Source organism: Neomonachus schauinslandi, chromosome 4 (genome assembly GCF_002201575.2).
Source record: "Neomonachus schauinslandi chromosome 4, ASM220157v2, whole genome shotgun sequence".
NCBI lineage: Eukaryota > Metazoa > Chordata > Mammalia > Carnivora > Phocidae > Neomonachus > Neomonachus schauinslandi.
In genome coordinates, this window is record NC_058406.1 from 36524140 (window position 1) to 36596228 (window position 72089).

Genomic DNA, 72089 nt, shown 5'->3' on the forward strand with positions numbered 1-72089 from the left:
CTTCTGAGCGAGGCTGCTTCTCATAATCCATCATTTACAGCTGGGTAACCTCGGGCATAATGACTTACCTACTCTGTGCCTCAGTTTCTCTATCTGAAAAAAAACAACCAACCAAGAGAGATCATAATACCCTGTAAGATCTTTGTGAGAATTATAGGAAGCCCTTTTTCTTTCACCTGGAAGCCCTTGTTGGGGTTATACAGACATTAGCTTTTATTGCCTTGTGCAGGATAATGCGCGGGAATTAACACAGTGCCTCTCACGTAGGAAGCCCTCAATAAATGTTAGCGAATGTTGTTAGCCTATTGCTATTGTCTTCGTAAGCCTAGACCCATAGCTGGAGATACCACAGCCCTTCCAAATATGCATGGAAAAAAGGCTTCCCAGAGGGCAGCCAGTGGGTCTTTGTGGGTTTTCAGAGAAGATGTTTTTAGTCTCCAGTCTTTCAGAGAATCCTGCTGGACAGGATCTGAGAGAGTCTGCCCAGGGAGCTCTCTCCGTAGATCTGCGGCCTTCATTAGTGCCTTGAAAAGTCATGTGTAAATGGGTTTCTGCAAACTCAATCCCGTTTAAAATGCACTAGCAGGGCTGGGGGCTTAAAGGGACCCTGTGGTGAATTCTTTTGTAAAGCACAGAATTTCCTGAATGTGTCTCTTTTGTGAAGTACTTATCTTTATAAAGTAGTCATAGTCAGGATTTCATGAGTGCCTACTATGTGCCGAGTACTCAACATCTATTATTTAATTATAGCTTTACAAGAAGCCTGTGGGGGGACAATATCCTAATTTTCCAAAAGAAGAAATCTATGCACAGAGAGTATCACACACGTACCCAGAGTCACACAGCTAGAGCGTGGAGATGCTGGGATGGGAACCCCGCTCATGCGCCTTCTGCGCGTGCCCTCCCCTTCCCCCTTCTCCCCTTCCCTTCTCCGTCCCTCCCTCCCTTCCCTCTTTTTTCTGCAGCCACACAAGAGCCTTTATTTTGCATATACTACAAAGAGGGTAGTTCTAAGCCTGATGTAATCAGCAGTCCTAAACCACAAAGACTTCAACAGTATTTAAAAAGTAGAAGCAGTAGCTGTAACAAACCTCTGAATCTGGGGGAACACTTGCTAAGAGCTTTTTCTTATGAACATTTTCAAACGTATGCAGAAGTAGAGAGAACAGTACAATCAACCCCCATCTACACTCACCTTCAGATTTAATAGCTATCAAGACTTGACTTCATCTAGCCTCTACTGTTTTTGAGATCCTGTTTTAATTTTGGGAGGGAGGGATTGATGCATTATCTGCACTGGTATTCTGATCACCCACTGAACTATATATACCCTTGCAGGTGTTTGTTTTTATTCAGAAGAACTGGGCATATTATCATATACTGTAATTTTCCTGCATTTCTATGGAAAGTTATCACAAGATCCTTCTAGGTCTTGCAATTGCATTGCTTTTATTGTGGTGTCCTCCTGCACCATGTTCAGCATTTCCTGGTTAACCCACTGGAGGAAGGAGGTTCCCGGCGAGATGGAAGGGACCAAGTTCCCCGGCAGCCCATTCTTCATGGCTCAAGACATTGGCTGGTCACCAGACCGTTTGCTTTCGTTTGTGCAGATGCAGTGAATCTCTCTGTTCCTTCTCCTCAAGTCAATAATCATGATAACAATTAATAATAATGATTGTGACCTTCTAAAGCTTCCCATTCTCCAGAAGGACCTCTTTCTGAATGCTCTGTGAGTGGTCCTATTTCTCTTTCAATTATTGGCTTTTGTATTTTGATTTGCCCATGAGAAGTCCTGCTGGTGGTGGGGGGGGCGGGCAGGGGCGCAACAGTGCCCTGGGCGGGTGCCCAGCTGACAGCAGCAGGAGGGAGGTCCTTCCATCTTAGAGGAAGCTGGGGCTTCCAGCTGTGTCCCACTCCTCCGTGACATCTGGACCTTTGGTCACAGGTCTGTTGGATGATTCTTGAGCACTCTCTGCCTGTAGATATGGGTGTGGAGGGTTTCCAACACAAGGCTACTGAGGGAGGTGAGTCCTCGGACCGCGAGACCTGCCCTTCTGATGTGAGAACCCAGTGCCCTGCCACCTGGGACAGTGGCTCCTAAAGCAAGGAGCTGAGTAGAGCAGATGATCCTGGGCGTGGCAGAGGGCTGCCCGGGCACACCTCCCCGCTGCTGCCAGGGTGGTCATCTCGTGGGATTGTCGTAGGAGAGAAGGGTGGGCTGGCAGCAACACCACACCGCCCCTTCTCTCAGCAGCAAAGGCTTCTCTCTGTCCCACCAGCTCACATGCCCTTCAGTTCTGTTTCAGACAGGGCCAGGGCGGCGGGGGTGGAGGCGGGGGGGGGGGGGGAGCCTCCCCTGAGGCGCTAATGCCCCAGGACAATCGAACAGTTTCTTCAAGAATTTTGAGGCACTGAGGATTGCATCTTGGACTCAATTTTCATTATCTTTGTGAGATACCGTCCCCTCCTTGGCTTGTCATAATTACAGAATTTGATTTAGCTTTCTCCTCCTTTTACTCTAGAACGAACACTGCCTTACCCTGATGTGGCCTTTTCCTCACTGAATTTACCTTGTCCTACCAAATTATCTTTGAACAAGACTCATGAATGAAAACATTTTCATTGTTCCAATTCCGGAACCCTTTTGGCGGCAGGAAATGGCAGGATGATTTTTGCTGGCTGACGCTGGGTCTGTTCACCACACAATGTTTTTTTGTCTGTTAAGTGACCCACGTACACATTATTAAAAAGATATCAAAAAACTAAGATGATAATTCTGAGAAAAATTTAAAATATTGAAAATGATCTGATTTAACCAGAAGAATGACCCTGCTCAGTACAGACTTCTAGATCTGTGCAGTTAACATTAAGACATTTAAGGCTTGACCAGCAGCACATTGCATCATCAGATGGGCCCTATAAGCATCATGGCTTCACTGGTGTGCTTCCAAAACTTGCTAAGACATGGAACGCACAGAACATCATGGTCTCTATATGGCACACGGGACTAAGTGGAAAGAGACTGTGGTCAGAGGCCCCAGGGTTGTGGGGATCAGGGATTACATCCACTGTGTAAGTGCAGTGATGAGATTCAGAACAGGGCTGCCCATGGAGAGGGTCCACCTAAACCAGCGCGGGGGAGGTGGGGGGTAAGTTCAGAGGGAGTAATTGCATCTGATAGGGGATTCTGGAAGATTCCCCAGAGGAGGTGGGCATTGGCTGAAAACCTTAAAGATCTGCGAGAATCTCATAAATGGAGATGGTGGTGGAAGGGAGAGACTGACATTATTATTGAGAACCGCCAGGCAATGGTAGTGGCCCCCTTGGCAGAGGGGGTGTGAGCAGAGGTGGAACAGGGAAGCTTCTCACCATTCGTAATTGTGCAATTGCTTTTTTTAAAAAAAGATTTTATTTATTTATTAGAGAGAGAGAGCGTGCGTGCGCGAGCGAGCAAGTGCAGGTGGGGGGAGGGGCAGAGGGAGAAGGAAAGACTATCTCAAGCAGACTCCACACTGAGCACAGAGCCCCATACAGGGCTCGATCTCATAACCCTGAGATCATGACCTGAGCTGAGATCAAGAGTCAGACGCTTGGGCGCCTGGGTGGCTCAGTCGTTAAGCGTCTGCCTTTGGCTCAGGTCATGATCTCAGGGTCCTGGGATCGAGCCCCACATCAGGCTCCCTGCTCAGCAGGAAGCCTGCTTCTCCCTCTCCCACTCCCCCTGCTTGTGTTCCCTCTCTCGCTGTGTCTCTCTCTGTCAAATAAATAAATAAAATCTTTAAAAAAAAAAAAAAGGGTCGGACGCTTAACTGACTGAGCCACCCAGGCGCTCCTGTGCCATTGCTTTGTAATGACTCTTTTGAGGGCAGCAAACCCACCTGCCTTCTTCATCACGGTATCCCCAGCCCTGCAGCACATAGTAGGTAGTAGTCAGGCTTGACGAGTACTTGTCTCCAGCAGGGCCTTGAAGGATGGGAGATCTGGATGCAGGGAGAGGAGAAGGGAGGGCCGTCCTGGAGGCGAAGCCGTGTGGGCAAAGGCCCAGAGGTAGGAAAGCATGAAGCATGTGTTGAGATCAATGAGGAGCCTGGTTTGTCTGGAAAAAAGGGTTTGTGCCAGGGAGTTGTGGGCGATGAGGTTGGAAGGTGGGCAGGAATGCTACATTTTCCAGGTCGGGGTTGAGGCTGCGACAGTAATTCCCTGCAGAAGGGCAGGGGAAAGGCTGGGGCAGCAGAGGGGTTTGCTGTGTGGCACACGGCGGAATGGGGTGGGTGGGCAGGGGCTGTGGCCACCTCCGTGAAGTTCTGTCCAGCCCCTTGGCTCTTCCGGTGTTATGCAACTGGAGTTGAGGAAAGGGCCAAAAACGTCACTTTTTTCTATGGGCAGACAGACAGACACACACACGTGTGCGTACACACACACGCATCAATCCTAAGAATGATTTTGTTTTCCATTTGTCAAGAGCCAGAAATGGGCTGAAGGTATAAAGTTCAGAACTGGCAGGGCCGGAGGGCCGACAGGAGAAGGAATGAGGATCTTTAAGTTTCCTAAGCTGTGGCGAGAGCCGGGAGCTGGGAAGAAAAGAGAGTTTCCATGAAGCGTCCGGCGGCCTGTGGAAGGCTGTGTGGAGTTTCTGGAGGACGCTGTGCTCTCTCCGAGGCCGTGGCTAGGCGGGCCGTAGGCATCTCTGTCCATCAAGCTCCTCTGGGGGCTTGGCAAGATGAGGCCCTGCGAGCCAGGGCTGGAAGCCACACAGTCACATTCTGACCCCACGGCCGGCCAGCCCTCTGACCTTGAGCAAGTTATTGGGACTCTGGTGCCTCCCTTTCTTTGTAGAGCAGGAGTGACAGCATCTACCTCCCAGAGGTAGGACAATGACACGAGTTCACATCTAGAACGGTGCATGTGGTGAGTGCTCAATAAATGTTAGTTATTATGAGTGTCCTTTTTTTGATTTTTCTTCTTATTTTTTAATGATTGTTCTTATTGAGATAAATGGAAGTCGGAGAAGAAAGGGATGTGATGAGCTTCCTTACGTACACTCAGGTACAGCTGGGATCAGAATGGCTGCCGTCAGGCATTAAGGAAAGGCTAACTCACTTTCCGTATGCTCTGATGAAGAGGTCAGGGAGGAGTGGCCTCTTTCTAGAGAACAATTTCGAAGAATGATCTAAAAGTGTTTAAAAAGTTGATCCTTGAATTTGTAGCTATTCAGAAGCTTGGGTGTCTGGATGAGTGTGTTCATCAAAGGTCTGAGATGGCTGAGGTTTCACTGTATATCTATTTAGATACGTGGCAGTTGGACACACATGCTAACTAAAAACGGAACATCAGCACTGTCCACACCAGGAAGATGTCACACAAAAGTGTGTTTGTTCTGCAACATGGAGACCACCACGTGTTGGCTCGGCGGGTAGCTGGCTAGCTGTGTCAGGCCCAGTTACCTAGTGTTCGTGGGTCTCCCTTTCCTCCCCTGTGAGGCGAGGATGAGGATCCACACTCAGGATGATGACGGTGACAGGAATGATGGTTCACACAGACTAGCACAACAGGAAATGCCCCTGTCGAATTTTGAAATACTAAACTTCTCTCAATTCCTGAGAATAGTTTTTCTTCAAACTTCAGTGTTCTGACCTTATTAAATAAGTAATTCTTTTTCACTGTAAAAACATTAAAAACTACCACAAGCCAAGAGAAGAAAATGAAAAATCAGCTTAATGTAATTACGTCGTATACCTTTACCTTTAACAGATGTATAGCGGGTGACAATTTGCATTTCATTTCATTCTCATTAGAGCACCGTGGGGTAGGCAGGACTGGGGTTATTAAATTTGTTTTATATGCAAAGAAATCAAGGCCCAGAGAGATTCCTGACTTGACTGAGGTCACACAGCTAACCTCATTTCTTGTGGATGGAGGAGACCTATTTCCCTCCCAATGAGGCCAGGAGAGCTGGGGAATGTGGGCAGCAGGGCACGCTGACTGGGAAGCCTGGGGAAGAGGCAGAGGGGAAGGCGGCCAAGCTGGCCCAAGACATACAGAAGGACACGTGACCTCCAGCGGGAGCCATCATGTGGGTGCAGCCTCCTCCCTCCAGCTGTGGGTGTGCCTTTCCAGAGCATGGTCCCTGGTCACCCCTTACCGGCTCATCTTCACCCCTGAGATGTTCCCAGGATGGGAAGATTTTCAGGTAGATGGAGTAGATGGAAGGAAGGCGACAGGGACAGGTCCCTCAGGTGGCAAGAATGGCACAAATGGAAGTACAGACAGGGTGACCTCAGAATCAGTGGGCCCCTAACTGAATTTATAATGTCCCAGCTCCATGTGCCCTCAACCGCCTCTACCTCGCTCACCAAACTGCTCCTCCTCTGATGTGCTTGTCTCGGCAAAGGACACCAGTCTTCACCTAAGTGTAGGTGTAACCTCCTCTAGGAAGCCCCCCAGCCCAGTGCACTCTGCCGAGCTCTGTTGCATCAGACTCACCTGGACTGGCACCTCTGTGTGGCTTCTGTCTAAGGTGTGTGTGTGCGCCCTCCTTTGTCCTTTAATGTACCCTCGTCACTCACTCACTCTGTCCTCGTCCTCTCCTCTGCCTGACCCAGAGGGTGCCTGTGTGTCAGACCTGTGCTGTCGCTGGCTGGCTGTGGACTGAGCCACGCTGCCGGCCATGCTGCCGGCCACTCCCGGATTCTCCGGCACAATACCTCTGACAGGTATTCCGTTCTGTTGTCACACTGTCCCTAGAGCTGGAGTTCGCCGAGTGCGCTGGGTTTCACTTCAGGAAATCCTGTCCCTATGGCTCTTCAGTCTCCAGCTGGGGCAGTTACAGGTGTCAAACCTGAGCTTCCCATCTCTGAGAAATTCCAGTGAAACAAATCGAAGAGGTAGGCATTCTTTGCAAATGTAAGAGTTATCTTCAAAGATGAACTTTCATGGGGCGCCTGGGTGGCTCAGTGGGTTAAGCGACTGCCTTCGGCTCAGGTCCTGATCCCAGGGTCCTGGGATCCAAGCCCCGCATTGGGCTCCCTGCTCCGTGGGAAGCCTGCTTCTCCCTCTCTCTCTGCAGCTCCCCCTGCTTGTGCTCTCTGTCACATAAATAAATAAAATCTTTATTAAAAAAAGATGAACTTTTGTTATCACCACTGCCATTCATAGGATCTCTACATCTCCCTCAAGGTGAGGAATTGTCTTCCCTACCAATCTTCACTTTTCCTAGGTCTCCTCATGGATGAGTAGGCTCCTCTCCTGCACCCAGGCCATCCATTCACCCACCTTCAGCTCCTCAGGCCGCCTGCTTTCCTCCCTTCCTTCCTTCCCTCCTTTCTTCCACCATCTATGCTGATCTCTCCACCAGCAACCAGCCATTCACCAATTTAATTCAGCCAGTATTTATAAAGATAATATGCTAGATAATTGATCGAACTTTCCATCATCTGTCCATCCATCATCCATCCATCCATCCCTCAACTCATCCTTTACCAGTTCCTTTCCATATCATTTCTTCACCTCAGCCACACCAAATCTCCATAGCCTTCCAATTTAGAAGTGTCCCTTTGAAACTGTAGGTAGCGTCTACAAAGCATCTGTAATCTTTTCCAGCTCAGGGGTTTTTTTTCTGGCCTCTGCAGGTTGTCCTTGTACTGGGCACCCCCTTGGCCTGGTTTGCTTTCCTGAGGTTCAGTCTTATTGTTTGTTTCTTGAATTCTCCCTCTGCGTGGCCTTTTGGTATTTTATCCACACCGTCGTGCCGTGTCTCAGATCATTTCCTCTGGCTGGAGTGTTCTTCCCTGCGCCCTCTGCTGCTGGTGACCTTCTGTGTATCCTTCAGGACACTCAGTTCAAATGTCACCCTTTCATGACACTGTCTCTTCCACGGCTTTCCACATCACCTTTCCCACTGAATTAATAGTCCCCTCCTCTGTGCTCCTCCAACAATTTGTATGTCTCCCTAACACAGCGCTCACCACTCTGAATTTTAATTAATTGCTTGCTTGTCTGTCTCGCTGCCTGGAGGGAGCTTGCTTAGCCCGTCACTGCATTCCTGGCTCCTGGCACAAAGCATCTGTCTGTCTGCCTGTCATTATCACCGCCTGGCCATCCTTGGTCATCTGTGTATCTCTTATCTGTCATTATCTACTTAGCAATCATTTAGCATCTCTCTCTCTCCCGTCTATCTATGTGTCTGTCTTCACCACCAGCATCTTCTGTCTATCCATCTACCTCCTTTGTGGAATGAGAAACTAAATCTTGCTGTGAGCGGGCAGACTCGGTCCCTCACCACGGTCTCCCCTTACCTGTTCACATCACATCCAAAACTGTGCTCAAGTACTTGCTTCACGGAATCTTCCTTGAGTTGGCTGTCCCAGCCAGGACTCCCACTCCCTTGTCTAATTGCCAGTGATTTGCTGAAGGGGCGATGGAGAGGGGTGTGGGGAAAGGAGGCATGCGGAGACTGGCCGGCACCTCCCCATCCCCCCACCCCCTGCCTTGGGCGCTGTCGTAGCCCTGTGTCTTCGTACAGCACCCTGGACAGCCTGGCATGCTTGATCCTCGGGAAGCCAGTCCCCAACCCATTCCCCAGGCGACTTGGGCAGGCTAAGAGAGGAGACTTCAGAGGGGCTGAGACAAGGCTGGTATCTTCTAGGACAGGACAGACCTAGAGAACTATCCCGGAGAAGGCCCAGGCTAAGGGACTTATGTAAATCAGAAGCAAATTGAATGCAAATATTATGCAAATATACATGTGGTTTTCCTGATTGCTTCTTTCAGTGGGAGGAGGCCCTTGGCAAGCCTTTTGCCTGGGTCACTGGGAACAGGGTGAGCAGGGACCCTTCCCTCCCTGCCCTGCGAGGCCACCTCTATCTGTGACTATAGCTAAAGATGCTGCTTCTGGGGTGAGTGTGTGAGGCTAGGGTTTCCTATCACCCTCTCCTTAGAGCTGGGCTGGCTCACACCTCCCTTCTCAGACTGGGGGCTCCCTGAGGGAAAGCATGGGCAGGAATGCTGAGGTTGGCTTATCTCCTGGTTTGCAGCTAAGGCCTGTGAGGATGCATATGGGAAAGGATCCTTCTCCATGGCTGTCTTAGCCAGCAGGGAAGGATCTCCGTCTTTTCAGTGAGGTAAAACAGGGCTAGCTGTGTGAAGCAGGAAGGTGAGGTGCAGGGAGCTGGACAGGGCAGGATGTCTCTGTCCCTAGAAAGAACAAGAGGACACAGAAGGTATGTTTTTAAGGTTTGGATAATACAGTAAAGAAGAACGGAGGGGAAGTGGAGTTTCCAACCATGACTTCTTTTTTATTAAATTTTACTTATTTATTTGACAGAGATAGAGAGAGGAAGACAGAGAGCACAAGCAGGGGAGCGGGAGCAGAAGAGGGAGAAGCAGGCTCCCCACTGAGCAGGGAACCCGACTGGGGGCTTGGTCCCAGGACCTGGAATATGACCTGAGCCGAAGACAGACACTCAACCGACTGAGCCCCCTAGGCGCCCCTCCAATCATGACTTTTAAATAAAGAGATTAAAAATCGGTCACTCCTTGATGGTCAGTGGTTCACTGGGGTGAGGGCAGCTGGAATTTACCTCTAGTCCTCCACTCATCATTCATTCATTCATTCAAGGTCTTACTGAATACTGGGTCTGGCATTTGCTAGGTGCTAGATATCACTTTATCAATCTTAACTCTACTCTGTAATTCTATTAAAATGCCCAATTGCTATACATATGGCACAAAGAGCTCATGGGACATTTCTTGACTCAACATATAAACTCACTGAACTCACTTCATATTTTCCTTATTTTGCTCTGAAATTGTGTAGCTCAGTTTGGCCAACCTTTTCCTACTGAGTGCTGGGGAGACACTGACCAGACCCAGGGTAAGACACACCATCAGAAAAGGGACAGACAGTGTGCTCAGACAGAGGCCACCCGGGGCTCTGCTGGGGCAGGTGGTGGGGGCGGACTCTGTCCCAACCCGGGCATCGGGTTGTGATTTGCTGAAGGAGGTGATGGCCCTGAGCTGCATCTCTAGAAGTGTATGGGGGTTATCCACATGAGGAGAATGGAGAAAGACATTCCTGGCCGAGGGAACAGCAAGTGGAAAGGCAGAAAGGTGGCAGTGAGGAATGGGGAAGCCGCCAAACAGCTGAGAGTTATTAGGGCATGAAGCGGAGGAGGTGCAGAGATGGTCACAGCTCCTGTCAGGCCATGGAAGTGGCCTTGTCTCATTCTTCAAGGCTATGGGGGAGGCACTGGCACATCAGGCAGGGGGAAGATCTGGTCAGACTTGGGTTTTAGCCCAGCCCCTGGCCATGTGAGAGAGTGCCTTTGGAAGCCCCTGCAGAGCCCCTGGCAAGTTGCCTGGGCTGGGATGGCAGTGTGTGTGTGCGTGCATGTGTGCATGTGTGTGCGCGCGCGCGCGCGTGTGTGTGTGTGTGTAGGGAATGGGTGGATCTGTGAGCTTGCTGGAGTTTGAACTGACAGGACTTGGGGACCCACCGGGTGTGTGGTGTAAGGCAAAGGGAGGAGCTGGGAGAAAGCCGCTTTCCAGCTGAGGTGATTGGCAGGACAGCAGGGAACCCTGAGGAGGCACATGATGTGTTCGGTGCTATGGTGCTGAGCTTGAGGTGTTGTGGGACATCTGGAGGGGAGGCCTCTCATCTGGGCCTCATCTGAGCCTCTCTAGACTAGAGAGGGAGATTCAGAAGGGGGCAGGACAGCATGGCACTGAAGCATTGGGGGTGTCTGAGGCAGAGTGGGCCTTGGGAATGGGATGATTCCTATTCATCTTGACCCACTGTCTTCTGGAACATCTCAGAGGCTTCTGGTTATGGGAGCTGCAGCCTCATCTGTGGAATCCTGTTCCTTTATGCCCCCACTGTCCCCATAGCTCATACTCCCAGAGAGGAGGAAAACCCCAGGGAAGGAAGCAGAATGAATCTTGAACTTCTTGGTTTGGAGTTTATAGCAGAATCCCATTTTGTTTATTCCACATGCACGTGTGTGTGTGAGCGCGCGTGTGCACACACACAAAAAGAAAAAGAAAAGAAAAAAAATGATTGTTTTTCCTGAGGGGAGAAAAGCTCAAGCCATTTCCATAAAAAGGTCCACCTCCTCCCATGAGCTGGAGAGCAGGCTCCTTGGCACAGCCTGGCTCATGGTCCGAGTGTAAATGAGTCAGTCCCCACTGGCTCCCTCCATAATCCAGGGCATGTCTTTAATTAAGGGGACAATTGCTTTGGCTCAGGGTCTTGGGGTTTCCAGCCAACAGGTCCACCCCCCTGGCAGATCCACAATGTCCTGTAAGTCTTTTCTCAGCCTGGCTCATAGTGAGGCCTCTTTCCTTTTTTTACCAGGAGGGACAAGATGTGGGCAAACTGGAACGAGAGATGGGGGAGGAACCACCTTATACAATCTTGTCTGACCACGAGGGAGTATTTCTCTACGAATCTGGGGCTGGCAAGAGCAGAGCCATGCTGTACCAGAGCCATTGACATCTGTATCGTTCAGTTCTAGAAATGTGCAGGGGCCAAGCCCTCAATTTACAGGGGCCCCAGGAGGGAAGGTTCTTCTCATTTTTTTATGTTTTAAATTTTTTTAAAAAAGATTATTTATTTATTTATTTGACAGAGAGAGAGCGTGAGCACAGGTAGAGGCAGAGGGAGAAGCAGGCTCCCCACCGAGGGGGGAGCCCGATGTGGGGCTCAATCCCAGGACCCTGGGACCACGACCTGAGCCGAAGGCAGACACTTAATGACTGAGCTAGCCAGGCACCTGGGAAAGGCTCTTCTTAAAGTGACATAGAAAGCCAGTGATGGAACTCAGATGCTAGAATTCTGAGCTTGCGTTTAGTTCACTGGCTTCTGTGTCCAGTGGGCATCCATCTTGAGGAACAAATAGGTGATGAGAAGAGGCAGGCCTGGGCCTCTGGGCTCAGTGTGTAGCAGGCCACCTCCCCACAGTTGTGGTCACACCTGCAGGAGTTTCTTTTTCTCCTTTTTCCAAACTGGGCTGCTTGTGTGGATGGAGCCTCAGTCTGTGGTTCAGTACTGTGAGTTTTTCTGCTCCCTGGAAGCAGAGTTCTAGGAAGCCTTTGTCATTCACAAAGGCCACTGGTGTTGGAGTTGCCATGTTAGGGTTCCCAGGGACCCCCAAGTCTGGGAGGGATGCCGAGGCTGAGTGGATGGCTGTGAGGTCTGGGCACTGGATGGAGGGAGGGCTGGGCATTTCCTGGGCCTGCTGGCTCCTGGATTGTCCCTGGAAAAGAGGAGCAGGGCCCTGACACCCAGGATCCATGGGGAAAGGGGAAGACTGGGGGGCCTGGAGCACTCCTCAAAGTGCTGAATCTCCTCACTCTCACTCCTCAACGACAACTGAACGCTGGGGAAACAGGCCTGCTGGGTGCAGGGAGGGTTCTGGCTCCACATATCTGTTTTCCTGCAACTAAGCCAAGACCTGAGTCCCTTCTAAAGGGTAACAGATGGACTATGGTGAGGGCTCCAGAAAGCAGCGACAAGACCCCATATCATGAGCAAAATCTGAGGCCCATGGGATTTGAGTAGCAGCAGGGCCTGACAGGAAGTGGGGCCCTGAGGCTTCCTGACCTCCCGTGCCTTGGGGATGGCTCCTTCCACAGCCTGGGGAACCTGGCACCTTGGCACCTGGCACATTCCTCCTCCCAGGTTTTCTCATCCAGGGACATCCTGCAGACTGTACGGTAGAAGGTGGGTCTGGGTCAGAGCAGGCCTAGTGGCCTTGATTGTTGGGAATACTGTGTGTGTGTGTGTGTGTGTGTGTGATAGGGGGATGAGTATCACCTCTCAGCCTCTTCAGGATTGTATGTAGAATTAAGGTTAAGGGTGTAAGATCTGGGGCTAGATTACCCAGCTTCAAATTCCTGGCTCTGCCACTTCCTAGCTGCATAATCTTGGGCAAGGCACTCCACTTCTCTGTGGCTCAGTTTCCTCATCAGTGAAATGGGGATGACCTACCTTACAGGGTTGTTGTGAGGACTGAATTCACAAGAACGCTGGCATCTAGTAAGGGTCTAATAAATGCTCGTTCTCATTTGCATTATTTTATACAATACTTCCTGGTGGTTGATCTTATGTGTCTTATGCTCGGGTGAGTGGCAGCTCCACAAAAGTTCACGGCTTTCACTGCATTTCAGAGGAGGCCTGGGTCTGGGGGCAGCGTGGTCCAGCAGAGCAAGTCCAGGCTTATGCAGCCAGGCAGGCCTGGGTTCAAAGCCATTTATAAGGCATGTGACCTTGGTTAAATGACCTCACATCTCTGTACCTCAGTTTTCCCATCTGTAAAATGGGGACAAATCTTATCTCATGGAGAAACTGTGGGAATTAGATGAGAGAACATATGGAAGTTCCTGGCTTAGCACCTGCTAAGCCATAGCCTCTTGGTGGATAATGTGGTTTTGTTCCTTTTTGCTGTTCAGAACGGCCATGACAAAATAGAATTTTCACTCAGCCTATTTTTCTTTGACTGCACTGACTGGATGGCAGTGATAATCACAGCAGTAATCGTAGCCCCATGTCTGGTAGCATATTGATGGCACGCCGTTCATACCCATCACCACCTGTCTATCATCACACGTGAGGGCAGGTTGTGAAGTATGGGACCTCAGTACCCTCACTTTTAAAGATGAGGAAACCGAACCACCTGGAGACAAGGCACCAGGCACGTTCTGCAGAGGGAGACGCTTTCCAGCCAAGCAGAGGTTAGGCTCACTTCGCGCTGGGGGGCCTCTGTGCTTATGCAAATGGATGAGTGCTAATCACTTCGCTAATAGGAAACATGCAGGAAGATAGGATCTGCAGCAAAGTGGAAAGGCCTTCCTGAAAAGCGGAGCTGGGAGAAGCCCTAGAAAAATCTGGGAAGATAAGGCGCTGCCCTGAGAACTTGCAGCACTGTGTGTTTGTGTGGGGGGGTGGGCAGAGTGAGTCTAAGGGAGATGCGTTAACTGGCTGCTTTGGGCCTGGAGCCCTTTGGAGAGCAGGATCCCGCTTTCTGAGCCAGGCCTGCTTGCCCAGCAGCCTAGCACAGAATTCCTGAACACCTCCTCTTTGCTTTGCCCTGATGGGGTCCTCGTGCCACCTTCTCCTAGGAGGAGAGGTCAGTATAAGAGCATCTGGGCTCTGGAGCCAGATTGCCTGGGTTCAAATCCGATTTCTTCCACTTACTTGCTGTGTGATCTTTTTTTTTTTTTTTTTTTTTAAAGATTTTATTTATTTATTTGAGAGAGCGAGAATGAGAGAGAGTACATGAGAGGGGGGAGGGTCAGAGAGAGAAGCAGGCTCCTCGCCGAGCAGGGAGCCCGATGCGGGACTCGATCCCGGGACTCCAGGATCATGACCTGAGCCGAAGGCAGTCGCTTAACCAACTGAGCCACCCAGGCGCCCCACTTGCTGTGTGATCTTGGGCAAGTGACTCAACCTCTCTGTGCTACAGTTTCCTCATCTGTTAACTCGGGATGTTATATGTTAGTAATGATATTGCAGTAAGGATTAAGTAAATTAATCCATGTCAGGTGCTTTGAAGAGCAGCTGAGACATAACAAGTACTGGATAAGTGATAGATGTTGTTGTTGTATATTTATTATATTATTTTTATTTCTTAAAGATAATACAATTTCTCCAAGTCCTTCCCTTGTTCAAACTCCTTCCATAGTGCCCCATTGCCTTCAGGCCCAAGAGCATCCTCTGTGCTGTGCTCTACATCTGACCCCTGTTCTCTCTTTGTCACTCCCTCATCCACTCTCCTTTGGTCACCCAGATGACCTGTGTTTTCCTGAAGGTATCATGCTCTTACCTCTGGACCTTTGCATGTTTGGTTTCCTTGGCTCAGAGTTGCCCCTTCCAAAGGGTGGACCCTGCCCCCCACCATGTGTTTGGCTGTCACCACGGAAACTTTATTTCTGATGCCCATCAGTTTTTGATGCCCACACCTGGGTCCCTGTGGCCTCCTGTGTCCCACTGTCCCAGTCCTTACCACCCTGTGGTGATTGTTCAGGATTTGTGGTCCTCACTGGGCTGGGTCACCTCTCTGTACCCAGTGTATGGAGCAAATCCTGACCCAGAGGAGGTTTAATACATAATATTTGTTGAGTGGCTCTAGATGGGGACACAGACAAGTACGTCAAGTTGTCTGTCCCGAGGTCCTGTGAACTTCTACAGAAGAGCCGACACAGTCTGAGAACATGGAAGTTGGATCGGCGGTGAAGGGTGGTGGTTATAAGAACGGGCTCTCAAGGCCAACAGATGGGGGTCAGAATCTTGGCCCAACTACTTGTGCGCTCTGTGACCAAGGGCAAATTGTGTAGCCTGCCAAAACTTCAATTTCTTCCTTGGTAAATAGGAATAATAATAGACACTTGAGCATGAAACAAAATAATGATGTAGGTACTTTATACCATGTCTGGCGCTTGGTAAAGGCCATTGCATGGTGACCGTCTACTTCACAGTCACCATGATCCGAGCCTGCAGCTGCACGTGCTGCCCCCCACACCTGCTGCCCCCCGCACCTGCTGCCGGTACACCTTCCCCTCCCCGGCCTGGAGACAGCAGCCAGAGGCGCAGACTGCTTCTGCAGATAGGAAATCATCGCTGGGCACTGCCTCTCACACTGTCTGCGAGGAGAAGCTGCCTGGAAATTGATAGTGGAGACCGGACCCGCTGGGTGATCGGATATCTCGCTGTCCGCCCTGTAGGAACGACCCAAACAGTTCCAAAGATCTCTTCTGGCATTTGGATTCTGAGGCCTGGTCCCACGGCTTTGAGAATTTTGTCTTCCCCTGTCTAGGATTCTACTGTGTGAATAAAGCCGCCTTGCCTACAGACAAGTGCTGACATTCCTTCATTCACCCGCCACGTGCGGAGCACCTGTTCTGTGCTGGAGCTGGAGATCCCAAGCCTGACTGATGCTGGGGGCCGGCCCTTGAACTGCTCACAGTCTGCAGGGGCAGACAGAGATGTAAGCAGGAAAGTAAAGAGGGAGGTGGCAGGGATCATGAAAGGGTCAGATACCTGGTAGCCCTGAGCCCTTTCTCTGTGTCAGAAGCCACACTAAGGGGTCTCCGTGTGGAATGCTGTTCGGTCCTTAGAAGAGCCCTGCGGGTAAGCGTGAGTGTTAGACTCATTTGAATTCATTTCCTGTTGCTGCTGTAACAACAAACGGGTTCGTTTGGTAATCCACAAATTTAGTGGCCTAAGACAACGCCAAATTATTATCTTACAGTTCTGGAGTCAGAAGTCCAAAACCAGTTTTGCTGGACTGAGGTCAAGGCGTTGGCAGGGCTGGGGCTTGCTAGAGGCCATGAGGGCAGAATCCAGCTCCTCCTGCCTTTTGAGCTCATAGAGGGAGGCTGCCCGCATTTCGCTGCTCCTGGTGCTGGCTTCACTTCAGTCTCTGCTTCTGCCACCACATCTCCCCCTCGGAGCCTTGGGCCTCCCTCTTCTAGGGATCCTTGGGACCACGTTGGGCCCACCCAGATGATCCAGGATTGTCTCCCCATCTAAAAATCCTGAAGTTAATCACACCTGCAAAGTCCCTTTTACCACATAAGGTGACATATTCACAGGTTCCAGGGATTAGGATGTGGACACAGACGTCTCCGTGGGGGGCGTTCTTCAGCCCACCAGGCTGGTGTCACAGATGAGAAAACCTGGGTTTACGAAGGTTAAGGGATTTGCCTCGATCATTCAGCCAGTAACTGGCAAAGCCAGTGCTCCCTGGGGTCAGGCCTCAAGCTCTTATCTCAAAACAAGAAGTTGCCCAGTGGTGGTGAAACTTGAACCAGGTTTTGAAGAACGCATCGGAGTTAAAAGGTGCGGCAGGTAGAGGAATGGTGTGGGCAAGAGCTTCGGGGCGAAATAAACGAGGCACCGGTCGGTTTGGGGGCCGTACATTGCTCTGATTGGCTGGAGTGAGAGGGGGCCGAGAGGGTGGGGGTTACCTGGATGTTCGGGCTCAAACCCCCTCCCCTCTCTGAACCTCAATTTCCAGGCAAGAGAAGCCGGGGGCCAGCTCTTCTGCTGTGACTGAGTCTGCCTTCGCCCTCCCACCCTCCCCTCGACCCCAGGCCCCCTGCCCCGTCTCTGCTTGGCCTGGTCCCATCCATCCCTGGGCAGAATCGAGGGTTGGATGAACCCCCCCTCCCCCACATCTAGGACAGCGACGGTTTCCAAATATCTGTCTGTTGAAATAATGTTCTCCGGGTGCTGGGCCTCCCTCCCTCACATTCCTGGGCGAGCCTGCCTGTTTGGCTTGCTCGGACAAATATTGACTTTCTCTGTCCTTCTCACTCTGGGTCTGTTTAAAAGGCATCAATCTTTGCCGGGGTGTGAGCTCCCTCTCCGTAACCTGTGGCCTCTGAGGTCTTGTCTGGGCAGGGACTGGTGGGGAGGGGCTTGCTGGCCCCAGGGACACCCCCTTCTTGCTTGGCTGCAGAGAGAGGCTTTCAGTGGATTGCTGGTGCGGGTCGGGTGCCCCCATCCGTCCTAGCCGTCCCGGTTATCGAATGTCTACTACATCCTCTAAGCGGGGCAGGCCTGTGGCGGCGTGGCAGAAACAGGGACCGCTGCATCCGCCTTTCTCCAGACTTCACAACAACTGGAAGGAGAGCAATGGGGTCCTCCATCAGGAACCCTGCAGACTCTTGCCTTCAAAAGTGTGTTCACAGTCCACTCACTTCTCAGCCTCCACTGCTACCATCCGGGTCCGACACACCATCGTCTTGCTCCTGATTCTTAAATGACCCTCCAGACTGGTTTCTTTGCCCCTGCGCCTGTTCCCTCACTCTGGCCTCAACGGTGGAGCCAGAATGATCCATTAAAATGGCTCTGGGATCATGCCCTTCCTGTGCCCCCAGCCCTCCAGCGGCCTCCCAGCCACTCAGAGACAAAGTACGATGCTTATGGGGCTGAGAAGTCCGCCGTCCCTCGCCCTCCCACCCTGACCTCCCCTCCTCCTCACTCACTGGACGCTCTGGCTTCCTGGTTGTGCCTCAGCCCAAGAAACCTAGCACCTACTGTTCCTTCTGCCTGGAACAGTTTCCTCAGGGTCTGGCAGGCCTCCTCCCACACCTCTTTGTTGTTTCTGCCCAAAGGTTTCATCTTTTCAGTGAGCCCTTTACTGGACAGCCCCAGGTCCCCCATTTCCCTGCCCCGACTTTACCTTCTCCATAGCGCCCCCTACGTGCCATCTAGCCCATCTAGTCCATCGTCCATGCATTTTCACCACCTCTTTTGTGTGTCGTCGGTCTCTCCTGAGGGCAGGGCCTTCTGTCTGTTTTATTTGCAGCACCCAAGGGAACCCGTGCGTCCCCGCTTTGCAGACGCGAGTCCGTGGGGTTGTTAGGGTGATAGCTGATGTCGATTCTGTGCTCTCTGAGCACCCAACGTCCGCTCACTCAGTAATGCTTGCAGCAACCATGCATAAGGTGGGCACAGTTCTGTCCCTCTTTTATAGATGAAGAAACTGAGGCACCAGGTGATGTAGGGTCTGTCCTGGCTGTACTGCCCCCAAGTCCATCTCTCCACCTTGCCACACTGCATCCGACCGGAGTGCTTTCGTGGGCCACAACATGGCCGTGGGGTGGGGGGGTGAGCTGGTGTCCAAGCCCATGAACCTTTGCCACACCCCTCCCCACCTGGTCTCTCTACCTGTCGCCGGGACTCAGCTGTGCACAAACTGGCAGACCCTGCTTGGTCCCTCTTATCCCGTGGCATTTGGGCAGGCCTCTTTTTGTCTTCAGCTCCTCCTGGCTTCCAGCCCCCCCCTCTCTGTCTCTATGTCTCTCTCTGTCTGTGTCTCTGTCGCTGTCTTGCTATCTCTCCCAGAAGCACTGCTCCCCATCCTGCTGCCCTGGGAGTTCCCTTAGACCTCCTCTCCCTCCTCTCCTTTGCTCAGAGCTCCCAGATCATGGCTAACCTCCTTCCTGGCCTTGTGTCATCTGGCTCAGGAAACCCACTGCCACTCACTTCCCTCCTACCTCAACGAAGGACTGCCCCCGTAATTTCCCTTGCCAATCCTTGTGGCACCCTGCTTTTGGGATGCCTTCTCCTATTTTCTCAGTCTAGCCCAACCTCCTACTCCTATTTTATTTTGAAAAATTTTGAAGAACAGAGACATTGTAAGAATCATCAGCCAACCTCCTTCTACCCTTCCTGTGGATTCACCCACCACCATCAAGGTATTCTCTCTCCTCTCCCTCCTTCCCCCTTTCCCCCACCCCTCTCCCCCACCATCTGTGAGTAAATACCAGCCCTCATCCCTCAGACTTCAGTATGTAACTCTTAAAAAAAGGACATTCTCTTACGTGACCGCAATATAATTGTTGCCCTGGAATTTTAACCTTGATACTATACTATTATCTAATACTTAGCCCGCATTCACATTTTCCCAATTTGCTAAATGATGTCCTCTAGAACATTTTATTGTAGTTGTCATGTCTCTTCAGCCTCCTTTAATCTAGAATAGTTTCCCAGCCTTCTTTTTTGTCATCTTTCACGACATTGACATTTTTTGAGGAGTCTAGATCAATTATTTAGTGATACGTCCCCTGCTTTGGATTTGTCTGAGTGTTTCCTCATGATTTGAATCAGGTTAACTATTTTTGGCAGGGGTACTCCCATCCGTGCCCCCAGCCTCTGCCTCTCTCTTTCTGGATCATCCCACCCACATTGCTGCCCCAGCCTTTGCCCTTGACCTCACCAAATCCTGCCAGTGCTTCTCCACCCATCTCCAGCCCCATCCCAGCCCCACCTAGCAGATCAGCAAGAAGTTCTGCTCCGGCACCAAGGAATGGCATGGGAGGAGTGGAGGGGCCACCCTGCCCTGTCCACTCGGAAGATGAGGGAACCAGGGACTTTTTCCTTCGAGAGGCTCAGGAAGTGATGGTTTGTTCCTCAGACAGGTTTTAGCAGCAGAACCTTCTGTTCAGACACATGGAAAAGCAATGAACACTGGTCCTGCTATTACCGAAGAGGCGTGTGTATGTGCACATGCGTGTGCATATGTGTATGCGTGTATGCATACGTGTGTGCTTCTTGTGTACATACACGACTATGTTCTTGGACTTGAGTTCTGAAGCTCCAGCCACTCAGGTTCCCTCTCTGCTCCAGAATATCCCCTGGAGATTTTCATAGAGCCTTTGGGGTTCCACCGATCCAAGGAAACTGAATCCCACAAACATCCATGAGATTTACTGTGTGTTGAGCCTGGTGCTAGGCCCCAGGGAAGAAGGATTGAAAGTGATATAAGCACATTGGCTTTGGAATCCCGTAGATCTGGTCTCCAAACCCTGCCCTGTTGCCTTCTGGCTGTGTGGTCCCGGGCAAGTTACTCAACCTCTTAAGCCTTGGCTTCCTAATCTGTAAAATGGGCATCATAATGAGTATCTATCTCTGGGCATTCCTTGTGAAGATGAAATGTAGAAATGCCCTTGCAAGCCTGGCCCATAGTAGGTGGATGCCTCCAGGAGAGCAGGAAGGGGTTCCTTGGGTTGGGATGTGGAGGGCCCCCCCCCCCCCCCCCCCCCGCCCCCCCCCGCCCTCTGGCAGGTTGAGGAACTTACTGTCAGAACAGTTGTTTCTGATACACAGAAGGCTCATTGCTTTCCCTTCCAAGCCTGTCATTCTGTGGTGGGTAATCAAGCGGGGCTTTGATGGTAGATGCAGTGGATTAGGGCTGGGGGAGTTTCCAGGCCCAGCCCTTGGCAGTGACTTTGGCAGGAGAGACTGTTAGTGCCGAGGGAGGGAGCAGGGAGACAGGGAACCCTAATTCACATCATCCTCTGCCTTGGACCTTACCCATCCTGTGTTTGGAGACCCACACCAGCTTGTCCAGATGTGGGAGAGGAACTGGTCCCGTGGCTCAGCAGTTGGAGGAGTCTGAGTTCTAGTCCTGGCTCAACCACCAACTCTGTGTGAAGCAGGGTGTCACTGCCTGGCTCCCAGAATATTTCTCTTATCTATATGTGTGTGTGTGTGTGTGTGTTGAATTCATTTATTCATTCATCAATATTAATTGAGCACCTACTATGTACTGGGTGCTGGAAATAGTGATGAAGAATAGAGAAAAGATCGTAGCCCTTACAGAACTTACATTCTTTTTTTTTTTTAAAAGATTTATTTATTTATTTGAGAGAGAGAGAGAGATCTTGGGGGGTGGGGTGGGAGGGTGCAGAGGGAGAGAGAGAATCTCAAGCAGACTCTCCAGTGAGTGCAGAGCCCGGCGTGGGGCTCCATCTCACGACCTTGAGATCATGACCTGAGCGAAAATCAAGAGTTGGACGTTTAGCTGACTGAGCCACTTGGGCACCCCAGAACTGACATTCTAATGGGAGAGATAGACAAATAAGTACAGGTAAACAACACAGGTGTGAACTGCCCGGGTCCACCTATCTGTGGATTTATTCCCATAAACACAGTACGGTAATGTAAATGTATTTTATCTTCCTTATGATTTTCTTAATAACATTTTTTTCTCTAGCTTACTTTATTGTAAGAATATAGTACATAATACATGTAACATACAAAAAATGTGTTAATTGACTATTTATGTTATTGGTGAGACTTCTGGTCAACAGAAGGCTATTGGTTAAATTCTGGGGGAGTCCAAATTTACATTGGGATTTTTGGCTACAGACAGGGGGCAGGGGTGTCAGCACCCCTTCCCTCTACGTTGTTCAAGGATCAACTGTAACTAGAACTGTGATGAATGCTGCACAGGAGAGGTGCAGAGTGCTCTAAGAGTGACCAGTTGTGGTGGGGGAGAGTCAGGGAGGCCATTCCTGAGGCAGTGACGTCTATGTGGGGCCTGGAGGATCTATAGGAGTTGGTTATGCAAAGGGAAGGAATGGATGTGTTGGTAAAAGTAGGCGAGAACTCCAGGTAGGGGAAACAGTATGTACAAAGGTCCTGGGGCAGAAAGAGCACAAATGGTCTACAAGGACTGTTTCAGTTTTGCCAGAGCGCTTGACACATACCCTCTCCATCTTATTTGATTCACAGGAAATGGCTCTCACAGTAGATAGGATGCTCAGCCCTCACCTTCCTTTCCTCTGTTTTCTGTGGCTTCAAAGAGTGGAGGGCCTAGAAAGGAAGCAGGAGAAGGAGAGTGGTACCATCAAGCCTCTCCAAAACATTTCTTGTATCTTGGGCTCCCTTTTGCATTTCTTCACTCCCATAATGACAGATGATAGTTGGGATTTTCTTATTTCTTTCTTTTTTTTTTTCTCTTCTTCCTTTGGCTCTCTCTCCCTGCTTCCTATCAATGTCTGTTGGGAGGAGAAAAGCCTAGAGTTTTTTTTTGTCTGCTTGTTTTGTTATCTGTGTAAATGGACTCATTTTCAGTGCAGGTGACCCAAATGAGGGGTCCGTGTATGTGTGTGTGTGTGTTTCATGAAGTCATGGCCTCCACAAAGTCCCAGGGAAATCTTATCCAGTTTTGAGAGTTGATGGGGGGACCCCAGCAAAGGCTGAGAGGTAGTGACAAGTCTAGGTAGTGGTGGTCACAGTCTGGAGGCTGGGGGTGGGAATGCCCAGCCATGGGGCTAGCATGTGGATGGCAGCAGAAGGGGGTGAGAAGAGGCTTTCCCTCCTTGAAGTACCCCCCCCTTTTTTTAAAGATTTTTTATTTTTTATTTGACAGAGAGAGTACAAGCAGGGGGGAGTGGCAGGCAGAGGCAGAAGGAGAGGGAGAAGCAGGCTCCCCGCTGAGCAGGGAGCCCGATGCGGGGCTCAATCCCAGGACCCCGAATCATGACCCAAGCCGAAGGCAGACGCTTAACCATCTGACCCACCCAGGCGCCCCTTGAAGTCCCCCTTTGGCTGTGATTTCGCTCAGGGCCCAGCTGGGAGGGGCGCAGGGCGTCTTGGGTGCCGCTGCTTGTGTGTGCTAGAGCCAGACGCCGAGGGCAGATTGCTCTAGCAGCCCCTGACAGCCCTTGAGAGATTGGGGGGCTGCTGCCTGAAGCCCCACTGTGTGGTGTACATGCTCAAGAAGCCTGAGTGCACTCTGCAGCTGAGTCTCCCTGAGCTTGGGGCTGCAAGCAGACAACAGTTAGGGAGCTCGTGGGGAGGCTGGCGAGCAGAGAGGAGGCCGTGCACACCCAGCCTGTTACTATCTGCCAAGGTCTGTGGAAAGAGGATCAGGGTAGGGGATAGTGTACAGATCTGGGTATGGGGACCTCCAAGGGACTTGTCTACAATGAATGTCTGAAAAAGTTGTCAGAATGGTTTGAGGTTGAAGAGCTGGAGGACTTGGCCACTACCAGCCTGGTGGGAGGCAGCCCTCCAAGGGCTGTGGCCAGTTCTGGAGCCCACTGTGGAGAGGATGAGTGACTCTCCCCCCAGGCTGCCTGAGTCCGTGGTCTGATGGTGGTGGCATTACTTTAGGACCTTGCAGGTCTGGGCAGCCCACCTCAGCCCTGATCCATTCAGCTCAGCAGCTCAGCCCAGCTCAGCCAAGCTGTCAGACCTCCTCTAACCTGAACTACACCCAGCTCTGCTCAAGGCAACTTGACTCAATATGACCCACCTTGACACGGCTCAGACACTCAGCACAAACTCCCCTCTACCCAACTCAGTGGACCCGTGTTTAAACCAAGTTACTCTGAACAATCCATCCCAACCTCCAAACCTAACTCTTGGCTCAACCTACCCCACATCTATTCAACTAGCATCTTGATTTGGTTCAGCACAAAACAGTTTTTTTTAGCACACATTATGCTTTCAGCTTGACTCAACTCACCCCATCCTCCCTCAGCTCAGCCTGATTTAAATCAACCCAACCCAACCTAACTCAGCCCAACGTAACTCAGTTTACCTTAGCTCAGCTTGGTTCAGTTTTAAGCCCAGTCCAAGTTACCTGGGCCAAGAGCAACCCAGGTTACTCCAACCTGGTCCAAAACAAGTCAGTCCATCTTGAGTCAACCCAGTTTAACTCAATTAGGCTCAACTAAAGTTTTCTACGTTTGATTTAACTTTCCTTAGACTATGAACTCTATGAGGGCAGACATTTTGTGTGTTTTTGTCACCCATGTATTCCAAATACATAAAAGTAGTGATGACAAATCCAGCAGGGTGCTGGTGGCCATTAAGAAATGTGGTGGTCAAAGAAAGCCTCTCTAGGAGATGATATGTGAGCAGAGAACTGAACAAAGGAACAAGACCTTTGGTTATCTGGGGCAAGTGTTTTTCAGCAACAGGATACAGCAAGTGCAAAGGCCCTGAGGCAGGAACAAACTAGGTATATTCATGGGACAGGAAGGCCAGTGTGAGAGCCTAGAGACTTGTTTGAAGCTGGTCTCTCCTGCTAATCTGTTAGCTTTGAGAGGGTCGGGACTGTCTTGCACATGGCCGCATTCTCTGCTTCTGGCCCATGCTGACACATAGTAAGCACTTAGTGACGATTTTTTAAAGGAATGGGTTCAACTGAGAATAATGCAAATGGATTTAACCCTAATGATCATATTTGACTCAATGTACTTTAATTCAGTTCAACTTGACAAGACTTTTTTTTGGATCTTTGGATCTTGGAAAAGAAGGCTGCAGGGCTACAAAGTAAGAAGAGAAGATTCTCTTAACTCTCCTAAGCCTCCATGAACTCCAGTGTTGGGAGGAGCATTAGCATCTCCCTCGCCTCTCTTGTGAGTGTGGTGCAGGTTGGTGGGTTATGAGTGTGGAAGGGTTTTGTGGACAAGAAAGCCCTGAGGACCTCCTGTCCTTGCAGATGAGGGAGTGAGGGGGAGGGAGGGCATGCAGGTGGTCTCTGTAGGCCCTTCTGCCCATGACATTCCACAAACCTGTGGTTCTATGAGAGGCTCGCACACCCAGATCTGAGCAAGCTTCTGCGCCCCCAGGGATGCCCAGCTGACAGAAGACACAGTTCAAAGCTCCCCCCTGGCTGGCAGAGCCCAGCAGCCTCCTCTCTCCTTGCTCGCCGACCTGCAGGCTCCGCTGTGGCTCTTCCACAGGTCTGTCTCCCTCTGGGTCTCTGCACCTCTGCTTCCCTCTGCCGAGACTCCAATTCCTTTTTTTGTTCTTTTTCACTTTTAATCTCATGTGGGGGCAGTGAGTTTAGTTAACCACCCTTCTCCACAGGGCCAAACATCGTTCTCGTCTTTCCTGCAAGGCCCGGCTTTTATTTTGTTGTTCGGCTGCTTTTCCTACCCCTTCGTGGCAAATCCTTCCTCCCATTTCCCTCTTCACTATACGTCCCCACTCTAATGTGTTTGCTGTATGACCTTGGAAATGCACGTTTCTTTGAAAAAATATATGGTGTTGTTTTCTTTGTGTATGTTTTTAATTTATATAAATGGTATTTTGCTTTAGAGCACCTTCTGTTTCTTATTTTTTTCCCACTTAACACATGTTTTTAAGATCTCTCCATGTCACTGTGTGTCCCTCTGGAGTCCAGTCCATGGCCTCTAACCGTGTGTGTGCCGTATGCCCGCGCTGCAGTTTTTGGACCCACTCTCCCGTGACCCCTGGCCCCTCAAGAGGCCTCACTGAACATTCTCATAGCTTTTCCCTTAGGGACAGGGCAGGAGTTTCTTTGGGGTGAACATCCGGGAGGAGCATTGCCCGGAGGGCTCATATCTGGATTTAATTTCCCTTAGTCCTGCCTGATTGTACCTCGGGAGGGCACAAGCGTTCAGGTTCCCCTCAGTCTTTGCCAGCATTTGGCGTTATTCAACTTTTACACTGACAGTCTGATGGGTGGAAAATGGTGTCTCATAGTTTTGATTCGCATGTGCCTGCTTACGGGTGAGGTGGAGCGTCCCTCCTATCCCCGTTGGCCCCGCAACCTGTAGAGGCCTCGTGGGGGGCATCCAGGGCTAATTCACCTCCATGTGTCTGGCACCTGGCCCGGGGCCTGGTCCAGTGAAAGTGCTGGGGAGTGCTTGATGACTGACTGACCGACTGAGGGAATCTGTGCTGTGGTTTTGAAGGGTTGAGAGGTCACGCAGGGAGGGGGCAGGGTGAGCCAGGCAGAGGGCTGGGACATTTATAGCTGGAAAGAGGAGGGAGAAGCAGAAGAGACTGTAAAACTAGGTTCAGAGTTCGTTGGCTGAGCCATAGGCTCAAGACCCAGCTGGCAAGTTCCCCAACTTTGGAGTGTTCATTTGCTGTCGGTCATTGCAGAGGCCAACCCTGGGGGGCCAGCCTAGGCTGAATGTGCCAAAGTAACGGTGGTGGCCGGGGTGGGGCGGGGGATGACTGGTTCCCCTCGCACCTGCTCTTTATGGCTTTTCTCACCGGTCCTGACCGCTGACCCATTGCTACCCAATCTCATCACAGTTCTTACTTTCTCTTGCCCCTTGCCCAAACGGTAGTCCAAGATGCATCTTCCTAACTCCCTCTTGCCCCTTATCTGGGGACCCAAAGCTGCAGGGGCTGTTGGCCGGCCCTGGCTTCGGGCCAGTCTTGCACCGAGAGCCCCGGCGGCCCCCGTAGCTGTGGCCGTGGTCACTCCTGGGAGAACAGTGGCTCTGCACAGCCCACCGCCCCGGCCTGTGGCTGAGGTAATTCTCCACCCGAGTCTGCTCCCTTCTCTCCAGGGCCCTGCTTTTGCTTCCACGTGGTTTGGCAGAGGCTGAAAGGCAGAAGATTATAGGCATGCAGTACAACCCCACAAACCAGCGTGAAACCCCATGGTTGTCTTTTTCCACCCTCTGCCTCTACTTAGTTTTTCCTTTCTCTGAGGAACTGGGTTCCCAACATCTCCTCCTTCCCCGGGATCAATCAGTTGGCGCGGTGCTGCGGGAAAGAAACTTGCATTCAGTCATGCCCATGGCAACCATCATAAGCAGGGCCTATGTTCCTGTCCTGGAGCCCAGACTCCATTCTGTTTAAAAGGCTTGGGGTTTACAAAACTAAGCGGACTAGAACCTAACTTTTAGTAGCACATTTGAACAGCATTTAAGGTTTGAAGAACAGAACTCCAAAGTGGCTTTTCTTCAAGGACTATCATTAATCACAGGACTCATCCTAGCACTCCTTCTCATTTCCCCAGCACGGCCCCCAAATCCAAACATTTTCACATGAGTCATCCCCTTCGACACCCTTCACTCTCCTGGGATGATGGTAGGGCCCACATTGTCTTCCTTGTAGCTTTGAACTGTTTCTCAAACATGAATGCGCGTATAGATCACCTGGGGACCTTGTCACATGGCAGAGCCTGAGTCAGGAGGCCTGGGTGGGCCTGGGATTCTGCATTTCTAACAAGATCCCAGGCGATGCTGATGCTGTACTTCCATGGGCCACACTTGAGTCATGAGAATCAGGAACTCAAACAGATGAATGATGTGAGAGCCTGACTTGATTCCCTTCTTCTTTCTTCCTGTTTTTCTTTCTTCTTTCAACAAATACCAACCAAGTACTTGCTTTGCGCTCGCTGCGGTTCTAGGTGCAGGACTGAGTGACAGGAAAAACACCAAGCCACACCACAAGCCCTGCCCCCTCCGACCAGCAGCTCACCAGCCATGGCATTGGCCTTTCACGCTTTCGTGATGGAGGGAGGCAGGTCCAGAGGGTCTCGGGGATGAGTATGGGCAGGCAAGGGGCTCAGGGGCTTTCAGGGGGGCTCAGAAACCTCTCACGATTCACTACCAGTTATGTAGGAGCCCCCTGGTCTATTATACAGCAACAGAAGAGTCAGGCAGGGCTTCTGGCCTTGATGAGCTCACAGTGTGGTGGGAGAGCAGACATGAATCCACAAGGCTGAGAGAACACTGTGGTAGCATTTATAAACTCTGTGAGGGCAGGCCATTGCCATCATCTGTCCCCTCTGCTGTCATAGCCCCAGTCCTTGGGCAGTGGATGTCCTGGTGCATAGTGGACTTCCACAAATTATTTTGTGTGTGGGGGAGATGAATGACTGAACAGGACACAGTGGGTGCAAATGAGGCAGTGATCAGTTCTACCCAGGGTGCAGTGAGGTGGGGAAGGCTTCTCAAAGGAGGTGAGGTTGGATCCAGGTCTTAAAGATCAGTGAGTGTTTGTCAGGCATGGTGAGGGCAAGTGGGCAGATCTGGAGCAGAGGCTCCTGCTTAACCCTGTCGCTGTCTTGGTTCAGGGGGCTGGCAGCTCTGTCCTGGATTCAGAATGCTGACCACTCCCTGGAGGCCCTCCTCTTCTTCAACGTACCTGGGCCATGTGGGTGTGGCGTCTGGGTTCTCCCAGCTCCCTAGGAAGTCCCCCCTTCAGGAAACGGAGGGGCCCCTCCAGGAAGATGACTCAAGCCTGCTTGAGCGTACTGTGTTCAGAGCGGGCTCAGGCCCAGTGAGGGACCTCCCTGGTGTGGCCGCTGGGGCCTCAGAGATGAATCAGACAGCCCTCCGGGAGTTCCCGGGAAGCCCTCCCCAACTTAGTCTCCTACTGCCTTCTCTCTCTCTCTTTCTTTCTCTCCTCGCTCCCCCTTTACATATTTAATAACATTATTTAAATAATAATATAAAAATAATTTACTATATTAAAGAAGTGTTCAAAGTTTCCTTTGGCTTTGGGAACCGAGCAGCTGACATAACACCCACTTTATAAATGTGAAGACTGAGGCTTTTTGAGAGAGGGAGTATTTGACAAAGGACATAAGGGAGAATTAGAACTTAAACCGTGGAATCTGATTCTGAGTGCAGTGGACCTACCTAAGAGACAACCTTTTAATCAATCGGTCAGTCAATAAACAAATATTTATTGACAGTCCACTGTGCACCAGGCACTGTTCTAGGCTTTGGGGGGACTCCTCAGTGAACAACAGAGACGGAATCTCTGCCCTTGTGCACTTTTTCTTTGGCGGGGAGAGACAGACAATTACAAATCTGACATAAAATATAGCATGGCAGAGGGCGCCTGGGTGGCTCAGTTGGTTAAGCGACTGCCTTCGGCTCAGGTCATGATCCTGGAGTCCCTGGATCGAGTCCCGCATCGGGCTCCCTGCTCAGCGGGGAGTCTGCTTCTCCCTCTGAACCTCCTCCCTCTCATGCTCTCTGTCTCTCATTCTCTCTCTCTCAAATAAATAAATAAAATCTTTAAAAATAAAAAAAAATATATAGCATGGCAGATGATGCTCCTATGGGCAAAAATAAGGCTGGGAAGGGGGATAGGGAGTGCCGAGGGGTTGTGTTTATACTTTTAAGTTGGAGTAGTTAGGGACTGCTTTCCTGGGACCATCACTTTTTTAAAAAAAAGATTTTATTTATTTATTTGAGAGAGAGCACACGCGAGCAGTGGGCGGGGCAGAGGAAGAGGGAGAAGCAGACTCCCTGCTGAGCAGGGAGCCCAACGTGGGGCTCGATCCCAGGACCCTGGGGTCATGACCTGAGCCGAAGGCAGCCCTTAACCCACTGAGCCACCCAGGCGCCCTGAGATCATCACTTTGGAATGAAGACTGGAAGGAGGTGATGGAGCAAGGCTTGCACATATCTGGAGGAGGGCAGAGGGAAGCGCAAAGTGTCTCCTTGCTAAGGGCTCTAGAGCTCCTTTTGATGTGAGCCTGTTCTTCTCAGTCCTGCAGGGACAAGATTCTTTGCTCATCTGCTCTCTCCCCACCGGGCTCCCAGCCTGTGGCTCTGATCAGCTGGGGCACCGGAACCCCTGTGGCTGCTGGAGAGGATGGTGACAAGCCCAGAGGCTGTGAGAGGCCGCTGCCCTGGGATGCCCACTCTCCCGCTGGTGCTGGGATGTGTCTTTTGAGTAGCAGCGGTCGTATTGAAAGATTGATCTCCCCATTAGAAGGGATTTGTCAGCACGAGCTGGGGCTTAGCAGCCTAAGCCGTGGGTCTGAAAGCTCAGACAGGTTCAGGGCCTGGAGCAGCTGACTCAGGCCTGGCTCCCCTGTGAATCGAGGAAAGGCCACCAGCTGAGACCACAGGGGTCAGAGTCGGGAGGAATAGCTTGGCGTCTCCAGGGGCACTGCCAAAGCCACTCACGTTCCCAGTGTTCTTCCCGGGAGCTGGGAGTAGCCCCAGTGCCCATGCCTGGCATGCGGAGCTGAGCAAGGCCCCAGGGCTCAGCCAGGCGCTGGCGCAGCTGACTCCGGTCTCTCCAGGCTCGCGCTCCTTTTCCGCGACCTTGGAGACCGTCTGCTCACCAGTCACCAACCCCCACCCCCCGCCCTGACTTCCTCCAGACTGCTCTCCTGAGGTCCTGCCACCTACCTGATGTCTCCAGAGGATGTCCGAGAAAGCTCTGCAGCAGGCTGCAGTCAAGATGGGACTCCCACCTCCCCCCAGAGCCACCCGCAGCTAAGTGACCGGTTCACAGGCTTGCTAGCGTATCAGCTCACGTCAGGACTTCCCGCAGCCAGATGGGCAAGGGCCTGCTCCAGCCACATGGTGCGGGCTGGAGAGCTGGCGAAGGGGGGTCTGGAGTCTTGCGCTACACTGCTGGGCGAAGTCAGTGCCACCTCCGGGTATTTACAGGAGGCCCCACATCCCTCCCCCTGCCATCACCCCCAGCCAGGCCGCATCCCTGCTCCCTTGAATTCCTCACTGGTTTCCTACCTGGGCTCGACGCTCCTTCTCTCCAGTCCCTTCTCCCCAGAGCCTTAGGAACAGAGCTGATGCCGCCGCTTTCCATGGTTCTTTGGATGAAATGCACATTTCTCACCGCGACCACCAGGCCATGTGCAGCATGGCTCCCGACTTGTCCTCGGGCCCCACTGGCTGGCTTTGGTTCCGTCAGTGACACACTCCTTCGCACTCAGGGCCCTGCCGTGTGCTACTTCCTCTGTGTGGGATGCTCCCCCTTCGCTGGTTTGCTATCATTCTCCAAGTGTCAGCTGAAAAAACGTCCTGTCCTCAGGAAACCTTCTTCGTCTTCTTTTCAAGTCTCATCGCCCTGGTTGGTGAGACCCGAAAAGCTCCCCAGACTTGGTGTTGACAACCTCTAGGCTAGCTCTCTAGGTCCTTGTGGAGTACCTGGCTTCCCTGCCGAGTGGTGAGGCCCCTGAGGGCAGGGCCTGGGTCTCTGCGTTCTGGGCTGTATCCCTCGCACGGCACCTGGCACAGAGCGGAGGCCCAGGAAATGCTGGAGAACGAGCAAATTGCATTTGCTTTTCCCTTGGTCTCTAATTGCTCCCCTCCACACACCCTACGCTTCACCTAAGCCGCTTTCCTCTTTCTCTTTCAGCCTCTGCCTCTGCTCTTGCGGGTCCTACAGCCTGACACCCTGACACTTCTCTCACCCACAGCCTACAACTCCCTCAAGGCTGCCCCCGGCCTCTGAAAGAGCGCCCCCAGCAGGCCTTCCTTCTGCGCACCGACAGGCTGGGTATCCCTCGTTCTGCTCATGTGCTATTTCTCCTTCAGGACTGCCCGTGCCGGAATTCTTGACCTAAGCTCCACAGAGGCAAGGAGCAAGTCCTCTCCTTCAGTGGCCTCCCCGGAAGTGATAGGCTCAGGGCAGGGCACACGCAAGGGCATGTGGAGGTGCCCCGAGTCAGACTGAGGGCGAGGCCGGCTGTCAGCATTTCTCCTGGCCCTGGGGAGGTAAGCCCCTCCATTCCTCACCACCTCCCTTGGACCACCTGAGTGCTGCTTCTCATCCAGTAGACCCTACGAGCGAGTTTGATGGTGGGGAAGCAGAGATACTAGAGACAGCAAGAGTTTTGGAGTCAGACAGTTCTAGACTAAAACCCTCTTTCTGTTAAGTTGAACTGTATGAAATTGCCATTTCTAGGCCCAAAGCTATTGAATATCAATAGTTTCACAATTTACTGTGTACTCCCAGGCAGCTGGCCTGATCTCTTTTAGACTTCGTCTCTTTGTCTGTGAAATGGGAGTAGAGCATTATTTACAGAGTTGGGGAGAGGAGAAAACAAAGCTGTGTGGCATTGGAGGTAAAAGCCTGAGTTCTGGAGCTGATTTGGATCCTGGATCCAACCAGCCATTGTTTTGGGGTTCCTAATTGCCAGCAACAGAGTCCATTACAGCTGGTTTAAGCAAGAAGAAATGTATTACAGGATGTTGGCCACCTCACAGAATTTCTGGAGGGCCAGAGGAGTGAGGCCTGATGAAAGCATGGGGGAATTTTCAGTGAAAACACCACTGTCCCATCACTCCGTCCCTAGGCATTCAGAGATGGATGGCAGAGGCTCTGTCACTGCTGTCCCCGAAGAACTGGATGCCTTTGCCACTGCCCTGGCCATGGATCAGTCCCTCCACCTGGTGGCCTCCTTCTGAACCCAGGTATCACATAGGTGTATCTGATCTATGGCCCCTGGGCCACATGTCTGAACCCGAGCCACAAAGGGGTCTGAAGCTGAGGCATTTCTGGCTTCTGCCTGGAGAATGTTGGACTCACGATGCAGGAAACAATGCAAATGTAGGGAGGGCATTCAACCATGACAACTCTGTGCTATGGCTTCTTCCCTGCTATGTGATCTTAGGCAAGTAATTTATTTTCTGTGAGCCTCATTTTTCACATCTGCAAAATGGGGATAATAGCAGTATATATTTCATAGAGTTGTTGTGGGGATTTATTGCACTGATTAGTGAAAAACCCTTAGAAGAGAACCTGGCATATGGTAAACTCTAAATAGATGCTGGCTATAATTATTATGATATTATTATTAATGGATTTGAGACCTCTTGGCACAAAGCCAAGCACAGAGACGATGCTCTGTAAGTGTTTGTTGAATGAAAATCCTGGGCTGAGATGTTAGTGTCCAGAATTTCTCTCAGCCAGCCCAGATGACGGCTTGATGGGGAGGGCCAGCGCAGCGTGGACTAGCGGACTGTTAACTTTTCAGGAATTTCATGAGCTGGTGAACATGACGTTGGTAGCTTGAAATCTGCCACAGTGGGAGAATTTATACCACGGCAATTGGCAAAGGCTACAAATCAAGTCTCCCCTCTTGCTAGAACTAGCAACTTGTTATGGTTAAACCTTCACTGGCACACCACAGGCTAAGACCTGGGCTATGAAGTTTATAAAGTGCCCAACCCTGTGCCATCTTTCTTGGTCCTTTTGCATGTGGTCCTTCTCCCCAGTTAGCAAATTCTTCGCGTTGACTTTATCTTGCAAATGTCAAGACACATAGATGAACCCCTGGATTCATGGCTTTTTCATGTTTCCCTGAGTGGATCCCTCTTTTGCACTGATGAGTTCCTGCCAGACCGTGAGTCCTCTGAGGGTGGCCTCAGTGCTGGGCACAAAGTTTGGCCCACGGTAGTTCAGGAGGCAATTGTAGAATGGCTAAGCGGATAAGGTCTCTGGAACTGGAGGCCTTTCCCCTCCCCACACTGCTTGACAACATTTTGCTCTCCTTTCCTGATGCCCTCAGAAAGAAATCACCACTCCGGATTTCCTTCTTCATGCCCTTCTACCATGTGGATCGTATAAGAAGGGAGTATGGTGGAGTTTGGGGAGGAGGGAGGGCTACTCCAGTGTTGGTGAACCTCGAAGGGGGGCGGGGGAGGGCTGCCTCCTGCTTTGGAAACATTCTTCTGATTGCTCTGCACAGCTCAGCAGGCTGTCCTGGCTTAGGACGAAAAGGAGGGAGAGGCAAACACCCTTCATTTTAATTAAAGCCAACTTTACATTGTTATTCCATTTGCCTGTGTTATTGCACGAGCTTACAATAAAGTTATATGGCGCCCCCAGGGCAGCTTGAGCTGCGTGATAGAATGTGTTCAAGTTCAGCACTCCAGGACTGTGCTTGGCTTCCCTGCAGGGTGAACCAGAGCCAGCCCTGGGTCCTCTCTGGGGCTCCAAGTCGTTGTTCAGGCTCAGGTCTCTTAGCAGCGCCTTTGTTTACATGTCATTCATTTGAAAAACATTTATCTAGTACTTTCTATGTGCCCAGCAGTGGAGTAGGTGCTGAGTCTACCTCTGGCACGTTGCTGCATGCCCCCTGGAGTACACAGACCCCAGTCTCCAGGACCTGGCCCTGACCGGTCTCTCTCTAGCGGTACAGATATCCATGTGGACACTTCCCACCCCACCCCAAATTGTTCTGGTCTTCTTGCTTTTGCTCTGAGAAGACATTTGTAATTGGACTAAGCAACCTCTTACATTTAGCAATTTTCTAAATTCCTTCACATCTGACATTTCTTCTGGTTCTCACAGCACTCCCATTCAGATTCTGCCCACTCTTCAAGATCCCGGGCAAATGCCACTTCCTCCTGGCAGCCTCCTCTGGTCACACCTTTCTCTGGGCCCCTTTGGTGCTCCCTTTGCCCCCTGTTCATGGATCTCATCACAAGTTTTAAAACTTTTTAAAATTATGGGCAGAAGACATGAATGGACATTTTTCCAAAGAAGGCATACAGAGGGCCAACAGACACATGAAAAGATGCTCAACATCACTCATCATCAGGGAAATACATATCAAAACTACAACGAGATGTCACCTCACACCTGTCAGAATGGCTAAAATCAAGAACACAAGAAACAACAAGTTTGTTTCTGTTGGTGAGGATGTGGAGAAAGGGGCAGCCTCTTGCCCTGTTGGTGGGAATGCAAACTGGTGCAGCCCCTCTGGAGAACAGTATGGAGGTTCCTCAAAAAGTTAAAAAAAGAACTACCTTATAGCAATTGCACTACTAGGTATTTACCCAAGGAATACAAAAGTACTAATTCAAAGAGATATATGTACCCCAATGTTTATTTTATTATTTTATTTTTTCTTCCAAATTTTTATTTAAATTTAAGTTAGTTAAGATAATGTAATATTGGTTTCAGGAGTAGAATTTAGTGATTCATTACTTACATATAACACCCAGTACTCATCATAACAAGTGCCCTCCTTAATACTCATCACCCATTTAGTCCATCCCACACCCACCTCCCTCTATCAACCCTCAGTTTGTTCTCTATCATTAGGAGTCTCTTATGGTTTGCCTCCCTCTCCCTCCTTCTCTCTCTTTTTTTTTTCCCCTTCCCACACGTTCATCTGTTTTGTTTCCTAAATTCCACATATGAATGAAATCATATGGTATTTGTCTTTCTCTGACTTATTTCACTTAGCATACTACATTCTAACTCCATCCACATGGCAGCAAATGGCAAGATTTCATTTTTTGGATGGCTGAGTAATATTCCATTGTATATATATATATATATACACCACATCTTTATCCATTCATCAGTTGATGGACACTGGGGCTCTTTCCACAGTTTGGCTACTGTTGACAATGCTGCTATAAACATTGGGGTGCATGTACCTCTTTGAATCAGTATTTTTGTATCCTTTGGGTAAATACCTAGTAGTGAGATTGCTGGGTTGCACCCCGATGTTTATAGTAGCATTATCTACAATAGCCAAATTATGGAAACAGCCCAAGTGTCCATCAGCTGATGAATAAAGGAAGGAGAGGTAGTGTGTGTGTGTCTGTGTGTGTGTGTGTATGGAATATTACTCAGCCATAAAAGGTATGAAATCTTGCCATTTGTAACAACATGGAAGGAGCTAGAGAATATTATGCTAAGTGAAATAAGTCAGTCAGAGAAAGACAAATACCATATGATTTCACTCATATGTGGAATTTACAAAACAAAATGAACAAAACGAGAAAAAAAGAGAGGCAAACCAAGAAACAGACTCTTAATAATAGAGAACAAATTGATGGTTATCAGAGGGGAGGGGGATGGCGAGATGGGTAAAATAGGTGATGGGGATTAAGGGGGGCACGTGCTGTGATGAGCACCAGGTGTTTTATGTAAGTGTTGAATCACTAAATTGTACACCTGAAACTAATATTACACGGTATGTTCATTCACTGGAACTTAAAAAAAAACTTTAAAAAAACCCAGAAAAATCTTTTCAAAATTAAGGCTTATTTTACATACAATGAAATGTATAGATCTTAAGTGTGAATGGTTAGGTTTTGACAAATGTATATGCCCCCTATAACCATCATCCAAATCAAGATATAGACCATTTCCATCACCCAGAAAATTCCCTCATGACTCTTTCCAATCAAATCCACTCTCTAGAGGTACCACTGTTACTTCTAACACTATAATGAGTTTTAACCTGTTCTTGAACTTGATATAAATGCAGTCAACAGTATGTATTCTTTTGTGTATGCTTTCTTTTGCTTTGCATGATGTTTCTGAGCTTCATCCATGTTGTTGGTGGATTAGTGGTTTGTTCTTTGTAATTGCTGAGTTGTACCCCATTGTATGGATATACTCCTTTTCGTGTATTCATTTATTTGGATTATTCATAGCTTGGGGCCATTATGAGTAAAGCTTCCTTAAACAGCTCTTGAAAGAGAAATGGGCATATGTCTTCATTTTTCTTGTGTAGATACCTAAGAGTAGAATTGCTGTGTCACAGAGCAGACACATTTTTAGCTTTATATGAAACAGCCAAAAAGTTTTCCACAGTGATTGTACCATTTTACACTCTTACCAACAATGTATGAGCATTTTGGTTGCTTCATATCTTTGGCGATATTTGCTGCTGTCAGGTTTGTTTGTTTGTTTGTTTTTTTCATTTTGCCATTCTACTGAGTGTGTAGTTGTATCATTTTGTAATTTTAATTTGCATTTATAGGTAATTAATGATATTGAGGACTTTTAAATGCACTTTTTGGTATATCTTCCTTTGTGAAGTGACTTGTTCAAGTGTTTGCCCAGTTTTTATTGGCTTGTCACTTTATTATTAAGAATTCCTTATATATTCTTAATATAAGTAACAGGCAAGCTATATTGATATTTCTTAATATCTTTTGATGAACAAAACTTTCAAAATTTGATGAAGTCCGATTTGTCAACTTTTACCTTCTTAGTGTTTTTTGTATCCTAAGAAATTTTTGCCTAGTCCAAAGTCACAAATATATTCTTCTCTGTTTTCTTCTAGAAGTTTTATAAGTTTTAGGTTTTAAATTTAGTTCTATCAACAAATAGTGCTAGAATAACTGGGAAAAACTGAGGTTGACAAGCAACCTCAACCACTATCTCACCCCATACCACTATTTGTTGAAGAGGCTTTTTTTTCTTATTGAATTTAATGATAAAAAAATCAGTTGGTGATATATGTGGGGATTTATTCTTGATTCATCCTTGTCTCTCTTTATGCCACTTCCAACTTTTCTTGATTACTGTAGCTTTCTAATAACTCTTGAAATCAAGTAACGTTAAGTCCTCTAACTCTGTTCTTCTTTTACAAGATTGTTTTGGTTATTCTGGGTCATTTGCTTTTCCATATAAATTCCATATAAATTCTTCAGAAAGAGCTGTTGGGATTTTGATTGAGATTGTATTGAATATATCAGTTTATTTGGGGGAGAATTGACATCTTAACAATATTAAGCCTCTACCTTTCCATTTCTTTAGGACTTCTATTTCTTGCAACAATGTTTTTTATTTTTCAGTATGAAGGTCTTGCACATGTTTTGCTAATTTATCCCTAAGTTTTTATGTTTTTGATGCTGTTTTAAATATTAAAAAAATTCATTAAAATTTTTTCATTGTATTATGTATATACACATACACACAGGTATATTTGATATTTATATTGCCCTTGTATCTTTCATTCTTCCTAAAGTCATAATGTCACTAATAAGTTCTAATAATTTTTTTGATAGATTCCTTAGGATTTTCTGTGTTCAGAATTATGTCATCTGTGAATGAAGACACTTGTACTTCTGCCTTTGCAATATTTATGCCTTTTATTTCTTTTTGTTGCCTTATTGCACTGGCTAAGACCACCTCTACAATGTTGAATAAAAATGGTAAGAGTGGCATCCTTGAATTATTCCCTATCTTAGGGGGAAAGGGCTTAATATTTCATTATCAAGTATGATGTTAGTTGTAGGTTTTTCACAGATATCTTTTATCAGATTGAGAAAGTTTTATTCCTAGATTGCTGAGAGTTTTTATTATGAATGTGTATTGAATTTCATCAAATGATTTTTCAGTATCTACTGAGATGGTCATTTGATTTTCTCCTTTATTGTGTTAATATGAAGAATTGCATATTCTTGAGATAAAGTGTATTTTTATTTTATTTTATTTTATTTTTTTGAGAAAGAGAGAGAGAGCGAGCAGGGGAAGGGCAGAGGGAGAGGGAGAGAGAGAGAATCTTAAGCAGGCTCCAGCTCATGTGGAGCCTGACTCAGAGCTTGATCTCATGACTCTGGAATCGTGACCTGAGCCAAAATCAAGAGTTGGATGCTTAACCAACTGAACCACCCAAGTGCCCTGAGATAAAGTGTATTCTTGAGATAAAGTGGACTTGGTCACAATCTATTATAAACACACACACACACACACACACGTTATGGCTGAATTTGATCTGACAATAATTTGTTAAGGATTTTAAAGAGAGATATTGGTCTGTAATTTTCTTTTCTTATAATGTCATTGCCTGGTTTTGGTATGAGGACTATACTAATCTCATTTGATGAATTGGGAAGTGTTCCCTTCTCCTATATTTTTGAAAGAGTTTTCTACTACTTATTCATTAAGTGTTTGGAAGAATTCACCATGAAAATATCTGGAGTTTTATTTGTGGGGATTTTTAAAAACATTACAAATTCAGTTTCTTTACAGATATAGGGCTAGTCAGATTTTCTATTCTTGAGTCAATATTGGCAATTTGTGTCTTTTAAAGAATGTTCATTTCATCCAAGTTGTTGAATTAATTAGTTCATAATATTCCCTTATAATCATTTTAACATCTGTAGGATCTGTAGTGATGTCTTCTCTTTTATTTCTAACACTGGCAGTTTGTATCTTCTCTCTTTTCTTCTTGATCGGTGTAGCTATGGGCTCATCAATTTTATCAATCTCTTCAAAGGGCCAGATTTTATTTCATTGACTTTTCTTTATTGTTTATTTTCTATTTCAATGCATTACACTCTTTAATAATTTTTTCTTCTGGTTACTTGGCGCCACTTTTTTTTTTTATTTTATTTTTTAAAGATTTTATTTATTTATTTGAGACAGAGAGAATGAGATACAGAGAGCATGAGAGGGAGGAGGGTCAGAGGGAGAAGCAGACTCCCTGCTGAGCAGGGAGCCCGATGCGGGACTCGATCCAGGGACTCCAGGATCATGACCTGAGCCGAAGGCAGTCGCTTAACCAACTGAGCCACCCAGGCGCCCGGCGCCACTTTTTTTTAGATCCTTAAGATGGAAACTTATTTTAAATCATTCTTCTTTTTTTTTAATATAAACATTTAAAGTTATAAAAATTCCTCTCAGCCCTGCTTTAACTCCATCCTATTAATTTTATGTTGTATTTTCGCTATCATTCTATGCTTAAATGCTGTCTCTCCATTTAGGTCTGTGCTCAACTGTCAGTTTCTTAGAGTCTTTTCCTGATCAATTTACATACAGTGCCCCTTTATCCCTATCAGTCTTTATCCCTTTGCCCTGCCTTATTTTTTTATAGCATCTGATATTATATTATAATGTATTAATATATTACACATGCATACATTATACATGATGTGACATTATATTGTTATAATTTATTTGTTCATCTTTTTATTGTCCGTCTTCTCCACTAAACTCCCTTCAAGGCAGGGACTATATTTTTTGTTCACTGATGCATCCCAGCACTTTAGAAGAGATCCATAAATATTTGTTGACTGAAGGAATAAATAATTTAAGACCCTGTGCAAATATTCCCTTCATGGAAGTCTTATCTGACAGCCTTCTCCAATTTTCAGACAAGTTCATCTCACTTGTTTATAATGTTTTTATACTTGCTCATGCTTTATCACTGATTATAACTGTATCATTATTGTCTGTCTCAATCTTCCCCACTGACTACCTGCCCGAGGGCAAGGAGTATGTCTCAATCCACCGGTACCCAAAAAAAGGCCTGACACAGAAGAGATTAGGAAATGTTTGACAAATGAATAAATGAAGTGTCACCAATCACTCCTGCCTTGCAAATCAACTGTGAGCTAGACTTGTCTGTTAGACCAGAGGCCACCCCATGAATCTGGAAGATTTCAAGTAGAAAAAGCTTTGAAGTTTATAAGATGATATTGTTTATCTGATTTAGGCAATGAAAGAAGTCTGCACCATGCGTTCCAGTTTAGAAAGCACTTTTGTATACGTTATTCCATTGGACCTTCACAACATTCCTAGGAGAAAGATACTGTTATCCTCTTTTTCCAGATGAGGTCGTACAAGTTCAGAAAGTTGAAACCATGTACCCAAGAATTGGGGAATTTGAGACTGGATTCAAGGTTCCTGAATTTTCCAGTCTTTTCACAGCACTGAAGAAAGAAGCATGTATGTGACCTGGAGGCAGGATGAGTTCCAAGGCCTCATGGACCTGGTAGTGGGAGGTTTGGTATCTGTTGAGCTGGATGGGATTAGCAGGGGTGAGGGTGCCTGCACAGGCTGATGTGGGCACTGGGCTCAATCTTTGCTGCTTGAATCCACAGACTCAGTCTTATGTAAGGAGAAGAGTTCTTGAATTTGAAACCTGGCCTCTCCATACTATTAGTAAGGACCTTGAGCAAGGGACTTTCCCTCTCTGCACTTTAGGTTTCACATCTCTAAAATGGAACTTAAACACTTACCTCCTAGAATTGCTGTGAGAACAACATGAGAGATTTGTGTAAGTGGATCTTGTAGGGACTCTTATAAAGCAGCCCCTCTCCCTGAGGTAATTTTCACTGGGTCCCTGAAATGTCCTTGCATTCATAATATTTCCCTTGATGGTTTACCTCTCATTGATATTGGACAAAGGAGAGAGGAAAGGACAGCAGAGCTGGGTAGACTGTGAGCTGGTAAGAATTGGCTCTATCATATCTGGGCTCCCAGCTGGTAAGAAATGGCTCTGGCCCCATGGGGACAATTTGGAGGGTGAGGTCAGTTGGTACCAAACCACAACATTTACTGAGCACCTAATAATAATGACAACCCAACAGTTACTGTTTACTGAGTGCTATTTATAATTTATTCTGTAAATAGAACAGATCTGAGCCCAAATTTCCTGGCTGGATCCTGGAGGTCCCTCCTCCCGGGCCATGCCAGTTTCCTTTCCCCTAATCTCTGGGTGGTTTGATTCTGCTCCCTGTACTCCAATGTCTGGCAGTGATCCTGCTTCAACTCAGACCTCTTCTGGGCCCCCTCCCCTAAGGGTAGCAACGGCAGCAGCATAGATTGGATATGGTGTGATCTGACTCCACCTGATCTTTTCATGCACGTCTCAGCCACTTAAAGCCTACATCCCACACCTCTGTCTCCTATCATTCTTTTCTGGAATATGCCCAATACCATCCCACCTCTAGGCCTCTGCCAATGCTGTTCCCTTTGTTGGGAGCACCCTTCCACAAAATCCCCACTGGCTTTTGATCTTGCCCAACTTGATGATTTTTCCAAGACCACTTCATCTGTCAAAACCTAACCTGTTTTGGTTAGCTGGACCATGAGGCCGTAGCCCTTGAATCCCAGTGCATCCAGGATAGGGTGCCAGATTTAGCAGATAAAAATACAGGACACCTAGTTAAATTGAGTTTCATATAAACAAGGAGTAATTTTTAATATAACACATTATTTGGGTTATACTTATTCTGAAAATTATTTGTTGTTTATCTGAAGTTCAAGTTTAACGGGACATTCTGTATTTGATCTGGCAACCCCTAATCTGTGAGTTTGTATGCATATAATAGCTCTACAACCTTCTGGGAAGGGGGATACTCTTGTTATGGCTCAGACTGGGAGAGGGCCTGGGAGTCTGGAAATGAACTGGCCTCAGAGCCCATCTGGTCTAGGGCCCCCACATCATAGACCACTGCCCAGAGAGTGGAAGGATGTGCCCAAGTTCACACAGCGGGGGTGGCAGAGGGGAGGCAGGAGCTCAGACCCTTCATTCCCAGCCCTGGCTCCCTCCTGTGCCAGCAACTCTGTGCTCTGAGCTGATGGAGCAGCTCAGGTTCCCACTCCCCTGCCCCTGACCTGCCCTTGGCCGGCTTCAGAGGGGGGTCTGATGACGAAATGTGATCCTGCCATAAAATCTCTACCAAACCAACTCTTCTCACAGCCCACCCGCCCGCCTCAAAGGGGGGCGCCTAATCCTCATTTATGGGGCCGAGCAGCTGGGTCTAGCCTGAGTCTTTGAACGTGAGCTTGGGGTGCCCTGGGTCAGCCCGGCCTTGGCCAGAGGAACCTGAGAGTGAGGGACTTTATGGGCGCCGAGCAAGTGGAGGGGCCAGCCAGTCACGCCCCCCACCTCCACCCAAGGAGTACCAGCTGGGCTGGGCATATAAAATTAGAGGGGTTGAAGATGAAGGGTCAGCACAGACACGTCTTTCCAAGTGTGCATGAGGAGCCTGCGCTCCAGTCCAGCAGCCGAGAAGGGATACTGGTTTGAAGCAAACAGCAACACGGGCTATTAGAGAGAAGCGTTGGGGAGCCTGTAGTGAGCATACTCTGCGTGAACTGGGGCAGAGGACACACTTTGACTCTGAGGGTGGAGGCAGGGGGAGAGGAGTGAAGGGGTGCCAGAGAGATCAGGACGTAGTGACCAGACAGCTGGGCCCCGGACGAGTCCCAAATGGCACCTCTTTCTGCTTTGGGTGATGTGCTGGTGATGGACAGACAAGGAACACGGGAGGGGGTGCAGGGGCGGCTGGGTTCTCTTCTGGGGTGCTGAGTGGGAGGCGCCCTGGCGAGGGAGCTGGGATGCAGAGATCAGGGTGGGCGGCAGCAGCCTGTGGACCTGGAAGCCACTCTCCCTGAGGGCAGGTGGGAAGAGAAGGGGGCCTAGGAGGGAGCCCCCAGGAGCGCCGACACGAAGAGCTGGGAAGGAGCAGAAGAGTCCACAGAGGAGGTGGCAGGCCCCGGTGGCAGGAGGTCAGCCAGAGAAGAGGAAGCCAAGTGGGACCTAAGGGAACAGCCAGTGCCCCGGGTGCGAGCCCCGCGGGCAAGCTTTCACTGGAGTCAGCAGCCGGCTCATGGCTCACGCTGGTTCCAGGGGTGTGCTGATTTGCCAAGAAATGGGAAGTGATGAAAGGAGCTGAGTGTAGACAGCTCCCTAAAGAAGAGATTTGGGGGATGGCTGGCCAGACGGGAGGCAGTGATTGGAGAAGGTGGGCTTAAGGGAGAGATGGCTTGTGAGACTCTCCAGGATGTTGAACTGCTGAGGAGAAGGAGGTGGTAGCAAAAGAGAAGTAGAAAGGTGCCGTTTCCACATTCCCGCCTGCAGCCCACGGTCAGACCCCCGGCTCCTTCCCAACCCGGGGCGCCTCCACACACGCGTACTCACCTTTACTGGGTGCCACACATGGATAGTTTCTCTCCTGTTTTACTTTTATAAACTGCCGGTCACAATGCCCCAGATTGAATTGGTGACCCTTGAATGGTTCCCAAGGATCAATGTGACAGACGCCGAGATAGAGGGAACGGACAGAGAGGAGGAGAGGCGGTGAGGTGAGCTCCCTGGGGTGGGGAGGAGTGGGTGCCGAGGGGAGGGCTTGGCTTCCCATGGGGGAGGAATCCCGTTTGCCGTTCCAACAGGAGGGAAGGGGATGAGATTTGAAGGAGGCACACCTGAATAGGTAGGCTTTGTGGCTGAAAGCTGACGGCTTTTGATTTCTCCTTGAAGGTCATTGCAAAAGGCGGGCTAAGGAAGAGCAAGGTTGGAGGTGCTGAGGAGAGGGGGGGAAGATTTGAACGGGCCGCTATGGAGAGCAGAAGGAGCGGAGAAACAGTTGCATTTCCCAGCAGTTTCGAGGCTCCATGGTGGTGGGCAGCTATGAATTTAAAGTGGTTCTGATTTTTCTGGAATTTTAGTGAAGCCCAAGCAAGAGAGTTCCTTCTTCCTTGGTGGGGGACGGGTAAGGCCTGGCACAGGACGAGGGCACAGGGTTCTTTGCTGAATGAATTAATGAATAAATAGCTCAATGAACAAACCTATCAATTCAACAAATATTTATTTATTTATTTTTTTAAAAGATTTTATTTATTCATTTGAGAGAAAGCACAAGCAGGGGGGAGAGTCAGGCAGAAGGAGAGGGAGAAGCAGACTCCGCACTGAGCTGGGAGCCTGATGCGGGACTCGATCCCAGGACCTTGCGATTGCAACCTGAGCCGAAGGCAGATGCTTAACCATCTGAGCCACCCAGGCGCCCATCAACAAATATTTATTGAGCACCCACTGTGTGCCGAGTACTGTTCTAGGAAAATAATACTATACAGAGATGACAAAGGCAAAATTCTTTTCCCTTTGGAAGCAACATGGGCACTGGACCTTTAGGACGTCACGGAGCTTTTCTGAGGATTGCTTTTTTAAAAAAATTATTTATTTATTTACTTAGGCAGCTAACCCAGTCCAGTGAAAAATTTGGAGGGATGGTCATCATCTGCCACATTTCTGTTTGTGTTCTCTTTCAGCCTAAGATGAAGGAGTTGGGAGCAGGTGTTCATTTTCAGCAGCTCAGAGAGGCAAGTCATCAGGAGAGCACCTGGACTGGGCTAGGCAGCAGCTTCCCACTCCCAGGGCTGAGCTGCTCCTGCTGTCTGCTCAGCAGGGTCTCCACAGACCTGGCTTAGGGAGGATGCTGGGGTGGGTGCCTGGATTGCAGCTTTCTGGAGAAAAATCTGGTCAAGCTTTTCTTTTCTCGTTTCCCTGGGGTGGAGCAAACAGAATGTCTGTGGTCTCAAAAAGAAGTGGGTCTATCAGGCCGATGAGTGCATTGGCAGACGTGGCCTGTCTGTGGGAATGGCTGCTCTCAGTGGAAGGCAAGGTACATTCAGCACCCACCACCCCAGCTCCCACATAGAGAGCAGGGAGGGTTCGGGAAGCAGGGAATCAGTATTTGTTAATGTGTGTGTGAGCACAAGTGCATTTATACACTTCAAGGGGTACAGATGCATGTGCAAACACTAATATACGAGCCCTCATTCAGACTCACAAGCATGAATGGACCATCACGGGTATAGGTACGCCCATGAATGCACTCAAATTCATATCTAAATGCTCACTCATTTGTACTTGTACACACATCCAAAAGGACATACACATTTTATTTTATTTTATTTTTTTTAAAGATTTTATTTATTTATTTGAGACAGAGAGCACATGAGAGGGGGGAGGGTCAGAGGGAGAAGCAGGCTCCCTGCTGAGCAGGGAGCCCGATGCGGGACTCGATCCCGGGACTCCAGGATCATGACCTGAGCCGAAGGCAGTCGCTTAACCAACTGAGCCACCCAGGTGCCCAGGACATACACATTTTAAACAAGCATGAAGTACCCATGTATGGGGGCACATTTTGGGGGATATTCGAATCCACATACATTAAGTGTATACTCATGGGTATAAGTGTGCACGCATGTGCACACATACACACATATACACACAGCAAAGACTCAAATCCAGAAGTGCTCATTGAAAGTTGCAAGCATGTACACTCTTCCAGCCCCTCTCCATCAGCTTCGTTTCTGTCTCCGGGCCTTTACCATGCTTTACATGCTCTCTTTTGCCTCAGGGCCTTTGCACAGGCTGTTTCTTCTCCTAAAATGTCTTCCACCACTTCCCATCATTGGCCCCATCTTGTAGAGGAGGAAAGGGAAATCTCACAAGTGTCAGAGCTGGGATTTGAAGCCAGGGTGGACTCTTTCCACTGGCAAGTTTCCCTCTGATTTCCCTCTTCCCCTGGGGTCTGCATGTCTAGACCCACTGAGAGTAGAGTTCACCCTCTCCTCCTCTGCAGAGCAGTCTTTCTCGCTCCTCCAGCCTGAGGCAGGTGCCTCCACACCTTCCTGGCAGAAAGCCTGGAGGGCCCTGTGTTCCCAACTCTGGGTCTCCCCGCCCCCCCCCCCCCCCATGCCGGCTGCACGGTGGCACCAGGCGGGGCTGAGCTCAGCCGTTCCCTGCAGGAGCAGGAGCTTTCTCCAGAAAGCTGCAATCCAAAGGCCCTGAGGCAGGACTGCCCGCAGGGGGTGCAGCTGGACGGTGCTGTTTAGTGCCCCGCCCCCGCCCCAGCCACGGCTGCCCCCTCCGCCCCCCCTCCCCCCGGCCCGCGCTTCACCTGAGCGGCCGGCCCGGTGTCGCACGTCGCCGGCCCCGGAGGAGCAGACGCGGTGCAGCGGGTGCCAGAGCGCCGCGGCGGGCGGAGGGACAGCGCGGGGCCCCTGCTCCCGGGCGTGCGGCGGCGGGCCGGCGGGGTGGAGAAATGGCTTTTCCAGATTAGGGGCCCGGCCTGCGCTGTTGACACAGTCATAAGTTTTAATGAGAAATTTTGAGTATTTGTGTGGGAGACGCAGCCTCTGTGCGCACAGATGCCTGGGGCCCGCGGCGCGGGGGGCCTCCCCGGGCCGCCCTGCCGCAGGCCCGCGCGGATTCCTTGCAGGCAAAGGGGAAACATTTAAACTCGCTCACCTTTGAACTGCCAGGGACGCTGTTTACCTTGGCCGCCCGAGTGGCAGTTTTACAGATATTAAATACCGTCCTGAGGGGGATCTGGGGCCTCCTTAAATCCCCAGCCCCGGCCTGGGGGCTAGCCTGGGCACCGGCAGGCCCGGGGCGCCCGTCCCATCGGAGGTCAGCGGCGGGATGTCTTCCCGGGACGCGATCCCCAGGGCGTCCCGAGCCTGCTCTGCAGATGGCGACCTGTAGTTTGTGTTGGGGAGACGCCCCGGGCTCCCCTTTCTCATCCACTCCCCAGCTCATCCATCTCCTAATTCGATTTTCTGTGTCGGGGGGAGCGGGGTGGAGGAGGCGGAGGGCAGTCTGGGTCCTGCTCACACGTTTCTTAATCTGTGCGGCTAGAAAGGGGCATGTCTCGGGTGTAGGCGCCGCCTAGGCAGGGCCCAGGTGGCCTGGCTCTCATCTTCTGGGGGGGGGGATGGGGGAGACTCCTCTCCCCCAAGGCCCCTATGGGACCGAGGAGGGCTCTGCCTGAGCCCTCCACTTCAGCCTGGCCGTCAGAAGGCTCCCTGCAGAGGAGCAAGCCATGTTGATTTTACGGAGAAGGCTGCTATGCACATTTCACTGCTGATTTATTGGTTTTTAACTAGATCCTTATGCTGGGCTAAAAAAGCCATCTTGCACTTTGCAAGGCTCTGCTGACTGCTGGCGAAAATGACACACAGGGTACCTCCTGCTCCACCCAGCCCTCCCCGCTCCACCCGAAGGGCAGGGCAGTGCTGGAGGTGTGAGCCCGGTGCCCTGTGGGCCTCAGTTCTCAGCCTCCCAGCCCCTGACCACCTGCGGTGTGCACTGGGCTGAGTGTGTTTGTGTGTGTAAGAATTTATGAACTTGAAGGGAGGGGCTGGGAGAGGGGAGGGCCCATATTGAGCCCTGAAACCTACTGCCCGTCTTTTCTCCCTCAGGCCTCACAGAGCACTTGTCATACATTTTAATGAACTTTGGAGTCAGACAAACCTAGACTGACCGCCTGGTTTCGATCCCCGCTGGCTGTGTGATTTGGGGAAGTTAGGTAACCCTTCTGATCCCTGATTTGTCCTCTTTGGAGTGGGCGTAACTCTTATCTAGGATGTGGGCATCATTTGAAATGTTTGTATTAGCTGAAGTAACACAGTGCCAGCACACAGAGGGGCTTACTGATTCGCTTCCCTTCTGAATTCCTCCTCCCAACCCCGGTTGGCTGGTCACTGCTGGTAACGCGGGAATTCCTTAACAAAGGAAGTGGATGGCTTCATACGGTCTCCTGGTACTACACACGGAGCTTCATGATTCACTTGGAGAATTATATACAAATATATACCATCGATTTATAAATTATAAAGCACGTTAATCCCTTAACTCAACAAATCCTCATAAAAGTTCTATGAGAGAAGAGACAGGATAAAAGGAAGTAGCAAAGTCATTTTACTCAGAGAGAAAAGGGATTTTATCAGAGAACTACGCTCTGAACCCAGAGCAGACGATTTCTAGCCTAGAGCTCTTCTCTTGATGTCCCAGCTGCCTCTTCTGTTATTTGACATTGCTTCTCTGTAGCAAGAGAGGATTGCTTCTTGCAAAAGGAGGATGTTGGGTACGGGCATCGTAGGTACACAAATGGGGTCCTCTTGGGCATGGAAGCAAAGGGAAGCTGTGGAGGGGCAGGAGACCCACATGGACACCCGCCTATAGGAGAGGCTGCTTTGGCCAGCTCTGGAAGAGCAACCAGAGAGCAGGGTGGGCACAGTGAAGACAGGTCTGATTGAGACCCCCAGAACTCAAGGAGCCAAAGGAGGACGCTGGCCGCATCTGCAGAATCCATCAGGCGTCTTGATGGGTCGCCGTTAAACAAAGATGGGATAAGGTTACATGTGTTTTCCGTGGGAGTCGGCTCCAATTTCAGCCTGATGATTTAGTCAGGTGTAAGCATGAAGTTTCCAATTTAGAGAAATAAATCTCCAGTGATTTTATTATCCCCTGTTTTACCCTGACACCCAACTTCACCCCGGCCCCCTGTCAAAGCCCTCATGATGTGTTTATATAGGGCGCACTGTAATTGATTGGCGTGCAATAGAACATGACACAGAAAATGTGGCCTTCCCCACCAGGTCCAACTCTGGGAGCTTCCATATTTCACCATCCCCCAGGCCCAATCGCAGGCCCCCACTCGCTGTGGCCGCAAATTCCTGGGATTCTGGGTTGTCTGAGAACAAGAGTGAAGGGCCAAGGGGTACAGCCAGGCACCCAAAGGTGGGCTCGGAGGGTGTTTTGGCCTGCAGATTGGGGTGAAGGATACTGGAGAGGGGCACCTGCCCTGGGTAGAGGCTGGTTGGGGTGGCTGGACTCATGACCTCAGAGGTCCTGGGAGTTTCTGGGAGTCGATGAAATGAACCATCTGTGGCTCTAAAGTTTGGTAATTCTACAGTGCTAAACTTCTGAGATGGTCAGTTTCTAATAATTTGTTATTTCGATCTGTGAATCTGTGGTTCTGGATTGATGAGTCTATGGCAATGATATGTCATACATGTTATACTAGGATCATATTTGTAGTAAATATGAATACAAATACAGATGTGGATTTGAACCCTGACATCAAGGCTAAAACCAGTATCAGTTCCAATACTGTAACTTACTGAAGGCTTTCAATGTGCTCAGCACATCACGAGGTGCATTACATAATTCTTTCAGCAGCTCTGTAGGAAGGCATCGGGGTCTCCACTTGACACATGATGTCGCTGATGATCAGAGAGGGTAACAGTTTGTTCAAGGCTACACGGTCAGTCTCTGTGTTTTAAGATTCTGGGATTGTAGCATTCTTGCCCATAAGGCAGCCTAGACAAAATGGAAAAAGCCTACAGATGGCAGGGTGAGAAGCAGTCCCAACCTCATGGGCTGTTGTTAGGAGTGTGCCTATGGTAAGTGTTCATAGTATGAGCTCAATTGTCATTGACTCTGTCCTCCGCCCTAGGAAAAGGTATCAAGAAAATCTCCAAGATTCAGGGTAGAGAATGAGGGCATAGGATCTAGATGCTTGCCTGCCTCAGCCCCCTGATGGGGGAGAGGGGTGCCTATTTTCTATTTGCACATCTCTGGGACAAAAAGCTTCTAACTTCTAATGAGCTGAAAACTGCTTTCCTACAGCTTTAAGGATCCTAACTATCTTATAGGGACACAGAGCAGATCTGTTTCCTTTGCTCCATGCGTTTGGAGATTTTGAGACACAGTAAATCAAATCTGTTTACTTACTTATCCATTCATCTATCCATTTTTCCCCATCATCCATTAATTATTCATCTATCTATCCATCTCTCCACCATCTGTCCATTCTCTCTACTATCCACTCATCATCGATCCATCCATCAATACATTGACTCTTCCTTCCTTTTTTCTCTTTCCATCCATCCATCCATCCAACATCCATCCATCCAATAGTCCATCCACCCATTTTCTAACTCACTCATCACTCTACTCACTCACGTGTTCACTCATTCATTAATTTATTGAGGGACAATGACCCAAATGGCTTTTGTTAGGCACTCTGGAAGTGGATGCAAAGATGAATATGCCCTCAAGAAGCTTGAGAGAAAGACCAGACTCACACCTACACTGCTTGCTCATTTCAAAACATCAATGATGTCTTGGCAATTAGTAAATCAGTGGTGATTGAGGGGTTCAGGCTCTAAGTATAAGCAGGAGCCAGAGGAGAGAGGGACCAGTGTGGGGTGGGCTGCTCATACTGGTCATCTTGCACATTATTTTCTTCACCTTGCAAACTGGTATCTCAGACATGATCCTGGATGAACACTGAAGTTTGCTACTGTGTTTAGTTTGGATTCCATTCATTCATTCATTTGTTCAACAAATACTCTTTGAGCATTATTATATAACTCTTCAGATATGGTGGAAAACAACAGACAGATGTTTGCTAATCATTTAGTGTAGGAAACAGATGATCATCAAGTAAACAAATAAATGCCTCATGTAATTTCTGACAGTGACAAGTACCATTAAAAAAAAGAAGAGCAGGAGAAAGGGACAGAGGAGAAGGAAGATGCTATTGTAGATAAGAAATTTGGGAAGACTTCCCAGAGGAGGTGACATTTGGGCAGGGTTAGGAATTCCTGGGAATTTCTAGGGATGGAGGCCCTGGCCCTTGGCTTTCTATTTTCACTGGAGAAGAGGAAGGAGATGGGCAAGGGGACTGGAATGAGGGGAGGCTGGGACCGTTAGCTGGAGGGAGAGGGATGGCTTATCAGGAAGCAGGAGCTGAGGTTTCCCTTGGAAGAAAAACTCTGCCCAGGAGTTTACCCCTTTGTGGTCCTCAGAGGGCATTCACTTAGTTCCCCTCACCTGTCAGGGCACTGTCTTCATTTACAGGGAGGAAACAGAAGGCACAGGGTGTGATAGCCTAGGACCCCAGGGTGGGTCAGGGGAAGATAAACACCAGGACACAGTGCAGAAGCCAGCTCCTGGGGCACACCCTAGGAGTGGGGGGTGTGGGGGCCTCTGAAGCTGGGGGCCTCGGGTGGGCTGTGTCAGTGAGGCTCCTCACCCTGTCAGTCCTCTCCCGGAGGTGAAGGCATGTTGGGGTTCAGTACCTGGAGAATCCTGATTTCTCTCCTTAATCTCTCAGACCCAGGGGAGTAGAAATGGTGAATCTTAGAACTCCCAAGCAGTCAGGGCAGGGTGGGGCCCAGGAGAGGTGGAGGGCCAGGGCAAAACAAGTGCCTTTCCCTTGGGGCCAGAGGAGGGAATGGCCCACTGAGCATAAAAACAAGCTGAATGGAGGCAGCCGTAGCCTGGGAGTCCAGATGCTTGGACTAGAAACTGTACTTTCTGGTTTGCTATGGGACCTGGGAAAATGCCCTCTTCTCTTGAGACCCTCACTCTACATTAAGGGGCTTAGGGGCACCTGGGTGGCTAAGTCGGTTAAGTGATGGACTCTTGATTTCGGCTCAGGTCACGATCTCCCCCCCCCCCCCACTGCTCATGTGCTCTTTCTCTCTCTCTCTCTCTCTCTCAAATAAATAAATAAATAGTTTAAACTAGATGACTCTTGTGAATCCTTCTAGTTAGAACAAGTTTACTTTTTTTTTTTTTTTAAGATTTATTTATTTGAGAGAGAGAGAGCACGAGCACATGGGGGAGGGACAGAGGGAGAGAATGTCAAGCCGACTCCCCACTGAGTGTGGAGCCTGATGCAGGGCTTGATCCCATGACCCATGAGATCATGACCTGAGCCAAAACCAAGAGTCGGACACTCAACCAACTGAGCCACCCAGGATCCCAAAACATGCTTACTTTGAATTGACATGAAATAGGCTGCAACGTCAGCAAGAGGGAATCAGGTCAGATATCACATGCAACCTCCACTAGAACACTTTACCTACTGTGGGGGTACACTTTACCTTCTAGAAACTTGGTAGTCAGACACAGGGGTATATTCTGTGTCCAGGCGGGATCTAGGTCTCAGGGAATTGACTGTGCTTTGTAATCACTTGTATCCAAAGACGGCCCTAGATGAACCATCCCTCTCTGTACTCCCATCCAGCGTGGTCCTCACTCACGTTGAACCTGGGCTGGCCCTGTGACTCCTTTAACCATAGAGTGTAGGGCAAGTGATGCTTTTCCAGTTCCAGCTGCAAGATTTCTCTTGCTTTGTGACAAATCACTCAGAAGCTTGAAACCACACCCGTTGGTTAGCTCACGGCTCTGCAAGTCCAGGCGTGGGTTCTCTCCCCAGCCTGAAATCAAGGTGTCGGGTGGTGCTGTGTTCTCGGGTGAGGCTCGGGGTCCTCCTCCTGAGTTCTGTCGGCAGCATTCATCTTTTTGTGGTTGGAGGACTGAAGTCCCCATTTTCCTTCTGGCTGTCAGCCAAGGGTCTCCCTCAGCACCTGGGGGCTGCGCTCGGGTCCTAGCGACATGGCCCTCTCTTAACATGGCAGCTTAATTCTTCAGGGCCAGTCAGGGCTTTCTCTGCAGTCTGCTGTGACGGAGCCTCGCATCGTGTGGTGTCATCTATGCCATCGTCTTTGCCTTATGGTGTAACCTGACCCGTGTAACCTATCATATTTCAGGTCCAGCTCACACTCAAGGGAAAGGGATTATATGGGGCACGTACACCAGTGGGTGGGAATCTTGGGGGCCACCTTAGATTTCCGCCTATCACACCGGCTCAAGCTGGCAACTCTACTCATGCCCTTTTGAGAGCCCTGAGCTATGGTGTAGGAGGTCTGGGTGCCCTGAAAGAGCAAGCAGGTGGAGAAGCCACCTGGAGAGGGGGCGGCCCTGAAACTAGAGGGGGCCCAGCTGAGTCCAGCCGAGTTCAGCCTTCCCGCCATCCCTGTCAAAATGGCAGACGTGCAAGTGAGCGATCTCGGATGTTCCAGACGGCAGCCCCAGCTGAGCACAGCCAGCACCCTGGGAGTTGTGAACGACCCTGGAGCCTTTCACCGATTCCACCTGCCACAGCTTCTCGTTCTGGGAGGAAACATCGTTCTGCCCGTTATATTTCTGGGTGATGGGAAACCTGTCTCTTGCCTGGAAATTGTCCCTAGTACTGTCTCTCTTCGGGGGGTGGGGTGGGGCCATCATTGAGGGTTCTCTCTGGTCCCAAGGCTCCCCTCCTCATTCTCTTGAGAAGTGGTATGGCTGAACGGAGGAAAATTCTAGACAGGAAGGCCAGGGACCACTGTTACCTTGCAGTGTGGTATTAGAACTATAACCATAATTTCTCTGGGGCCTTCCATGTGCTGGGCACTGTTGTCAGTGCTTTACAGATACTAACATATGACATGTCCACATAATAACTCAACATAGTAACCCTGAGGAATAGGTACTATTTTTACCCATTTTCCACAGGAGGACCTGGAGGCATAAAGATACTGACTAACTTGCCCAGAGTCACACAGTTAGGAAATGCTGGAACCCATCTCTTCCCTGGACACCATGATTCTGATTTGAAATTTCTAGAATTTTAGGGTTGTAGGAAGTTTAAGATTCCATAACTCTTAAGGTCCCGGTAGCCTAAGAGTCCATTAGTTTGAAGATTTTAAGATTCTCGGATTCCAAGATGCTAGAATTCTCAGATTCCAGGTTGAAAAAGCAAAGGCTTGCCCTCCGTGGGAGTGGGAGTCGGGGAACAAGAGGGGGGATGACACAGCTTGAACCTCCAGCCCTGCTCGGTCCTCAGCTCCAGCAGTTATGGACAGCTGCCCCTTCAGGCCCTGACTTCATTTCTCTGAAACCTGAAACCTCTCTTGGAACGGGGAGCCCCTGGCGGTAGCGGAGCAGGAGGGAGGCCTCCTGGCCCCATCGCGCCTGCAGCACCCGCGGAGAAGGGCCAGAATAAGCATTGAGAACAGGACTTGGAGTTCCCTGAGAATGATAACATTCTCTGCATCCCGCAGACCCCAAATAAACCCACGTCGCCCTCAGGCGCTGCTGAGGCCTGGAGGCCCGAAGAGGGAAGGGAGGCTAATGTTTCCATAGGGCCCACCACCCTGGGTGTTGTGTTTTCGCTGGAGTGGGGGGCCACATGTCCCGGGTGGCCCAGGGAGAGCTGTGTGCTCCAGACCCGTGGGGAGGCCGTCCAAGGCCTGGAAGCGGGGCTGGCCAGCTGCATTCTGCAAGCACAGATAAGGAGCCGGGGCAGGGTTGACATGTGGAAGCATTTAGGAGTCGGGGAGATCGGGCTCTGTAGAGTGAAATGTCCTGGAGGGGCTGGGGGCCCCGGGGTGACTGACTCCAGTGGCCTCATTCTACAGATGGCGAAACTGAGGGGCAGGGGGTAGCTGCCACGCACCATTTGGCACAGTGTGCAATGAGGCCTCTGGAACTGGCCCCGGCCCCGATACAATCAAACCCCTGTGCTTCAGCTACACCTGACTGGTGCCTTTAACCCAGGCACTTTCTCATCTCTGGGCTTTTGCCCATGCTGGGCACTCTCTCTGGAATATCCTTCCACCTCTTCTTTGCCTGTCGAAATACTTAGCTTTCAAGGCACGGATCTGATGCTGCTTCCTCCAGGAAGCCTTCCTTCATCCTCCTCCAGTCTCTGATGTCCTCTTGCCCCCTTCTCTGAGCACTGAGAGCATTTCATCTGCCCCTTTCTTTTGCTACATACTACGTTTTCCTTTCAGGTGATAATTGCTATTTTTCTTCAGATACTATAGGCCAGGCGATTTACATGCATTTTCTTCTCCTTTTAAAAAACATCCTAGGGGCGCCTGGGTGGCTCAGTTGGTTGGGCGACTGCCTTCGGCTCAGGTCATGATCCTGGAGTCCCGGGATCGAGTCCCGCATCGGGCTCCCTGCTCGGCAGGGGGTCTGCTTCTCCCTCTGACCCTCCTCCCTCTCATGTGCTCTCTGTATCTCATTCTCTCTGTCTCAAATAAATAAATAAAATCTTTAAAAAAAAAAAAAAAAAAAACATCCTCATTTTATAGATGGGCAAACTGAGGAACAGAGAAGTTAAACAACTTATCCAAGGTTGCACAGCTAGTGAGTAGCAGAGTCTTGCCACGAACTCAGTCTGGCAGCAAAGGCCATATTTCTAACCATTTTCTGTATTTCCTTTTTATTCCAGGACCTCACACGGTGTCTTGCACCTAATAGGTATGTTCAATAAATATTTATTTAATCAGTGAAGGAAGAGCTCTAATAAGAAAATAAAATTTATCTGTAATCTTACCACACAGGGATTCTGGGAATTCATCCTGTAGATTTTTTCTAATATAAGGATAGACTTTTTTTTTTAAGATTTATTTATTTATTTACTTGTCAGAGAGAAAGAGAGAGAGCACAAGCAGGAAGAGCAGCAGAGGGAAAAGCAGGCTTCCCGCTGAGCAGGGAGCCCGATGCGGGGCTCGATCCCAGGACCCCGGGATCATGACCTGAGCTGAAGGCAGACCCTTAACCGACTGAGCCACCCAGGTATCCCAGGATAGGCTTTTTATCATCATTTTGAGAAGCATAGATCAGGCATCAATGTACAATATGTTTGACATTTTATTAATTTTTTTGATATTTAATAAGTTTTTGTTGGGTGAATGAAAATTCATAAACAACAGTCTATGCATATTAATAAGATTTGAAGAGCACCACAAGGCTTAGCCAAAACATTTCCTCTGCCTGACCACAGTGGTCCAGAAACTTCTATCATTACACTCACTCCTGGATCAAAGTCACTGCTTCCAGGAGGTCCTGGCTCAATATATCAGTTAACCGAGAGAATCAGCTTTTGGGAACAGAACTGTTCTAGGTCTTAATAGAATGACAGTCATCTTTTCTAGGTTAAGGACATTCTCCTTTATTTCTAATTTGTTAAAAAGTTTTTCATTTTTAATCACGAACGGGTGTTAAATCTCATCAAATACCTTTCCGGCATCTAACAAGAGGAGCATGCTAATTTCCTCCTTTCATCTGTTCACATGGCAAATCAGCAGTAAGCACTGCTCGTGTTGAATCATCTCTGCGTGACTAAGTTAAACCCAACTTGGTTATAATGGATTATCCTCTTTTTAGATTTCTGCATTCAGCTTTTTAATACTGTTTAGAATTTTTGCCTCTATGTCAAATTGGCCTATAATGATCCTTTCTCATACTGTTCTTATCAGGTTTTGATTCATATTTGTGATAAACTTCATGTGGGAAGTTGGGAATAGTCCTTCTTTTTCTATATTTTGAAATAGCTATATAAGGACTGGAATTGCTTGTTCCTTCAGGAAAAACTCTGGGTCTGAAATCTCTTTTAGGGAAGATTTTAAACTACAAATTTAGAATATTTCATCACTACAGGGCTACCTAGATATTTTCTCTTTCCTTTCTTTCTTTTTTAAAAAATATTTTATTTACTTATCTGAGAGAGAGAGAGAGAGCACATGAGTTGGGGGGGAGGAGAAGAGGGAGATGGAAAAGCAGACTCCCCACTGAGCAGGGAGCCTGATGTGGGGCTCCGTCCCAGGATGCGGAGATCACAAGCTGAGCTGAAGGCAGATGCTTGACCGACTGAGCCACCCAGGTGCCCTGATATTTTATTGTTTCTTGAGGCAGTTTTGGCAAATTGTAATTTCTTCATTTCAAATCTATTTTTATATTTATGTGCAAACATTTGTCATAATAGTTTCTTTGAATATTTGTAGAATATTTAATTATAACTCCTTTCATTCCTAATTTTCTTCCCTTTTTATTGAGATACAATTGACATACAACATTATTTTAGCTTCAGCTGTATGATGTAATGATTCAATATTGGTATATGTTGTGAAATGATCGCCAAATGAGCCTGGTTAACCTCCATCACAATACAGAGTTACGTGGTTTTTTTTTTCTTGTGATGAGCACTTTTAAGATTTATTCTCCTAGCGACTTTCAAGTACGCAGTCCAGTGTTGCTAACTGCAGTCACCATGTGGCACGCTAGCATTCTCTTATTTAGTCCCACAGTTGTCCTCTGATGGATCAGGAAATTGAAGCCCTAAGCGGTAAAGTTACCTGCCAAAGGTCACACCCCCAGAAAGTTCGAGAGAATAGATTCATGTCTGGGTCTGACTGGCTATAATACCTACACCCAAGCTGCCGGACTCCCACCTCCCTAAAGGTCACTTATCTTCCAGGCCGTGGCTCTTGCTCATGCTGCCCTTTTATTTTTCACCGACGCATCTGCTTCTACTGTTTGTCAGCTTCTCAAGGGCAGGGCTCCTGCCTTCCTCGCTGAGCTGTTCCCCAGAAAAGGTGCTCAGTGAAAGCTGGATTAATTGGACCCATGAAGCGCTGAGGTAGAATATTGTAAGGGCCCCCATGAAGGGTCCAGATGGTGAGTGTCCAGGGTGTTCCTGGTCTCTTTTGTCCCTGAACCACTAGGACAGTGTGCTGAAAGCTGGGAGCTGAGTTCGCCTTGAAACATGGGGCAAGAGGAGAAGTCAGAGGATGTACGGGAGCCACGGAGAGGTCTATTCAGCTGGAGTGGAGCCCCTTGATGCTGAAAGTTGGGAGCCATAAGCCACAGCAGGAAACATGCTGAGGCTTGGGAGAGAGGCCGTGAGGACGTGTGGTGGCGGGGGACGGGTGGGGATGTGCGGTGGCCGGGGATGGAGATTCCAGCGCAGGCCCGGGAGGAACTTCACTAGACATCTCCGCCAGCCTCTCCCAAGGTGCTTGCCTCTGTTTTCGGCGACAAGGAGCTCACTACCTCACTGGAGGATGATCCTGTGGTGTTTTCTGGAAGAATTCCTGGGATAGGGGCACCTGGAGATGATGGAGGAATAGATATGAATCAGTGGAAGGTCAGGGAAGCCGTCAGGGACCCTTTACCTCCTCAGTGCAGACCGACTGGATGCCGTGTGTCACCAACACAGCGCCTCGGCCCAGTGTCTCCAGCTACCCTGTCTTCTGACCGACAGCGGATCGTTGGGTTAGTTTTGCAGCCCATTCACCTGTGCACAATGCATACATCAGGGCCCAAGCTTTGGGACCCGACAGGCTGGAGGCCAGATCCCAGGCTCACCACGACCAGCCAGGTGCTTTTACATGAATGGCATAATCTCTCCAAACCCCAGTTTCCTCATGTGTAAAATGGGCATAAGCCCCACTAGTTCTTAGAGCTGTCGAGCAATCGCCCACAGGCGTGCCTGGAAGGTGATGGCCATCCCTACGATGGCAGCTCGTCCTCATCCCACCCTTCCACATCTTACCTCTCTACCCGGCCACCAGAGGTCCTCCTGTGGTTCCGGTCACAGTGCATGTGCCCACAATGGCAAGCCTCCATCCCCTCTAGAAGTTTCTGGAGTTGTAGATGGGCTATCAGCGGCCTCCTGGTCAGTGGCTCTTAGAGCTGAGACCAGGAGCATGGGCCAACTGCCAGAGTTGTTTGAGTCTCTGGTGTCCTGGTTCCAAGGTTTGCAGGCCCCTGCTTTCTTCTCCACCCTCTCTCCCTTCTCCTGTCCCCTCTGTCCCCTCAGTGTGATTCCGCTTGCTCTCCTGTCTCCCAGCCTTTGCTCACAGTCACGCTTCTGCTTGGAGCACTCTCCCCCTCACTCCCCACCTGGCTACCTCTTACTTCTCCTTTAGGTTTGGACGCCACCTCCTGAGACCCAGATGGTTTGGGTGCTATGGCTTTCCCCCAAGACTGCAGGGTGGGTATTGGGTGAATGTCTTCAAAGGGCCTGGGAAAGAAGAGACATCTTCAAGTGTCCTCGTGGTGGGCAACCACTTGTTCGTTCATTCGTTCATTCATTCATTCAGCAAACATTCAGGAGGCTCATGCTCTGGCCAGGCTCTTGGCTGGTGCTGGAACACTGAGGGGACATGGTAGAGCGTAGGCTTAAGGGCAGCAACTTAGGTGTTAGGCTGACAAAATTGTGAGTCCTGATTCTGCCACTTTCTGTGTAACCTTGGCAACTAAGCTACCCTCTCTGAGCTTTATATCCCAAATCTGTAAAAAGGGGGAGTACATGGGCCCTGGTCTCTTAGGATTGCTGCGAAGATGAATGGGGATAATCCGTGTTACGTATTCGTTTGCTGAGGCGAATACCACATACCGGGAAGTTTAAACAACAGAAATGTATTTGCTTACAGTTCTAGAGGCTGGACGTCCAAGATCAAGGTGCCAGGAGGGTCAGGTTCTGGGGAGGCCTCAGGATGACTGCCTTCTTGTGTCCTCACGTGGCCTTCCTTCTGTGCATCAGTGCTGTTGGATTGGGGCCCCACCCTCATGACCTCATTGAACCTAATTACCTCGTTGAAAGCCTTTTCTCCAAATGCAGTCACATTGGGGGCCAGGGCTTCAACATATCAGTCTTGGGGGTACACAACTCAGCCCGTAGCACTATGTTAAGTGGTTGGCCATGCTGAGCACAGTGCTTGGTGACCACTACAACGGAGTCTCAGCTTAATGGCTGCAGGATATTATTATTAAGATTTTATTTTATTTTTTAATTTTTTTTAAAGATTTTATTTATTTGACAGAGAGAGACAGCGAGAGAGGGAACACAAGCAGGGGGAGTGGGAGAGGGAGAAACAGGCTTCCCGTGGAGCAGGGAGCCCGATGCGGGGCTCGATCCCAGGACCCTGGGATCATGACCTGAGCCGAAGGCAGACGCTTAACGACTGAGCCACCCAGGCGCCCCATTATTAAGATTTTAAAAAAAGATTTTATTTATGTATTTGAGAGAGAGAGAGATCATGAGCAGGGCAGAGGGATAGAGGGAGAAGCAGACTCCCTGCTGAGCATGGAGCCCACGTGGGACTTGATCCCAGGACCCTGGGATCATGACCTGAGCCGAAGGCAGATGCTTAACCGACTGAGCCACCCAGGCGCCCTGTTATTAAGATCTGAAGAACACTACATGGCTTGCCAAAACCAGTCCTGTGTCCTTCAGAGTCTCTGGATCTGCTGGTGGAAACTGGCCTGAGGATAGGAAATAATAATAAGGGGATGGTGGTACCCAGAAAGGGGTGTGTAAGGGTGGGGTCAGGCAGCCACCCGGGTCTCTGACCACAGTGTTGTGCTGCCCAGAGTTGTGGCCTCACAAGTCAAGTGTGATTCCCCAGCAGGCGGGGACCCTTGTCTGACCCACCTCTGCGGCCCAGCATGGGGTCCTGCCCCGGAGAATGTGTGACGGCTAACTGGATGAACTTGAGAGCGTGAATGGGTGATGGAGATGGGGGGGCTGGAAGGGAAGGAGGGTGGATGGCTGAGCGGGTGATGCGCTGGGAGGAGGAGGAAGAGCTGCTCGGGTTAGTTAACCCTTTTTAACCTTGGCTTCTCCAGCTAGAGAATGGGATAGTGGCCGTAGAGCCCACACAGGTGGCCTCGGGGGGATGTGATGAGACAGCGCAAAGCCCTTGGCATTACTGGACGCTGCTTTTAGGCAAAGGAGCAGGATGCGTTCCTGGACCGGGGCTGGTGGCTGACCGCGGCAGACCAAGTATTGCCCACTCGGGCCTTCTGGTGTCCCTCCACCCTCCAAGGGGACAAAGTCAGCGTCTGGGGAGACAGGACTGCGTCTGGCTGGGCAAGGGGGCCCTCGGAGCAAACAGTCACCCACCTGTGCCCCTGCATAACTAATTTCCTGCTTCAGCTCCTTTACAAGCCCTGGGAGGTAGAGTAGCATTTTTAGAACCATTTGTCAGAAGATGCCGCTGAGGTCCAGGGAGGGAGTATGACTTGCCGAAGGTCACAGCGCAAGCGAGCCCCAGGCAGAGCTGGCTCCAGGACTCCCTTGTCTTGACTCCCAGCCAGGCCTCTTTGCCCTGCCCCTGCGGGAGGGCTCTGCGGCCAAGCGGACGCACGCGGTGGCCTCCAGCTTCCCGGAGAGCCCCAAGGCGTCAGGTGCACTACAGTCTGTCTTTTCGGTCACCCCTCCACTCTTCAGGTGGCCAGCTTCCTCTGTGAGGATTTCTTGTATCCCTCAACTCAGCAGAGACTCCGGAAGGGGTCTGAAGTTGAGGTTTTGTGCAGGCAGAGCTGGGCTAAGTGGGGACTTCGATGACTCAGGGCCAGTTCAGTTCCCCTGGAGCCAAGCACAGGACCTTCCGATGTGCCCTCCTCCACCCCCCACCGGGAGCAAGTTACATCTCTGTGCCTCAGTTTTCATGGACTTAAAATGGGTACAGTCATAAAGTACTTAGCTCACTGTGTTGTCACGGGGGTCAAATGAAATAATCCACAGAAACACCCAGGAAACATTAGATATGAACAGGATTTGCTTCCTCCTGGCCGGGAGAGAGGAAGACAGACGTTTTACAATTGGGTTCTTCTTGGCCTTGGGGAAGTCCACAGCTTGGGGGTTACGCAGGGGGAGAAAGGGGGGCAATGCCCATCTCCCCACATGCCTGAGCTGAAGTGGGAAGACACCAGGCTGCAAGCAGCTCCCTGGCCGTCTGATCCCCAGTGATAAATCATGACCATGTCTTTAACAATTATTTAAAGCTCTTGGCTGAATGCCCATCCTGGAGGGACCACCTCAGCCTTTGTCCAGTCGTGGCGGAGTGGGGGGAAGCTTGCACATCCCTTATGGAGCGTGGCTTCTTTTATTCCACTATTTTCATAATAGACTCACTGACACAATATTATTCTTGGCCCCAGCTCAGACCCTCTGCTTGTGTTCAGAGGCCACAGGCCTGGCCAGGGAATGGCAAACTTCCCATCAAGGGGGTGGTGGGCACAAAGGCTCAGCAATTTCTTGTCCACCAGAGTATTACTGGCAGGCTGAGGAGGGAGTGAGTCTTGCACAGTTAAGAGCCTGGTTTTAGTGAACTGCAGGTCTGGGGCTGGGCTCCCACTACTCAGTGCTGAGGGGACAGAAGTGAGTCAAAGTGGGAGTGGGAAGGAGTTTGGGTATTTTTCTGGGTTATCCTTTCATTAATTTAGCAAACATTTATATTGAGCACATGTGCTGGGCATTGTCTCCACTGTATACATGGCCGAACCTGGAAGGGCTTTTGAGGAGCATCTGGAACAGTGATTGTCACACTGTGCCTCACGGAACCCCAGGGTTCCTTAGAAGGTAGAAAAGGAGTGATGCTCTGGGTCTCTCATGCCATCCTCAGACCAGGCAGCCCTGATTTTTTTTTTTTTATTATGTTATGTTAATCACCATACATTACATGATTAGTTTTTGATGTAGTGTTTCATGATTCATTGTTTGCGTATAACACCAGTGCTCCATGCAATACATGCCCTCCTTAATACCCATCACTGGGCTAACCCATTCCCCCACTCCCCTCCCCTCTAGAACCCTCAGTTTGTTTTTCAGAGTCCACAGTCTCTCATGGTTCATCTCCCCCTCCGATTCCCCCCCTTCATTCTTCCCCTCCTGCTATCTTCTTCTTCTTCTTTTTTGTTTTTCTTAACATATATTGCATTATTTGTTTCAGAGGTACGGGTCTGTGATTCAACGGTCTTGCACAATTCACAGCGCTCACCATAGCACACACCCTCCCCAGTGTCTATCACCCAGCCACCCCATCCCTCCCACCCCACCCCCCACTCCAGGAACCCTCAGTTTGTTTCCTGAGATTAAGAATTCCTCATATCAGTGAAGGCAGCCCTGATTTTATTTTACCTTTACTTTGGGTTTCTTTGTAAGATTTTATTTGAAGAAAGGATTCAGCTGGTAAAGAAAATTTTGAGTACCACTGGTTAACTCCCTTATTGTACAAAAGGGGAAACTGAGGTCCAGAGAGAGCAGATACTTGCCTCAGATCACCAGACATTTGTAGAGTAAGGATCCATCTCCTGGCTCCTATTTGTGTGAGCCCAGAGCCCATATGTCAAACTGTCAGAGACTAAGAGACACTGCTCTGGAAGCAAGTGTGCAGATGGCCTGCCCGGTCATGACCGCCTCATGTGTGAGCTTTCTGTCCAGGTGTGTGTGGGGGACCCCCACGAGTCTTAGTTTTCTTCAGCTCAGTAAAAATGGTCTCCATGAGCATTCAGCAAGAGCATCACCAGGGGGCATCCAACTGTCCTGCCCAACCTCGAGGGTCAGCTTCCAGAAACCCCCAAGGGAGGAGAAGTCCAGGGTCAGGAACTTTGGACCCACTGGGGAAGACACTGCTCGGGAGAGTATCTATCAGGCGGGGTCCCAAGAAAAAACAGATGGCACCCTCAGGCTTGTTAATGGAGGTGTGAGGGTTTTTTTCTTTAAATTGTGCTAAAATAGGGGCGCCCAGGTGGCTCAGATGGTTAAGCATCTGCCTTCTGCTCAGGTCATGATTCCGGGGTCCTGGGATCCAACCCTGCATCGGGCTCCCTGCTTGGTGGGGAACCTGCTTCACCCTCTCCTACTCCTCCTGCTTGTGTTCTCTCGCTCTGTCAGATAAATAAATAAAATCATAAATAAATAAATAAATAAATAAATTGTGCTAAAATAGGAGTGCCTGCATGGCTCAGTCGGTTAATCGTCTGCCTTTGGCAGGTCATGATCTCAGGTCCTGGGATTGAGCCCCACATCATCGGGGGAGCCTGCTTCTCCCTCTCCCTCTGCCCCTCCCCCTGCTCATGCTTTCTCTCTCTCTCTCACAGACTCTCTTTCTCAAATAAATAAAATCTTAAAAAAAATAAATTGTGCTACAATAGACACAAAATAAAATTTACCATTCTATTTTTAAGTGTACAGTTCAGTGACATTATGTACATCCACACATTGGGCAACCATCACTACTACCCATCTCCAGAACTTTTTCCTCTTCCCAGAGAGAATCTCTGTCCTCATGAGACACTAAGGGCCCACTGCCCGATCCAGGCAGCCCCCAGTAGCCATTGTCCCCCTTCCTGTCTCGATGCATTTGCCTGTCCTGGGTGTGGAGGTGAGGCTTTAAGATTTTTTATTTTATTTATTTATTTATTTATTTATTTATTTATTTATTTGAGAGAGAGAGAGAGAGCAGAGTGAGCGAGAACACAAGTGGGACGGGAGGTGCAGAGGCAGAGGGAGAAGCAGACTCCCCCCCACCCGCCCCCCCAGCAGGGAGCCCGACACGGGGCTGGATCCCAGGACCCCGGGGCTACGACCTGACCCAAGCTGAAGGCAGACGCTCAACCGAATGAGCCACCCAGGCGCCCCGAGGCTTTGAAAGGCACTATTTACGAAGGTGTGGGTGGGGTTTAGGAAGAACAACAGGGTACGGGGTACAGGGCAGCAGCCTGGGCTGGTAACTCGGGAAGCCGTTACCTCCCCAGACCTGCCCCGGGAAGGTGGGAGCGGCCTGCAGGGGCACAGGGCGAGGGCAGGGCTGTGAGTGGAGGGGCCATGGAAGAGGGTGAACTCGAAAGCAAGCCCATGGAAAGCCTCAGAACTACTGAATGACACTAAAATAAGGAGAGAGGTAGCGGGACTTAAAAAGCTCTTGTGGCACTTTGTACGGGTTGTATGTGAATGACCATGGGAAAGTGTAGTGACTTTCCGTGTCCTGTCCCTCGCCCCCTAGCAACTTCTCACACTCAGCGACTTGCCTGCAAATTTGTTTTGCTCTGATCTGCGCACGGCGAGGTGCCCCCCTGGGTGTCAGATCCCCCATCCCGGTGGCGGCCCAGGCCGCTCTGATTGCACAATGTGGCAGCATTGCTGACTTCTGCCCGCCCGCCCTGCACCCCAGAGATGCAGAGTAACTTGGACGTTGAAGAAAGAACAAGCCTCGAGTGTCCTTTATTTAACTTTTCGCAGCTGGGTTGAGGAGGTATCTCTTAACTTCCCTCACCAATACCTGGGCCATGGCATCTTAGCTGTGCCCATGTGACCGACTTCCGGCTGAACCTCTCATCACCTCCCATATACGTATGTGCTCTCTCTCTCTCCCTCCCTCCTTTTTCTTCCTGCATCCTTGAATATTCTAGCCCCAGCCTATCCACCTGAGAGCATCCCCTCCGCACCCTCGGAGACCCTGCTGCCTAGTGCCTTCCTCCATCCCTGAGAGGATGGGTGAATTCTGATTTTCTCTGTCTGGGGAGAATCCTCGGGGGATCTTAACCTTGCGGCCCCAACTTTGGGCTGGGCACTCAGGTGGGAAGCAGGCACTGCTGAGAGGTGGCATCCCTGTGTTCCTTTCTGTTCTCACCTTCTTCGATTTAATAGAAATTGTCATGTGCCCATTACTTTCTGGGAACTTTGCACACACTTAATTACCATGACAACCCTGCTTGGGAGGCATTATGAAGAGGAGAAATTTGAGGGGTAGAAAGGCCAAATGACATTAAAGGTCACAGAGCTGCCTGTCACAGAAATTAAATGGAGGTAGATTGGTCTTTCCGACCAGTGGAGGTAGTGAGTTCCTGGGCTCTGGAGGTGAGTAAGCAGAGGCTGAACGGCCCCATGTCATGGAGAGAACATGGTCAAGAAGAAGGTTCCTTCTTGTCCTGAGCTGCCAAGATTCTAGGACTAGGTCTAGCCTAGAACTAGGTTCTGACATGGATATTTTCTAATTGGCATGTGCATCTTGGGAAGTGCAGCTGGGCCGGGCACCTCAGTGAGGTCTGGCCCTGTGGCGAGGGGGCAGGAGTCCTGGTTGCCAGGGGTGCAGAGAAGGGTAAGAGGACGGTGCGCTGGGAGAAGCAGTCAGGTAATGAGGTCACCTCTTCATTTCCGGTTCTTGCTGGTTTTTCCTTGTTGCCCTGGGCTGGCCTCTGAGTCCAGATGGGCAATACGGGCATACTTCGGAGATACTGTGGATTTGGTTCCAGACCACAGCAATTAAGCAAATATTGCAATAAAGTGAGTTAAATGAATTTTTTGGTTACAGTGCCTATAAAAGTTATGTTTACACTATATTAGAGTCTGTTATGTGTGCAATCACATTATGTTGTAATCACATTATGTCTAAAAAACAATGGATATACCTTAATTAAAAATATTTTATTGCTAAAAAATGCTAGCCAACCTCTGAGATTTCAGCAAGTTATAATCACCCATCACAGATCACCGTAACAAATATAATCATAATGTAAAAGTTTGAAATACTGAGGAGTTCCAACACACAACACAGAGCCACGAAGTGAGCAAATGTTGGAACAATGGCACCCATAGACTTGCTCGGTGCAGGGTCGCCACGAACCTTCAATCTGTAAAAAATGCAGTTCAGTATCTGTGAAGCGCAACAAAGCGAAGTGCAATGAAATGAGGTACGCTTGCATTTAGAAATACATTCTGTTCCAAACGGAAGTGTTACCAGCGTTGCAATGTGCTCTTTATAAACCAGCCCAGGGCGGGGAGCAGGAGTGCTGGGTTTAATCTTGTTGCTGCTGCAGCTTTATGGTGTGACTTTGGGCAAGCTTCCCCAGTGTCTAATGAGAGGCCGAGGAGGCTCGTTGCCGAGGACCCTCCTGGTCCTGATGTTCAGTGTTCTGGGAGGGGAGGCAGGCTTGCACGCGTGTTGACCCGTGGCTGCACTAGGCGGCTCTGTAGTAAAGGTAGGTGGTGGGGGGTGTTGACTCGGTTTTCCCCTGCTCCTGCCAGCCCCCAGACTCCCATTCTAGCTGAGCTTCTCCCCAATTCCTGAGCCTCGGAAACTGAATGAGATAATAAATGTTGTCTCGAGCTGCTTTGGGGGTGATTTGTTATGCGGCTATAAATAACCAAAGCACTCCTATGTCTGGGATCGGATGGCAGCGATGGCCCGGTGGCTGGCGGAGGGCTGAGGCCACAGCAGTACCTGGTCACGGGTCTCATCATTCGGGAGGCCAGCCCGGATTCTTCACACGGTGGCCGTCACAGGCTCCCCAAAGCAGCAAGGGGAGCCGAGTCCCATGGTGATGCTCTGCTTGCATCACATTTGTTAACAACCCACTGGCCGAAATACCTTACAGAGCCAGCCCGGACTCGAGGGGTGAGGAAACAGGCTCCACCCCTTGACCACTGGGGAAGAATCTGAGGCCACTTTTTGCCATTACAGAATTCGAAGCTCATGTACAAGCTCCCACTGCCCTGATGCCCCTTCCCTCTCCACATCCTTACTCTTAGCCTCTGAGTCTAAATCAACAAGTTATTGAGCACCTGTTATGTGGTAGGTGGTTTCCCCATCATTCCTCTGGTTCATCCCTAACAGCAGCCCTTGCAAGGAAATCCACCTCACGGGTGAGGAATGGAGGTTCCGAGAGATCAGGTGGCCTGAAGTCATAAAGGTGGTCACTGGCAGAGCCAGGACTCCAACTCAGGTCAAGGAATTCCAAGTGTGTTATTAGTTTTACTTTTCCTATCAAGGTGCCCAGAACTTTCTATTTAACTTGTTCTTTTCAGAGACACACAGGCAGAATATGTGGAGACTGGTCCCTGGCTGGATCCTCCCCAGGAATCCCTGTTCTGGGACTGCTGGTTGGCACTGAAGGGGATCCATCTGTGGGGCAGGAGGTTTGGGCAAAACGAACAGACTCTAGGGGGCGACAAAGGCCAAGGTGCCTTCTCATTGCTGCCCCCAGTTCCTCCATTCCTGCCTTCCTTGCCTGTGTCTGTCCTCAGAGAAGAGAGAGATGCTGGCCATTAGGAAAAAAAAAATCATTCACCTTCAGGCACTAAGAAACTAGAAGAGGAGTGAGAGAGGAGGGAGGGAGGGAGAGAGGTGAGAGAGACAGAGAGAGGGAAAAGGAGAGGGAAGGAGGAGGAGAGGAGGAGGGTTTTAGTGAGGCTGTGTGACCTTGGCTAGGTCAGTTCATCTCTCTGAGCCCTATTTCCTCATCAATAAAAAAGGACCATCTTATGGATGGAATGAGAAAGTACGTGTGACTACTTTGGAAACTCTAATGTGCTGTAAAAATATCCATGAATACTGCTGATAGTGTTATAATTCTTATGCCACAGTAGGAGAACTTAAGGTTGGAAGAGTGGAGTGTCAGAACAAGGTGTTAATGACACATTTAACGCCTCATCTCTAACGGGCAGCTTAGGTGTCAAGAGAAAACTGGAGTTTCCTGGTAGTAAGAAGCTACCGCAGGTAAGATGCCTCATTGACCTAATTATACTTCAGGTTGGGGGAGAGTTGCCACATTACAGGTACGTAATTGAGAAAAATACCCGATAACGTACAGTTGTTCCTGCAATCACTCACTTTGTCTTCAGGGTCACAGTCCATGTCTGTGGGTATACTGGGACATCTATATCCTGTAGAAGCTCGGCAGGTCATCAGCAATTATGCAGAACATCAGAGTGCTTTTTTTTTTTTTGCATCCCATGCATATGGAATTTATTTTTTTTAAGATTAAAGTATGATCTCAAGACATATGGAAGCATATTAGTGTTTCATGTGCATTTCTGCTTTGGATAAACACAGAGTTCCCTTTGTTTCTCCATTAACTGCATTGCATATTGCTGGAGGTTAAACAGCTTTTCTTGAAAGTTAGCGAAATACTTTCAACAGATAGGTGCTTAGTGTCTAAGTTATAGGACTTGATGGATCAATTTGTCACAAAGACCCACCTCACACCACGCGGAAAATTCTCTGACCTCTTCAGGAAGACTGGGCAATTTTTACTGCCAGTGACGGCCCTGACTGGTGTGTGGCAGGTCATCTCCTCCACAAATGCTAACTTTTTTCGTGCATCACAATGAAATCTTTTTGAAGACATTTACAGCAGTAATTAGGGATCCAAATTTAAGTTAACAACCGAGTCTGTGCTATTATTGTAAAACACACACCTGAAGTCTCATTGCTTAAACGTGACAACTCTTGACAACTTGTTCCTCTTCTTGGAGGCTTGCCCATTCTTGTAAAATACATTCTGAACTCAGAAATTCTAAACCGTAAAGAACAAATCTAGGAAATGCTAGTGACCGAGAACAATGGAAATGGCCTGGTGTAGCTTACTGATAAGAGAGAGAAAACCAAATGTTTTGAACAGGCCTTGATTCTACCTAATATATTAAAACAATTCAAAATTGATACTTGGGATACTTTTGCCACATGTGAACGCATGAGGTGCTATGCCTGCAATGCTTGTTGCTGCCACTAGGCGGTGGTAGTGTCTCCAATGGCCCAAGAGTCTGAGCTTTCTCCTTGTGATCTATTAAGTGTCAGAGACTGACACACTGTATCTAGCCAATCAATTACTGCTCTCCTCACCCACTAAAATAAGTCTGCTTTGAGCCGTGATTCTGGCACTTAACTAGTTGTGAGCTCTTGGGTAAGTTAGCTTTCTCATCTGAGGAGAGGGCGAAAAAGTGTCTTCTAGTACTTAGGCATTTTCTATTTGTAGAACACTTCCCACCTCACCTACTGTAGTTTGGCTATGTACGTCCAGTGCCTACTCACTCTGGCGTGAGGTCAACGTTCACAGCTCTGCTATGAGCTGTGGAGGGCAGAGAGCACGGTTTATACTGGACCAACCCCTTACACTGGTACATTTATCAACCCATACTTCCCCAGTAGCAATAGCTACTATTTATTGAGCATGTACCCATCTCAATACCAGTTGTTTTAATCCTCATGGCAACCCTATAAGATCAGTATCATTTTTTTTCCCAAAGATTTTTATTTATTTATTTGAGAGAGAGAGAATGAGAGACAGAGAGCACGAGAGGGAAGAGGGCAGAGGGAGACGCAGACCCCCCGCCGAGCAGGGAGCCTGATGTGGGACTCGATCCCGGGACTCCAGGATCATGACCTGAGCCAAAGGCAGTCGCTCAACCAACTGAGCCACCCAGGTGCCCCAGATCAGTATCATTTTTATGCCCATTTTACAGAGGAGGAAATCCCCAGGGTTGTGAGAAAATTAAATGAGTTAATGCGTAAAACGTGCTTAGCACTGTGCCTAGGACATAGCAAGTGCTCCTTATTTACGGTACTTATTATTCACAGAAGAGGGGAGACAGGCCGGTAAACTGAGAAGTATAAAGCAGCAAAGTACAAGGGCTAGAGAAGCACACAGGAGGGGACAATGAACTCTTCTTTGTGACGGATCCAGGCAGGCTTTGCAGAGGAGGCAACATGCAAGCTGAATAATAAAGGACAAGTAGGGATGGCAGAGTTGTTGCTTGTTTTTCTAGTTTGGTTCTTCTCTCTCTTTTTTTTTTTTTTCTGAGAGAGAGAGCAAGCATGCATGTGCACGAATGGGTGGGAGGGGCAGTGTGGAGCCCAACATGGGGCTTGATCTCAGGACCCTGAGATCATGACCTGAGCCAAAATCAAGAGTTGGATGCTTAACTGATTGAGCCACCCTGGTGCCCCACTTCTCTTCTTCCTTTTAATAACAGGAACAGCCTTCCCAGATTTAGCAGGACACATGGCCACCTAGCTAGAGATGATAATTTCCATGTTTCCTTGCAGCCAATGAAGCAATGGGACTGGGTTTCTACTTCTTAATGTGAGTGGAAGAGAAACTGCTTGCCGCAGCTTCCTGTGGTTGGAATGCGGATGTAGTGTGGGTGAACTCGTTTGGTCATGAGGGATGGCAGAGCAACAAAATACAGAGAGAAACTCACCAAGAAAAAAGAGAGTGAATGAAAGTAAGTATAATCAGAAATGAAAGATGTTATAACTGGTACCACAGAAACACAAAGGATCATAAGAGACTACTATGAACAATTATACACCAACAAATTTGACAACCTAGAGGAAACTGATAAATTCCTAGAAACATACAACCTACCAAGACTGAATCGTGAAGAGAGAGAAAATCTGAACAGACTGATTACTAGTAAGAATGAATCTGTAATCAAAAAACCTCCCAACAAACCAAACTCCAGGACCAGACGGCTTCAATGGTCAGTTCTACCAAACATTCAAAGAAGAATTAATACTAATCATTTTCAAACTCTTCCAAAAAATATGAAGGAGGAAATGCTTCCAAACTTATTTTACAAGGCTAGTATTACCCAGATATCAAAACCAGAAGGATGCCCCCAAGAAGAGAAAATTAGAGGCCAATATCCCTGATGAACATAGGTGCAAAAATCCTCAACAACATTTATTTGCAAACCAAATTCAGGACATTAAAAAGATCATATACCATGCTCAGGAGGATTTATCCTAGGGATGCAAGGATGGTTCAACATCCACAAATCAATGTGATATACCACATTAACAAAATGAATGATCAAAATCATATCACCATCTGAGTAGATGCAGAAAAAGTATTTGACAAAATTCAACATCTATTTATGATAAAAAAATTTTAACAAAAGGGGGTATAGAGGAAACATAACTCAAGATGATAAAGGCCATATAGGAGAAGCTCATAGCTAACATCATATTTGGTGGTGAAAAGCTGAAAGCTTTTCCTCTAAGGTCAGAAGGTACAAACTTCCAATTATAAAATAAATCAGAGAGACATAAGGGATAGCATGGTGGCTATAGTTAATACTGTACTGCATATTTGAAAGTTGCTAAGAGGGTAGATCTTAAAAGTTCTCATCACAAGAAAAAAAGTCTTTCATAACTATGGATGGTGACAGATGTTAACTAGATTTATTGTAGCGATCGTTTTGCAATATATAAATACTGAATCATTATGTTGCACACCTGAAACTAACAGAATGTTATGTCACTTATAACTCAAGATGTGTGCAACTGATGAATCACTGAACTCTACCTCTGAATTTAGTAATACACCGTGTTGATGAATTGAATTTAAATTAAAAAAACTACTCAATTAAGAAATAAGATTTCTGTGAAGTAAAAGTCACCAAAGAAAATTAAAAAAAAGAAAAAAAGAAGGAATCTGGGTCCCCGGACGATCTTGGGGAGCACAGCTATCCCATTCACCTTGGACGACATGCCTGTGTCCAAACCATTACAGGAGAGAGACAGAAACTGCTGTCCTGTTTGAGCCACTATATTGTTGGCTTTCTTATCTGAAGCCTCTTACTTAGTCTGAAGACTAAAGAGTACAGTAGGCAAAGAATAAGGAATACTTGTAGGGCAGAAGATGATCATGTCCGAAGACACGAAATGTGAAAGAAGTTAGAAAGTTTTAGGAAAATATCTCACACGGTATTTTTGAGGGCCAAATGAGAGAAATGTATGTAAAGTACTTAGTATGGTACCTGAAATGAAAGTCACTTTTTTTTTTTTCTGTCTGAGGTAAATGTCTTTTCAGGGCGTCATCTATAAAATGAGGGTAATGTCACCTGTATGATAGAAACAGAGGTCTGGAACTTTCTGTTCTAAGACAGTATGAATAACTTGGGGGAAATTCTATTGGGAGCAAGATTTAAAAGAGAAATAATTACCAAGAAATGACTGTGTACTCTGCCTTCCATTGATTTAAATAATTTAACTTAACAAAATCTCTGGGGCTCTTCCATTACTCAGCTCTAGCTAACAC